Source organism: Cyprinodon variegatus, unplaced genomic scaffold (genome assembly GCF_000732505.1).
Source record: "Cyprinodon variegatus isolate N-32 unplaced genomic scaffold, C_variegatus-1.0 Scaffold214, whole genome shotgun sequence".
Classification (NCBI taxonomy): Eukaryota; Metazoa; Chordata; class Actinopteri; order Cyprinodontiformes; family Cyprinodontidae; genus Cyprinodon; species Cyprinodon variegatus.
Window position 1 is genome coordinate 405987 of NW_015150667.1, and position 67696 is coordinate 473682.

General features: G+C 37.9%; 8 protein-coding genes across 12 annotated transcripts in view; 3 read left to right on the plus strand and 5 right to left on the minus strand.

Annotated features, from left to right (window-relative positions):
• ano6 (anoctamin 6) overlaps positions 1-2393 on the minus strand; it is a 24376-nt gene extending 21983 nt beyond the window's left edge. The window contains exon 1 of the mRNA XM_015380456.1: positions 2128-2393. Coding sequence (XP_015235942.1) covers positions 2128-2218 — 91 coding nt within the window. The 5' untranslated portion in view covers positions 2219-2393. The remainder of the gene's footprint in view (positions 1-2127) is intronic.
• A 3322-nt stretch (positions 2394-5715) lies between these two features.
• Positions 5716-13086, plus strand: asun (asunder spermatogenesis regulator). Of its 3 annotated transcripts, XM_015380437.1 has the most exons (18): positions 5716-6087; positions 6311-6542; positions 6676-6750; positions 6863-7065; positions 7955-8035; positions 8151-8241; positions 8337-8465; positions 8720-8743; positions 9781-9865; positions 10308-10400; positions 10597-10686; positions 10772-10950; positions 11036-11200; positions 11297-11451; positions 12034-12264; positions 12352-12482; positions 12631-12766; positions 12851-13086. In XM_015380437.1, the coding sequence occupies exons 2-18, from the start codon at positions 6321-6323 to the stop codon at positions 12885-12887; spliced, it is 2127 nt and encodes a 708-aa protein (XP_015235923.1). In that variant the 5' UTR covers positions 5716-6087; positions 6311-6320; the 3' UTR covers positions 12888-13086. The 3 variants fall into 3 exon arrangements, with proteins under 3 accessions (XP_015235923.1, XP_015235924.1, XP_015235925.1); XM_015380438.1 differs by lacking the exon at positions 8720-8743 and having other exon boundaries at positions 5717-6087; positions 12851-13085; XM_015380439.1 differs by lacking the exons at positions 5716-6087; positions 8720-8743 and having other exon boundaries at positions 6321-6542.
• Positions 13087-15285: 2199 nt separating this feature from the next.
• LOC107088325 lies at positions 15286-25291 on the minus strand. The gene is made up of 14 exons (XM_015380436.1): positions 25105-25291; positions 22406-22606; positions 21900-22271; positions 21636-21824; positions 21190-21549; positions 20347-20685; positions 19923-20276; positions 19505-19707; positions 19302-19409; positions 18998-19090; positions 18790-18900; positions 18441-18564; positions 17182-17418; positions 15286-16208 (listed from the first exon to the last, which is right to left on the minus strand). The coding sequence occupies exons 1-14, from the start codon at positions 25178-25180 to the stop codon at positions 15409-15411; spliced, it is 3567 nt and encodes a 1188-aa protein (XP_015235922.1). The 5' UTR covers positions 25181-25291; the 3' UTR covers positions 15286-15408.
• Positions 25292-27330: 2039 nt separating this feature from the next.
• Positions 27331-32996, minus strand: LOC107088344 (zinc finger protein 835-like). Of its 2 annotated transcripts, none has more exons than XM_015380458.1 (7): positions 32811-32996; positions 30860-31062; positions 30675-30764; positions 30470-30559; positions 30041-30151; positions 29808-29931; positions 27331-29662 (listed from the first exon to the last, which is right to left on the minus strand). In XM_015380458.1, exons 1-7 carry the CDS (start codon positions 32833-32835, stop codon positions 28005-28007), a joined length of 2301 nt encoding a protein of 766 aa, XP_015235944.1. In that variant the 5' UTR covers positions 32836-32996; the 3' UTR covers positions 27331-28004. The 2 variants fall into 2 exon arrangements, with proteins under 2 accessions (XP_015235944.1, XP_015235943.1); XM_015380457.1 differs by having other exon boundaries at positions 30470-30562.
• A 1193-nt stretch (positions 32997-34189) lies between these two features.
• On the minus strand, positions 34190-41749 carry LOC107088334. The gene is made up of 7 exons (XM_015380446.1): positions 41606-41749; positions 39810-39917; positions 39658-39714; positions 39420-39578; positions 39046-39205; positions 38757-38857; positions 34190-37543 (listed from the first exon to the last, which is right to left on the minus strand). Exons 1-7 carry the CDS (start codon positions 41615-41617, stop codon positions 37379-37381), a joined length of 762 nt encoding a protein of 253 aa, XP_015235932.1. The 5' UTR covers positions 41618-41749; the 3' UTR covers positions 34190-37378.
• A 4149-nt stretch (positions 41750-45898) lies between these two features.
• Positions 45899-52240, plus strand: asb15 (ankyrin repeat and SOCS box containing 15). Its single transcript, XM_015380450.1, has 14 exons — positions 45899-45921; positions 46124-46232; positions 46327-46379; positions 46971-47102; positions 47191-47355; positions 48184-48290; positions 48515-48653; positions 48765-48936; positions 49270-49430; positions 51149-51293; positions 51372-51527; positions 51615-51717; positions 51798-51951; positions 52030-52240. The coding sequence occupies exons 2-14, from the start codon at positions 46126-46128 to the stop codon at positions 52191-52193; spliced, it is 1758 nt and encodes a 585-aa protein (XP_015235936.1). The 5' UTR covers positions 45899-45921; positions 46124-46125; the 3' UTR covers positions 52194-52240.
• A 1411-nt stretch (positions 52241-53651) lies between these two features.
• Positions 53652-60273, plus strand: lmod2 (leiomodin 2). The gene is made up of 6 exons (XM_015380444.1): positions 53652-54174; positions 55298-55762; positions 55898-56158; positions 56233-56442; positions 57183-57635; positions 58370-60273. Exons 1-6 carry the CDS (start codon positions 53899-53901, stop codon positions 58394-58396), a joined length of 1692 nt encoding a protein of 563 aa, XP_015235930.1. The 5' UTR covers positions 53652-53898; the 3' UTR covers positions 58397-60273.
• Positions 60274-63424: 3151 nt separating this feature from the next.
• Positions 63425-67696, minus strand: part of LOC107088342 (neural Wiskott-Aldrich syndrome protein-like) — a 25670-nt gene continuing 21398 nt past the window's right edge. For both annotated transcript variants that reach the window (XM_015380455.1, XM_015380454.1), the window contains 3 exons: positions 65832-66355; positions 65624-65732; positions 63425-65236 (listed from right to left, as the gene is read on the minus strand). In XM_015380455.1, the coding sequence (XP_015235941.1) occupies positions 65172-65236; positions 65624-65732; positions 65832-66355 (698 nt within the window). In that variant the 3' untranslated portion in view covers positions 63425-65171. The remainder of the gene's footprint in view (positions 65237-65623; positions 65733-65831; positions 66356-67696) is intronic.

The window sequence follows — 67696 nt, forward strand, 5'->3', positions numbered from 1 at the left end:
AAGCTAGTTCGCAAAAGGGAGGGACATTCAGTACAATTCTTTGAGCTGATTGTGTAAATCAAGTGGCCCCTGGCTCCCATGTCGTGCTTTTAGCCAATCGCAGCAGCAGCTGTGCTGATTTGTTTACAATAAGCAGAGTTAACTGACAAATCAAACTCTTGCCAAGCATCTTCCCATCCACAAAGGCACAAATCACGTCTTTCTGCCCATTTTTCAAAAAGAAATAGAGGCTATTCCACCTAAAAACACTGCAACCATGTCTGTTTTGTCTCTGCCTTCTGTCTCTGGTTGACGTCATACACGTCACTGCATTTCTTAGTCCAAAACATTTCTGTATCGAGGAGAATCCATCTAATGGCTCTAGACAAGATGTTTGAGCTTGTGAATTCACAAATATCACAATAATTTATCTTGCTTGCAACTGAATTTAAAGCCTATCCATAAAAATAGCATAGATGGATGGAAATGTTAAACGACTCATACCCGAACCTGATTAAGATTTAAAACAACAATGCAAATTTACCAGCAGGTTTCTTAATTGATCAATAATAACTGGAATAACAATTTTTTATGCTTGGCAAGGCTGAGCTACTTTAACTTGATAGAAATTCTAAAGAGGTAGTTAAATGTTGTCATGATTAAAAGAAAGCCTTCCAACCTAGAATTCTTGTAGCTCATGACAGAAATATGTAGAATTACAGTCAAGAATACCACTGGAAACATGCAAAAAACCCTGTCAAGTTTGGCAAGCAGTTTTTGCTTAAGGCTGTCCTACGTGCTGGTCCCCATTTTCACTTACTGGTGGTGAGTCTGACATAGTGAAAAAAACAAATCTTCTTTTGGAAGATAAGCTTGTATTAGCGATGCAAACAACAACTATAAAACAGAGCGTGCATGAAATGGGCTTGCGCATGGTCTCGCATGCGTTTAATAGGCGTTCCCTCTCAGGAGCGGGCACAGGGTTGTGCATGGGCTTTTTTTTTAAAGTGGAGAGGGCGGTTCTTTTCCAAAATCACAAAATCCTCCACTATACCTTTAAAATCTGTATAAAAACTTAGAAGGTAATATTTTCCTATACCTAGACCTATATAAGGTGTTAATTGGCCTATAAACATTTTGAAGGTGTCCTTCTTATCAAAAACAAACTTCTTTGTATAGCTCACTGTGGTAGGCGACAGCCTCAAAGCTTTGAAGGTGTGCGTTTAATCCTAAAATGTTTTCACTTGAAGAGTTCTGGATAGAGCATATTGACAGATGAAAACATTTTTGTTTTTTATGGTAAATGCAACATGTTTATATATTTTTTCACATTTTGTATATGATTACTGCTCTAACTGGGTTGCTCTATCAGCTAAAGGCATGTTTTACAGAGTGGTGGCCTACTGGTTAGAGCTAAGAGCTTGGAATCCTGCGGTTGTGAGTTCAAAACCCACTCCCACAGACTGCCACTCTGTTTCCCTGGGCAAAGATCATTAATCAACCCCACACTGCTACCCAGAAGCCTCAAAAGGGGATGGGTTAAATGCAGAGAGTGAATTTCATTGCGCTGTACTTGTGTCATTGTAATGACAATAAAAATGCTGGAGAAAAAAAAGAATGGAATACCATATCTACAAGGGTATGTTATTTGTAGATAGAAATAAGAAAAAACAATGCAATCAAGGTTGTAAATAGTCATTTTTGGAACCCCATACAGCACAAATCACAACATAAATACTAACCTAATAAATTATAGATACAAACCCAAATGTCTAATGAGGATGTTAATTCATAAGGAGGATGTGGCAGTGAGCAGAAGTATTTCCACATAGAAGTATTTTTAGATTTTGGCATTTCTGGAACTCCATACTTTTGCCTGCTTGAAGGGAAAGTTTTATAAAGAGCATATGCAACAGGGCCATGTTAGGCCTGAAATGTGTTCACGTCACGCCCACTGCTGAACAGTTGTTTCCCCTGCGTGCATTTAGCATAGTTTGAATATGTAAAGTTTTCACAGCATTATAGAACATTAGGGACAATAGAGTGCGCGTGGAACCTATTTAAAGAGAAAATAAGCTGAAATGAAGCTCATTAGATGAGTTTGAGAAGATTTAAGTAACATTGTGAAATGCAAAGTGGTGCTCTTACCAAATTCCCCCTCTATAATTCCCAGCCTGGCATCATCAAAATCCTCCTGATCGGACGCGGAGTCCATCTCCAGTATGTCGCTGCCGTTCATGGTGAGCGCGTGAGGAGGAACAGCTGGAGAATTATCCAGTTAGTACTTATGGAAAGGTAGCGAGCAACTCGGCCTCCTGAACATTCCTGCTTTATTCCCGCACTGTCAGCGTAACAACGGAAGAAAAACAAACTTTTTTCAAGTTCAGGCTGGAGAAAATGAAAATCATACGTAAGGGTGGGGCGGCTGAAGAAGGGGAGGCGCTGGAGGAGAAAGGAGGAGGAGGTTAGAGATCTCATAAATTAAGATTCTGTTCTGTAACTACGAAGGAATAAACTTGAACTTGAAAATAATAAAAAAAAAAAAGTATTGATGGTTGTTTATACCCATGGGCGGTTTTAGACAGGGGCCAACGGGGGCCAGTGCCCCTGTAGATAATGTCCTGTTATGGCCCCTGAACTGAAGACATAATACTCAAAGAAATTCTAATGATGATATGCACTGGAACAGACATTGTTACTGATAGGTTCTTTGGATCTATTTCATTTTTTTTTTTTATTTACAAGTTCTGTTTTACTAATAATTTAAAAACAATAGGGTGATCGCTTCAGTGGTATTGAGATAGGACCCCAGTTTTCATCTGCTAAATAGTAAAAACAAATTGCTCTAATTTTAACAGGTGAATTTATAAGTTTTTTTCTTGAGTTCTAATTTAGATTTAATAAAAAACAGTAATTTTCGCTTAAATTAAAATTACAAAAATATGTAAAATTCCTAAATTATGAATGTATGTTGACCTCATAAGAAATAGAATATTAATTAAACCTAATTGAACAGAAATTTCACTTCATGCAGCTCTATTAATATATTTGAATCCCTTTCCCTGTTTTTTATTTCATGCTTTTCTGTGCCCCCATGAAAACACTCTGGCCCCCTAGCACATTTGGTCTAGATCCACCACTGTTTACAACTGTTGTTTACAATTGTAGAAGTGTATCAGAATAAAATATAAAGAAATTGGTGAAATAATATAAACATAGAACAATATATGGCTAGATATAAAGTACGTTTAAAAGCTATTAGGACTGAAATAATTTATAGGATTAATCTTGATTAATCGATTATTTAAACAATTGTCAACTAATTTAGTAATCGATTAATCGTTAACTGGAGTATAGAGACTGTAAAACCTACCTTTATCTGATAGAGCAGCCCAGTTAGAGCAGTAATCATATAAAAAAAATCTAAAAACTTTGCATTTAACATGAAAAACAAACATTTTTTCATTTGTCAATATGCTCTATCCAGAACTCTTCAAGTGAAACATTTTAGTTTTACCTGATTTAATTTCTGTAAAAAAAAAAAATATTTTAGCAACCATTGGCTAGCTGATTATTAATTGATTAATTGGAAAAATAAATAACAGATGAATCAATTTACAGAATAATCGTTAGTTGCAGCCCTAAAAGCTATAAAAACCCAAAATTGGCTTATTTGTGGAAGATTAGAAGACGCTTATATCTATTATCTGTAACCTTCTTATGATTTAAGTTTTAACATAGATTTATGTAGATATTTTTATATTTAAAGGAATTCATAATTATAGTTTGTAAAAGTACAAACAAAAACCTTAATTGACTGATTATTCTGTCAACATAGTTACTATGCAATGAGTTTAATATTTTCTTGGCATCTTGGCCTAGTTTGTTCACAAATACAGTTTAACAAATAACCGATCATCTGTGATTGGTTTTAAGATCAGCCAGCCAAAATAGTTTGTCTCTCATAGATTCCATTAAATCTTTATGAAAAATGCTGGTGCTGATGCTTTTTGAAGAAAAGGAGCCCCAAATCCAATTTTGCACAATACCCAATACTGAAATGTGGTAATGGGAACATTAAGGAAGGAAAAAGAGTGGCAGATAAGGATTCACAAGCATCGTATAACTTGATAGGATGCTTGATAGGATTTTGAGGCAAAAAACATTTGAGAAACTTTGGTATATTTAAATAAAAAAATAAATAATGATTTGATTACATCCAAAGCAAATTAAAAGAGCTTTACTTTATTGCACAAGAATTAACGTACTGAAAGCATGTCCCTGTACTGTGTACTGTGGTCAGGGCATCTTATTGTGGAGAAGATCAGTGTTTAATATCGCAAATATTAAAGGGATCTCAGGTTCCCTTGATAGTAGCTAGAAGCTTGTGATGTTGGGTCCATCACCTTCCTCAAGAAAGTTTTAACTGTTCTCTATGAAGTTTAAGTGAGTTTCCCAGCCAATCAAGCACAGTATTACCCTGTTATCAATACAGGTACTTGCTTCTTTGGCAGTGAAGTCAGTAGTACTGTCTTGTTGGAAAATCAAATTAACATCTCCGTAAATCAAATATACGGCTGAATTCTGTGCTTCTACACTCTTACCAACACTTTCATTTTCAAATAAAACAAGCACTTGACTTTTAAAGAAAGAAAAAAAGGGGATATCACTTGTTAGGGAGTGGGTTAACAGAGGGAAGTAGAAAGCAGTTATCCCGCCATACATTTCGAGCAGCAATTATATCCTTTATTTAAGAATGCTTGGATTGTTTTTTATGTCAGCCATTAGTTGTCTGTGGATCAATTATCAAGACAATAGTATTCCCATGGTTGTGTATGATATAAAAAACATTCTATTTTAAAAATAATCATTGGGTTAAATGTGTTTGTTAATTATTCTAACATTCTGGAACACAAAATGTATCCATACACGTACTGGCGGAATGTGCTTGACTGGCTGGATGTGCTCTATTATCCTCTGACATGGGAGTTGGCCCAGAGCTCATCTGCCTGGCTGTGTGTTTCCATGTACGGGGCCGCCCTCAACAGTTGCTTTTTGTATCTCTGCTTCTGTCTCCTTGAACCCCAGTCGGCCTCGGCAGATGGCCGCTCACACTGAGCCTGGTTCTGCTGGAGGTTTCTTCCTGTTAAAAGGGAGTTTTTCCTCTCCACTGTCGCTACAAGCATGCTTAGTCTGAGGGATTGCATTCGTGTCAATGAGTTGATGCAATGAACTCATTGACACGTCCTTAGATAGAAAACTCTGAATCAATTTGACTGTATGGTCTGGTGAACTGTAAAGTGCCTTGAGATGACATTGTGTGAAGTGTTGTGAATTGGCGCTATATAAATAAAGGGAATTGAAATTTTATTGAGTTAAAAGGATTAAAACCATCTGGAAGTATATCACCCTGTTTCAATAAATGCAACCAATTTAAAAGTTTAATTTTTTGTTTGTTATATTACTGCAGTAAAGAAACGTTATAAATGTATTTAAATTTATTGCAATCTTCCATCCTTCTTTCTCTCCTTCATTTCTTCCTACGACGTTAATCATTTATTTTCTAATACATACCGGAAGCTAATTTAGTGTATTTGTTTTTTTAACTGTTAAATTAGTTAAAACTGGCTAAAAACTATTTTTTTAAACTCTAAAATTACAGGTCTGGTAAACTATAAATGTAAGTGGGCAATGACGTCAACAGAGAGGGGGAATAAAAAAGGCGACGGACCTAGCCGAAGCCATTTCCGCTAACAACAAAGCAGCCACACCGAATTAATTTGAAGTGTTTTGTGGTTGTTGTTTTTTTTTTTTTAGCTTTAGCAAGATCTCAACGGATTGTAAGACCGTGGATTAATCAGAAGACCCACACTTAAGCACTTTACAGCTGACACAATGGGCAACTAACAGCCTGTTGCACTGAACGTTATTAATCAAAACGCCTGATGTTAGCTTACAAGCTAACGCAGCGGTTGGCTTAGCAGATCGGCTGACATTAGCTTGCTGTTAGCAGTTATAAACATGTCCTGAGACCGAGTTGCACTCAGGGCAAAAGTTATTACCATCTATAGACGCGTCCGTTTCAAGACCAGACACCTTTTTGATCAGGTGAGATAATTATTTAGTCACCATGAAGCATACCAGCTCCATAGTCTAGATTATCCGGTGTTATTTGAATGCGATAACTAACCTCTGTCTTTTATGTAAAGCGGTGGACAGAACGACACAGCTTTGAGTCTGAAATGATCCCCATTATTGTGACTGTAAACTAAAGTAAAAATGCCTTTCCTGCGTTTATAAATGTATCTCACTGGGTTGTTTTTCACTTCAGATCTGCAAAAATGAAGATGTTTTCAGTGGCACATAAGACCGTCTTCGTGGTGGATCACTGTCCTTACATGGCAGAGTCCAGCCGGCAGCAGGTTGAGTGTGACGTGCTGACCAAGAGCCGAGCTCAAGTTATTCCTCTGGCCCCTGTGTCCAAGTCCCTGTGGACCTGTGCTGTGGAGTGCTCCATGGAGTACTGCAGAATCCTGTTTGATGTTTACCCAAAGGACAAGCTGGTTCGATCTATTCTGATTTGCTCATTTGTCTGTTTTCTGCACTGACAATGCACACTAATTATGATAAACCTTATATTTAAAATATAGTAAACAAAAGTTATTGAACTTGTTTGTGTCTTGCTGTCATTCAAAGGTGAATTATATCGTGAGCGATTCAGAGTTCCACATTTTAAACACCTGGAGGCGAGAAGATCAGAGCACTCATGAAGTAACCAGCTGCCTGTCACTCAATTAATTTAGCTGTTTTGAAAAAAAAAAAACTGTTTCACTTCCATAAAGTTTCCTTCTTACATAAAGCTTTCCCCCCCCTCTAATAACAGCTGATGTCAGCTCTGGCAGCTGTCGGGCCACCAAATCCACGCGAGGACCCAGAATGTTGCAGCATCTTGCATGGCCTGGTCGCCGCCGTGGAGGCTTTGTGCAAGATCACAGAGTTGCAACACGAGAAGCGCACTGCTTTAATGGACACAGCCGAGAGGGTGGCCAACAGAGGTCGGATTATCTGCTTAACCAATGCTAAAAGGTAAAAGATAAAAAATGGTGAATTCCTCGGTTCTATACGACCTACTTCCTTATGCAATGGTACATTTAAATTTTGGTAAACCAGGCTTACCCTCTGGATAAAGCCAAACTAAAAATATATACATTTCATCTGTATTAATCACATTTAATAACCAAATAAATCAGGTTTAAATCAAATATACACCCAAAGAAAACATCAAGTAATTAAATATTATATTAAAGTAGCTATTTGGGTTTTAACATTTGGATTAAAGGATTAGATTGAAAATAAAATTGCATTCATTTATGCTGTTAATTTCCAGTTCAGTCTGATCATATTTGATATTTTCATAATTCATGGAGGAGGGGGGTTGTTGTAAATGCATAGATTATAAGGACCTGATCGATAATGCATGCTGAAACTTTAAATATTTTATCCCCTTTTAGGCAAAAAATGAAAATAATTGTTCAGATGAATGAAATGGAAAAATTAGACCACAGCTTAACATTAAAGAAAAAGTTATCATTAGAAGTAGCATGTTTATTTCAATCACATGGTGGGAGTGGGAATCCTCTTTTATTCCCTGGTGAAACAACAGGATTTTAACAGGGGATCAAAGGGTGGCCCAGTCCTAATATGTCTGCCGAGTAGGTGGGTTACCTTGCTATGTGATGGAGGGGACCTTACCCTATGTAATGTTTTAAAAGAATAACTCCAATATATGATCTTGATGTGACTAAAAATGTCAGAGATGCAAAACAAGATGACTAAAGAGCCACATTTATGAAAAAGGAAATGGGGAAGAAGAATACAAATGGGGAAGAAGAATACAAATCTAAAATCCTCTTTATTGGACGACTGCTAAAAAAAAAAAAGAAAAGAGATCCCTAACATCTGTCTGTTCTGTCAGTAATACCAACGTTAGGATGTTGGAGGACTGCATCCAGGAGACCATTTCAGAGCAAAACAAACTGGCAGCGGGTTCTGACAGGTCAGTAGCCAGCATGCTAAGGTGGTTCCACTTTTTTAAATGAGTTCATACTCCTGGATAAGTCAGCCTTTTCGCCAAATGTGACCCTAGTTGGTTTGCTCTGTGTTAATTCCAGGTTGATGGCCATCCAGCAGTGTGAGCTGGTTCTAGTTCACATCTACCCCCAGGGGGAAGACACTCTGGTGTCAGACCGGCCCAAGAAAGAGGTGGATGAAACCCCGGGGTTGGGGCGGCATGTATGCCTATATCTTCACCCATCAGCTCTTATTATAACACCACCCTCTACCTCTGTCTCCTGCAGATCTCCCCACTGCTCACTAGTGAGGTTCACAGCGTGCGCGCTGGGAGACACCTGGCTTCTAAACTCAACATTTTGGTCCAGCAGCACTTTGACCTGGCCTCCACCACTATAACAAATATCCCCATGAAGGTAAAGCCTTCCTCTCCTTCCTTTAGCGTGCACTTTTTGTCCACCAGCATAAACGCTGACACTATCTTCTCACATCACCCTGCTTGTTTTATTTTCCTAGTTAAACTGCTCACATTTCTGCTGCTTCTTTTTCTCTCGCTGGCCGAATCATCCAATAAATCCTCTCTGCTCCTATCTTTTTGTTCATCCCATCTGCATGTCGATATGACTGTGACCGTGCTGCTGGTTTCATGCTGTATTTTCTGTTTTGCTAGCCCACATTAAATGTTTGCGAACAGGTTAGTACTCTCACACACACATCAAAGTAAGGCGTAGGGAAGAGTTCACAGCATGTAGCTCGGCTGTTGAAAGCTGTCATTCTCAAGTAGAGAAAAGGCAACGTTGGTCTGGAAATGTTTGCTGTTAAAGAGCCTAAATTGACATGTATTTAAATTTCTAATGGATAAGCGTCTATAAATCCTTGATAATGTTGCTGTTGTGTCTGAATGTGACCAGCGTTGCCTCCTCTGAGTTACTACTGTGTATTCCTTAAAGGTTTTCCAATCCAACTTTGTTGTTAAATCCCTTCCTTTGGGTTATTCTCCAATGGAGAACTATTTTCCTTTTAGAGTGTTCATGTTCTCCCTTGTGCCGTCCGATTTAAATCTGAACTTTATTTAGCCTCTAGCTGTTAAATCTCAATGATTACTATCCAGATGTATGGTTCACTGCAAAAATATTCAACTTCTTGAAAAGTGTGACTTGCATTGGTATTTAGACGGCCTTAAACACTCTCTATAGCAGCAGCAGACTGTGGTTTGTAGTCTGGAGAGAAAACCTGTTATAAACCACAGTAAAGGCTGAGATCAAAGCAGATTTGTTTGCTAAAATGGCCTACTCAAAGCCTACACCCTAATTTCAGTTGAATGGGACAAATTTTAGTCAGTAAATGTGCAAATCCAATAGAGAAACGTTATCCTTTTTATAAAACCATCCTTTTCTATTTAATTTCTGTTTGACTATTACCGTACATAAAAATCCCCCAATGATTTATTAAAGAATGTTTTTAACATAAGAAAAATTAATCGGATGTTTGAATAATTTTGCAAAGCTCTGTACATTGTTGACAAGTTTAAAAGATTTTTTTCCCGTTTGGGTTTGTAAAGCCTTAGAATCAGTTGATCCCAAACATCAGCCAATCTTCAGATCCATCCGTCCATCCTTTGTTCTCCTCTCTGAACATGAAATCAGCAAGCAGAGTTAACGTTGTTTAAGCTGTTTAAGCTCTAGTTTTCCGTACTGACCTGTGTTTGTCACTTTCTACCATGATGGGCAGGAAGAGCAGCACGCCAACACATCTGCTAATTATGACGTGGAGCTCCTGCATCACAGAGACGCTCACATGGAGTTCTTTAAAAGCGGTAGGTCTTCGTTTATATACACATTTACAGAACGGGTACTTAGTAGCAGGTTGGTTCACATACATACTTTAGCCTTTACAGATAAAACAGGTTTTGTTTTACACTTAAAGCAAAGATTTTTCCAGATTTTCCCAAAAGCATTTAATCTGGATGCCACATCGCTTTTTTTTTTAAATTACCATCAGATTAGCTAGATTTTGAGCTGCATGTAATGAATAGATTTTTTCCCCCCAATTTAAGATTCTGATTTTCACTCAAATTGTTGCTCTTTAAGGTTATTGTGACATAATTAATTATAGCTTTCGTTGTGCCAAATTTTTTTTTATCCACATTTCTTTCCACATATTTCTCTTTCCTGCCCTTTTTTTTTCCTAAATATTGTGTCTCTTTACTCTGTTGGGTTCAAGTTTAAACCACTAGTCAATGGTGTCTGTATGTGCAGGTGACTTGCATATGGCAGGTACGAGTACTCGTGAAAATGGCGTTAAAGAGACGATGACGCTGAAATGGTGCACCCCACGCACAAACAGCATTGGTGAGCAGAATCAGCTCCACTTCTGAAAGCATTTGAAGGGTTTACGCTTGTTGCTTAAGTTAAATTATTAATATTATCTGCCTTGAGAGAATGCACGTCTCTTTTTAAGTTGAAATCTCAGTTTGTTGAGAACCTGCTGCCCTTCCCCAGTGCCTTAATGAGACTAACAATATGCTGTTTATTCTCACTTTTTCAGAACTGCACTACTGCACAGGAGCCTACCGCATCTCCCCTACTGACGTTAACAGTCGTCCGTCGTCATGTCTGACAAATTTTCTCCTCAACGGTGAACAGCAAGAAACCCTTCTATCTCTTTTGATGTAATAATAATTAATATTTAACATTATATTCTGATTTTTTTTGGGAAACAGGGAGATCAGTGTTACTGGAGCAGCCAAGAAAGTCTGGGTCTAAGGTCATCAGCCACATGCTCAGCAGCCACGGAGGGGAAATCTTCCTGCATGTTCTCAACAGCAACCGCTCCACCTTGGAGGACCCGCCCTCCATCAGCGAGGGCTGCGGAGGACGAGTGACGGACTACAGAATCACTGTGCGCTCAGCTCACTGCACCACAGCTGATATGGGAGATTTAGGAGGCTTAATTACTGTTTTTTTTTTTTCCTGTTTCGTTTCAGGATTTTGGTGAATTTATGAGGGACAACCGGCTCACTCCTGTCGCAGAATCTTCTCATGATCCTTCAGGGAAGCTGCCAGTAGAAAGGGCCAAAGCTCAGCTGGAACGCTACACCAGATACTGGCCAATGATCATCTCCCAGACCACCATCTTTAACATGCAGGCAGTGAGCATCACTAAGAGGGTTTATTACATCTACAGAGATGATCTCAGTAATCATTGGGCACTTCTGTATGTGTGTTTTTCCCTATCCCACCACCAGGTGGTCCCTCTGGCTAATCTGATAGTGAAAGAGGTTCTTACTGAGGAGGATGTTCTCACCTGCCAGAAAACCATCTATAACCTGGTCGACATGGAGAGGAAAAACGACCCCCTCCCCATTTCTACTGTTGGATCCAGAGGCAAAGGCCCCAAAAGGTATCTGCTCACATAGGAGTTAAATAAATGGTACTATTCATCTGAAGTGTCTGCTTTTCACACACATTTTGTCAGTTTTTAACAGCAGAAAATTTTAATGTTTCCCTGCAGACGTGATCATCAGTTCTCACATTGATTTAGAAGAGCTTTGGTTTACCTTTAAAATTAGCACCACATTTAAAATGACAGGCTTTTTAACATGTGTTGGGTTTCAGCAATGATTTGTAAATAATAAACATCTTTTAACCAGTGGTCCTTGATCTCTCAATAACTAAATGCAAATATTAAGTCACCTAATTTAAAGCCCTTTAGTGTTTTCCATCTTTTGCTGCTAGTTTATTACCATTTTGGCTCCCTAGTTCTTAATTTTTATTTATTAGTGCAGGATGAGGAGCAGTGAATACAGTATATATCAGACCTATTAGATTTTGCCTTTGATTAAAAGATTAAGAAAAATATGATTACATTCTGCTTGGTGTTGATCTACCAAATAAAACTTCAAAGAAACAGAAGTTGCTGAAAGGTTGGAGATACTAGAGGTAAGTAGGATTAGTGACAGATGTGAACTGCTGTGATCACCAGGGACGAGCAGTACCGCATTATGTGGAACGAGCTGGAAACTCTGGTGAAGACTCACGCCGGCGCAACCGACAGACACCAACGGGTTCTGGACTGCATCGTCGCCTGCCGGAGCAAACCTCCCGAGGAGGAGGAGAGGAAGAAGAGGGGGAGGAAGAGGGAAGAGAGGGAGGACCGGACAGAGAAAAACGGCAGCAAAGAGACGGAAGATAAAAGCTGGCAAGAATCTGAGAGGTCAGGCTTATGTTTTCCTGTCAGCATGTGCAGCTCTTTTTAATCTAAACCTTTATTGATATCTGGTTGTTTCCAACTCCTCTGCAGACTAAAGGGTTTGCTGGAGAAGGATGAACAAGAATCGGAAGTGATCAAAGATTCCCCGGACTCTCCAGAGCCACTCAACAAGAAGCCTCGCCTGATCCCGGAGGACATTCATCCTCCAGAGAGAGCAAAAGGTTCCAGCCCTACTATGGGATCTTTTCTCTCAATAAAATCTAAAATAGCTCTTTAATGTGGTTTAAAATGTTTTACTTTAAGAACTGAGGAAAACCACAAAAGCCGTCTTACAAACACTAGAACTAGAAAGTTTTTTCCTCTCTGCAGGGCCTGCCACACTCCTCAGCATGTGGACCAATCGGATCACTGTGGCAAACTCTAGGAAGCACCAGGAGTTTTTTGGAAGAGCAAGTTCAGTGAACAGCAAGTTCGAGCTCTACCAGAACCTCAAAGAGGAGAACGGGTAAAAACAAATCCTTCCTCGTTTCACCTCTTCCCTTGTCCTGTTCTAGGGGATTAAATGTCCTTTTTATTTTACGTTTCACAGGATGGATGCCCATGAGAATGGAAAAGCTTCAAGATGATCTCGCAACTGCTCATCAATTTATCCTTCAAAGACATGAACATTCTCCAAAGTAGACATTAAATGCATTGATCAGTGAATTGTAACAGCAAAATTTCTAATTTTTTTACCCATCATTTTGTAGATATCTTTACATATTGTATTACTCCATAAAAATTGTCCAGAAAATAAAAGTTTCTGCTTTTTACTGTTTGAAAAACCCATCAGTGTTACTTTAGTATTTTACTTTATTGAAATATCTATAAACATACAAATAATTGCTGTTTGGCTTGTTTCTAAATGTTATTTTAAATGATAAAATACTCATTCCCTAAAATGAACTTGCTGGAATGCAGTGAACCTTTTTGAGCAGCAGGGGGAGCAGTGGACTCTTTAGACACTTTTAAAGTTTAGCCTCTCTTAGAGGTGTTATTATTGAGGAATTTAAAAGGTTTTTATTAGAAATACTTTGAATGAATTCAATGTTATTTAAGATAAAGCTGGTTCTCAGCTTAGATTTCACTTCAGGTTGTTTATTGTAATCTTTTATAAAGCATTAATGGAACGTTTTCTAAAACGTGTGTTAATTTAGCAAAGAGCTGATACCAGGATATGGCAAATTGAATAAAAATCTATCTTTTGAGATCCCCAAAATGACACACATTCTGAGGTCACCATACCTATAATTGAACACGGTGATGGAGCATCACCAAGCAAGCTTTGGGGATAACTAAGTAGGGTGAGAGAACTGGTCGTTTGATTGGAAGTGATGGAGTTAAATGCAATAACCTAGTAGATAAAAAATAACTGCAGACTGTGGTGGATGTTAACCTTACAATGAGGTACAGTTAAACACTGGCACCTGCAGTATAAGGTTTGAAATCCGATAATATTCATGCAAATGTCGCAGTTAAAGTCCAGACCATTATCTAACTGAAAATCTGTGGCAAGAATTTAAAGTTCCTGTTTTTCTCTCCAGGTTGAGCTACTTGGTAAGGAGAAAAAAAAACTATTGGTTTATAGCTTTGCAAATTGAGTAGAGACATACCCTAAAGACTTGAGCTTAATTTATTTTATTTATTTCATAATTATACCCACACAGCTGTAGTTTTATTTTTTTAATGATGTATATGCTCTAACTTTAATGAAACGTGACATCTTTAGGTATAAAATACTTGCTGCTTATCTCACAGCTATTACTCAGTGTCATCTGTATAGCTTTCTTTCACTATATTAACCCATATATTCTCTGTTATTCATGCAAACAGTTCTCATTATAAGTCATCCCAGCATATGATCTACGTGACTAACGCCCAGAACAAGCCCATACATTCATATAGGAGGGAACAGCAGCAGACACATCCCATGTACTCACTGTGGACCGACTGTGTGACTAACTGTGGTGGGCTCTGTTGGACCCGGTTCAGATCGGGGATTTCCCGGTGAGGTCACAGGGTCAGACGACTGGTGAACAACTCTGCTGAGGGCTTCATGGAAGTCGCACGGTGAGGGGGAAAGGTCAGTGGGATCACTGATGAGATGTCACAACAAAATCTGACTGTAGAGGCAAAAAGAGGATTAAAACCTAAATCCTTACATCTTCTAATTTCACACATGTATTTAACTTAAAACACAATGTGAAAATATTACACTCAATTTGATAAACTCCTCATATTAGCATGTTAAACATTTATTAACGCCAGACATCCCCAAAGTCGGTCCTTGAGGGACTGTACTTCATAGAGTATTTAGCTAAATATTTAATGAATTATAACAAAATTTTCTTAATGTGTAGAAAATGCTTTGCTGCATTTAGCTAAATTATGCAGATTCTTTTATTAAAAAGGTTAACAAATAAGCTATCTTCAAATAATTTGCGACATACATTTGTACTGAACATCTCACCTCATCTTCAGCTAAATGTTGAGCTAAAGAGGACATTTAGCAAACATACAGTTGAACATTGGAAAATAAAATCAGCTCAATGTTTGCAAAATATATCATTTATCCTTCGTTGATTATGCCGATGATTTGCACATTGCTTTCCTAAACAAACATTGGACCACTGTTTGTCTAATTAAAATATAAAAAGCTTTGTTTATTTTTAATAATATATATTTTTTGGGCCTTATGACAAAGTTTAGACTCCAACATTTGGATATTCAACAGCTCTTATAAGCTATAACCATTTTATGTTAGTTTATATTCACTTTAAGTTCTTTCTTTTGGGTAAATTATGTACAACTTAAAATATAGATAAAAGAAAAGGATAAATCGTGATTATTTTTTATTTTCAGAGTAATCATAAAACCATCAGCACAAAATAAACATTTTCAGTCATTTCAGTTCTTTTATTTTTGGAATGCTAGCTTTACAGTATAATGAAATAATTGCACTGCAAACTTGAACTGTTTTTTTTTCTTTCCTTTCTTTAAAGACATAATATTTCAAGAGACACCCGAGGCTGTGAAGTTTTAAAACCTTAAATATTTGGCAAACATCTAATCTGAATGTTGAAATTCCAGAATCCTACTAAAATGAGTCTATAACAGTTCATGTGTTTTAACGTGAAGTTTAAAAGTGTCCTCCAGCCTGAAGATCCGACCACATTCCAAACACTGTAAGGACTTCTTGTTGGAGTGAATCTTCAGGTGCTTTTTTTGTGCTCTCAGTGTGGGAAAGGATTTCGGACACATGGGACACCTGTAGGGATTCTCTCCGGTGTGTCGACGAGTGTGCACCGTCAGCAGGCATTTGGCGATGAAGCCTTTCCCGCAGTGTTTGCAAATGTACGGCCTTTCCCCCGTGTGGTACCGCATGTGAAGCTTCAGCTCTCCGTTGGACAGGAACGCCTTTCCGCACTCGGTGCACAGGTAGTTCTTCTCCCCTCTATGCATGCGCATGTGCCTCGTCAGGTGCTGGTTAGACGTCTTTCCGCAGATATGACACTTGTAGCGTCGCTCTCCGGTGTGGACGCGCATGTGCAAGTCGAGGTAGGCCGAGGACCTGAACCCCTGACCACAGTGGGAGCAAAGGTACGGAGTCTCGCCCGTGTGGATCCGATAGTGAACGATCAGGGACGATTTGGAGAGGTACCTTTTATCACACTTGTCACACTGATATGGAGGACCTTGGCTGTTTGAGGCTGCTACATTTGATAGGAGCTCGCTGGGAAACTCACAATTGAGCCCAATGCTGGTGTTTTGAAAGAGGTTCTCTTCAAAAGCATCTTCAAACGGACTCAGATGCTCCTGTCTGATGTGACTGAGAAGTGCAGAAACGTTGGTGTCGGTAAAGGAACACATGGAGCAGCGGTGCAGTTTTAAAGGTGCAGAGACGACACCTGGAAGAGAAAAACTATCAGCTGCACTTCTTATAGAACAAACTTTTTCTACCTTACAGATTTATTTTAGTTCTACAAATAAATGTCATCATAAAACAAAGACAACTCTAATTTTTAAGAAAACAAAACATATTTTTGCAAGTATTCATTTAAGGTAGAAAAGCTATCCAGACCAACCTGTGACAACATGTGAACACATTATTGCTTTATAAAGGTAATAACTATGGTAGCTGTGCCACAATTAGCAGTAATAATTGCCAACAGATGTTTAATATTGATGTCATAAAGGCAGATTTAAGACTGGGCTTTGACTAGGCCACTTTAAATATGTCATCCACTCAGAGTTGACCTTGTTAGGGTCTTTGGATTGTTGTCCTGCTTCACATGAGCTTAGGGTTGGAACATTTTCCTTCGTTTTTCTATGAGGTTCCCCACATTGTCCAGACACTGGAGCCTAAAGTAGTCCCAGGCCATCACACCACCACTGCTATGCAAGTACAGTCTTTTTCAGAATAGCTGAGCTAACTTTACACCAAATGTAATCAGACCACCGCCTTGCAAAACTTCTACCCTTTTCTGTTCATTAAAATATTATTTGGCAAATGTGAAGATAAGCCTCATTTTTCCTTCTGTTCAGCTGAGTTTTCCCCCATGAAACTCTTCATTTTGCCAATTCTGCCAGGTTTTGCTTAATCCTGAGCTCTGACGTTGATCAGGGCAAAATGCTTTTTCTGTAAACCAACAAACGTTTGATAGTAAAGGTCTTTTTAGATCGCCTATTTTCCTAAATAAAAACCATTATTTGATGGCAACTTGTGTGATTCTTTTGTTTATCCCTTATACCAAAATTAATGATTAAAAAAAACAAAAACCAACATTGCTCCAAAACAGGAAAAAAAAAATAGACAACTGCTAAAAGTTTCTTCTGCATTCAACTGTAAAAAACAGTGTGAATACCCTTCTGGATACCTACTTGAACATTTGGCAGCTACCAGACCATCAGTCTGTTTATCTTTCAGGTTCTGTAGACGTGAATGGTCATATGTTTGGCTTTCTTCCTCATCATCATCATCATAATCAACATCGTCGTCAGCAGCAGGGGCAGGAACAGCAGCTGAACCTTTGTGTTGGACTGCTGAAGGCTGCTTCAAGTTCGGTTTCAGACGGAGAGAGAGCGAAGGCAAAAACATTTTCTGAGCCTGCGGCAAGCCTGTATCAGAAAAACATAAATATTTAAAAAAAAACACATGAGAACAAGTAAGCTGACTTTATATGGCAAGTCGTTTTAACATAAATTTGGTTGTACCGCCTTTACGTTCAAGATATCTCAAATTGTTTTATGACTAGACGTTTTAGCGATTTTAAGATATCTCTAATTATATTTTTACTAGCCAAAATACTTATTCGGGATATCTCTAATTACATTCTGACTAGTCGAAATGACGTCAGATTTACCATTAACTTGTATGGAGACGTCAATTTAGGATACACATTTCAGATATCTACAATTAAATTACGACTAGTCATAAAGTAATTTCAAGATATCTCGATTTTAGTTTTGACTAGTCATAATTCTAATTAAAGATATCTCAAATGCCACCATAATTCATGATATCTTAAATGTATTTTAGGATAGGAGATATGCAGTTTTGACTAGTGAAAACTCTATTATAGATATCTTAGAAGCAAATAATGACTAGACATAATAAATTTAAAGATATCTCTAATAGTAATTTTGACTATTCGAAATTCCTTTTAAGATATCTCTAAATTAATTAAAGATATCTTGAATTATTCAGCTTTTCCATTTAAGATATCTTAAATTGACATCCTGACCAGTCAAAATGTGTAATGATCTTTTTAATGGGCTTCCAGGAGGATCATTCCTAAAACATTCCTTACTGTCAGTTTAATCCAAAGGAGGAAAAGTTAAATCAGCGTGTGATGCTTCAAATGACAAATCCGGTGTCGTAATTTGAGATATCTTGAAAGGAGTTTTCACTAGGCAAAAATGTAATTTAAGATATCTTGAATTATTATTCTTCCTAATCAGAATGTAAACATAGATATCTTAAATTACCATTCCGGATAGTCAAAATGTGGTTTTGTCTAGTCAAAATGTATTTTAAGATATCTGGAACGTAATTATGGATGGTCAGACGAAACCGAATCTATGTTAAAAAGGCTTGCCATAGACTTTATTTGTTTTGTTTTTAGGCTTTGGTCATTTACTTTTGTTTGGATTTCCTGTTTGTTGCTCCTGGAAGTTTAGCAGCGTCTTCAGCTGTTCTGGATCCAAAACTAGCTTCCCACATTCTTCCATGACAGAGGGGGCGCTGCTGAGCCACTCTGCAGTCTGTAACCGGTATCAAAATAATAACAAAAATAAATTAATTTAAAGAACTGCCATTTATTTTGGCAATTAGTTAGTGTTGGCATCAACAGCAATAAAAGGAAAAAGGTAAATGAACGAGTTGCAATTTAAAAAACATATTTTGTGAGCAAAAATATACAAAGAAGAGTCCATCTTTGTAGAATGTAAATTTGTATATATTGACACGAACAAGACAAGGAAGTTTACCTGTTTTATATCAGGAATGGGCAATAGATTGTCCAATCTGGAAATGAATTTCCAAACCAGTCTTTGCAGGGTAGCTTCATACTCTTGTCCGTAGTGGATCGGAAAGACGTCCTGAGAAAAACAAACACCACGAGCAAGTTAAGCTTCTAATGAAAGTGATTAACCATGAGATCCTGCTTGAATCATAGCCGCTGTTTTAGATTCCCACCGTGAAAAACCTCTTTCTTTCCTTTGCGTTCTCAACCAAGGCATAAACAACCTCTACGAAATTTGACTTTGAACTCTCCAACTCATTCAGCTCCTTTAAGGTAGAGTGAAAACCAAAAAAGAAGAAAGTGTTAGCTGTCCTTTGCAATAGTTTGATGCAAAAAGTGTCTTTATCACGATAAAGACACTAATAAACCATTCATGTTATTATAAAACGTAAAAGCCATAAAATACTCATGCTAATTTGATAGAAGAAATAGTTTTACTGCTTTTGGCAAAGTTTAAAAAAGATAGATTATACCTACCTCTTGGTTGCAGTCAGCGCTCATCTTGAGATCTTTAATAATTTTCAGGTGGGGTTGGATGTTTAGCAGGTTAGCTGTGCTCTTATTTTGACACAACTCAAGCACAAACTGAAACAGAGGTATAAAAAAGCCTAATATGTTTTTATTTCTCATTTATCTTTAAGTAGTGTGTTTCTCAACATGATGTTGATTTGCTCAGTTACCCGCGCCCTCAGTCTGAGCAGGAGCTGCACTCTCTCCCTCGCCGTAAGCAGCTCTGGAGCCAGCTCCGTCACCAGCAACACCAGCTCCTCCACTTTCCGGTAATGTGCCACATTACCGCTCTGGATCACCTTCCAGGCAAAGGCACACATCAGGCGTAGGGTGGGAACCAGGAGGCACAGAGAGGGGATGGATAAGCCACAGCCTGAGAACAAAAGGATACGCTAACATCAGCAGATGGCCATAAATGCACTAAACCAGGAAATCACTGAGGCGGATGTGTTCTAACTTCATCTTTTTATTAGGGAGGCATTAAACATCTATTTTTGAAGAGCTTTTAACTACACGGATGCATCTCAGTTTAGAAAAACCTCAACGATAATAATGTGGTTAGCTCTACATGTTGGTGCTCATCTTTACCCTCCAGTCTTTCAGCTCTTTTATTTTGTGATGTTTCCAGAGCTGCAGGATTTGACTGCATTTCTGGCTTAGGGCAGCCAAAAATCTTCTCCATGATGGCAAACCATTTACTCTTTTGCGCTTTGGAGTCTTTCTGCTCCTTTATCCTTCCATACTCTTGTTTGAGCAGTCGGAGCTTTGTCCTGCACTGGCTGGTGGTCTTATCGAAGCCCTGCGTGGCCAGCTCTGAGCTCAGCTGAGCGTACACCCTCTCGTCATCCTGGGTGGATTTTAGCTGCTCCTGGACATGCTCCTCAGCCCATTTGGTGAGAAGCGCGTCAACTTCCTCTGTCGCCCAAACGGTGTGTGAAAAATCTATTCAAAGTGACACAAATTTAGAATCAAATATAAAACCGAATGTTTGTCACCAAACGTTCTTCCTCACCTTCATGGGGGTTGGAGGCCGTCAGCACAGCGGATAAATTACGCTCTGTGGACGCTTCTCCTTCAGGGAAGAGAACACTATCCATGATGGCAAACCAGTCACTTTTATCACTCACATTTACCCCCCTTTGTTTGAGTTTTGTGTACTCCTGCTTGAGTTTGTCCACTTTCAGACTGCACTGCTGGGGCGACTTGCTGAAGCCAACCTGAGCCAGTTCGTCGCTGAGGTACGTGAAGACTTCATCGTTTTCTTCCGAGGTGAGAAGCTGCTTCTGAATGTTTGGCTGTGCCCAGAGGGTGATGAGCACCTGGACCTCATCAGGCGACCACTTACATGCATCTGTGATATTATACAGAACCAGAGCAGAGAGAAAAGGGGTTAAGAATATTTGTCAAGGCTTTTATTCAGACCTGGAAAACCAACTTTCCCAGAATGCACAAAGAACCCTGTTACTAGCACTGAAAAAACTATAGAGAAATAAGTAAAAAAATTTTAAATTAAGTGTAATTACCCCTAATTTGAGTATGTAAATGAGGTAGTTTGCCAAAGGAATTAGTATTTTTACTCTTAAAATAAGATAATTAGATAATATGCATTTGAAATAAGACTATGTAATTGTTTTTTTTTTTTATTATTTTAAGTGTAAATTGTCTTGTTCCATTGGCAAATGTCTCTTTTACCTCCTCAATCCAAGAACAAATGCACTTATTTTAAGAAAAAATGACTTGTCTAGATTTAGATTTTTTCCAAAGTAAACCTGCTATGAACTTGTAAGCAGGTGGAAATATAACATCTTTTTTAGATGTTAACTAAGTCGTTTACTGATTGTATTTCTTCACTAACCCTCAGGCTCCATGTCCGTCTCATTTGGCTCTCCTGATGAAGACTTTGGAGTTTCTGAATGTTTCGATGTGGCGCCCTGAGAACCAAGGACTTCATCCAGAATCCCGAACCAGGCAGTCCTAGCCCAGCCAACATGTTGACTGTTTTTGACCCTCCTGTAGTCCTGCTTTAGCTTCTTGATTTTCTCCTTGCATTTCTGTGCGGACTTGTTGAATCCCAGCGAAGCCAGTTTGGAGCTGAGGCTGTTGTAGACGGCGTTGTTCCTCACGTTGCGACGGAGCTCCTCCTGGACGGCCGGATTGGCCCAATATGCCAATAGTGCTTGGACCTCCTTTTTAGACCAGCTACATGTGTGGACATCTGTTTAGAAAACAAAAAAACATGAATATGTTCCTCTTTAAGGCAGCTACCGTGTTAGCTTCTATTTAAGCTTTTTGTATACCTACATTTTCTTTTTCCAACGCGGCTGATTGCAAACATGTCAGACATCTGCTGAGCAGAGGAGGAACCCGCTGTGCTTGTCGATGGAGTGTCATCATCCTCAATTCTGACGACGAAGATATCTGTTTCCTTCTTTATGTCGGAGGGTGAAGGCTCAGGGAAGGTTTCAAAATCATTTGTTGAAGGTGAATTACCTGAAATAAATTCCACATTTTAAGATAATTACATTCACTTCTGCACAATGCAGTGTAGGATGTACATCTGGTTACCTTTACTGTTCTCCTCAAACACAGCGGGCAAAGCGAGCTCTTCGGAGGACAGCTCGGATGTTTCTGGATGATCCCTGGCTGCGGTACGCGGCGCGCCGAGGACCTGATCAATAATGTCAAACCAGATGTTCTTCCCGCCGTCCAAATGATTGCTGTTCTTTATTCTCTTGTAATCCTGCTTCAGCTTCTTCAGTTTCTCTTTGCACTTCTGGGCCGTTTTGTTGTACCCCAACGCTGCCAGCCTGGCGCTGAGGCTGCTGTAGACGGCGTTGTTTCTCACGTTGCGACTGAGCTCCTGCTGAACGGCTGGATTGGCCCAATGTGTCAGCAGCGTTAGGACCTCCTTTTTTGACCAACTACATGTGGGCTTATCTGAGAAAAAAGAACAAGAGAGTACAATCAGAGGTGAAGATCCAAACACTCCTAAGGTTAGGTGATCCCCAACCATTATACCTCCACAGCTAAGTGTCTATTTCCACAACAGCAATCGAGCACTTTGCCTTTACCTCTTCTCCTTTCTACGGTGCTGGGTTGCCAAAGGGTTGAGGTCTGCCAGGAAGACTCAGCCGCCCCGTTGCTTGAACACGAAGCATTAGAGTCCTCCATTTTGATGGGGTAGAAAACAGCATCTCGTGTATTTTCCTTCTTTTTAGATCCTTGGAGACTCCCGGTGAAGGAATTCGAAATATTTGCCACAGCAGCTTGATCTGCGAGGGGACCAAAAGAATAACATTACATTTAAAAACTTTAATGCTACATAGCTTTGGATATCATGATGCATATGACATAAATATCCTTTTTTAAAGTGCCTTTTATTATCTTTTATTGATCCCTCTCCTGTAGCAATTGCTTCAAAATGTCCTGCTATATAGGGTTCAAGGTTCCAGGGATGTCTACTTATCTACTTGAAATTTTGCGTAACACCACAATGAAAATAGATCAATCAATGTTGTGATTTATGACAATCCCTTAGTGGTGTAATTAAATATTCTAAAAAAACATTTTTAAAAAAAATCATCTGATTAGGTGTTTTGATAAAAGCAGAATATATTCATGATGTTTTTTTAATAATGTTGAGGAAAAGAGCTAATGTCATTGGCGGAATAATAATATGTCCCAATCTCTTTAAAACTTGTTTTCCCCTTTTATTTAATGTTGAGTATTCCTTACAGATTATGAAAATCCCCAAATCTGTTTTATAAAATAAAACAAAATATGAAGAAGTTTATTTTCTGAAACTCATAGCTTCACACCCTAATCAGCTCATTAACTGAACAATTCTTCAGCCTTTAGACCAGGGATGTCAGACTGAAATCCACCAGGCTCTGTGTCTATTTTCCTACACAGCTGAATCAAAATTCTACCTCACAAGCTGCAGTCAAGCTCTGCTAATGAGCTCTTATTGGAGAAATAAAAGCATAACATCAGCTGTTGAGGGTTGAAGTTTAAAATTACTGATTTACTCTCTTAAGAAGCTGGTTGTTCAGAAAGTTCTCAATCTATGCATTTTAAATGAAATTCAATGGAAGGAAGAAGGTTGGCAGGGAAGGGTGCACCAGCAAAAATTGGGGGCGTGAGAAAATAGTCAAGCAAGATCTGTTTAGGAATTTAAATGGGAGTCTAACAAGGCTGAAAATACAGATGAATACTAGACAAGGGTTATGAGTACTGCTGAAACAATTAATCGGATTAATAGTAATGAATCGATTATTGAAATAAACTTCAACTAATTTAGTAATCGATTGTTAACTCTAGTAAAATATCCCTTTAGCTGACAGAGCACCCTCTTAGAGCTGTAATTATACCAAAATTGTAATATATATATATATATATATATATATATATATATATATATATATTGCATTTAAGATTAAAAAAAAACTTTTTTTGTCTTTCAATGTGTTCCATCCAGAAATTCTCAAGTGGAAAAGTTTTAGTTTTATCTGGTAATATTCTGTAAAAAAACGTCTATAAGGAACCTTTTGCTATCTGATTTTCAATGGATTAGTAGAATAAATAATCTACAGATTAATCGATTAGCAAAGTAATCATTAGTTGCAGCCCTAGTTATAAGTCATACATTCCTCAGGTCAAGCAAATCCTGATCACAGACCTCAGAAGTGTCTAACCTGGGCTATGAAAAAAAGCAAATAAGTAATGTTTCCTTAAGAAAGTAAATCATAGTAGGGAATTCTTTCCACTTTCTTCAGCTGATAAACTGAAGAGGCTGTTTTGTTTTTTAAACAGGACTTTGCTCCTTCCTACATTGCTGAAGGTACCAATAGCTGGTTCAATGACCATGATGTTCCTGCACCTGATTAACCAAAAAGCTCCCCTGACCTGAACCCTGTAGAAAATGTATGGGCTAATGTTGAAAGGATGAGAAACCAAACCAAGCAAGACAGATGACCTGAATGCAGCAGATAGACAAATCTGAGCTTCCATCAAACCTCTGCCGGCTGATCGCCTTCATCCCACGCCGCAATGAACTAAAGATTTGAGCTTAAAAGCCTTATTCTTATTTCCTAAAAGTTTTCTTTAGTTTTTCTTCTTTTGTTGGGTTTTCTTAAGCTATAATAATCAAAATTACAAAAACAGTACCTTGAAATATTGTGTGTAGCCTTTCACTTTCTATAAAGGACTAAAATGACTAATGATTTCACTCTGTTGCAATCTTTTATTTTAAATATACTTGTTGATATTCTTCAGATCAGAGAGTATCCACCCTGGAAACTACTACCCTAACTCAACATTTTTTTTTTTTTTTTTTGTTGATGCAAATCACCAAATTAAGAAACTAAGGGGCTAAAAATTCACCAGGGTTAATAATGGGGACAGATTTAATATAAAGAAGAAATGAAATGAACATTTTTGATGTTCTGAAAGAAGATCCCAAGGAATAAACGAATAATAAAGATATCTTCTTTTATAAAGGATGAGGCTACTGATTGTGCATTGGGCTTGTAGATAAATGATGGATTGCTCATATATTTTCACAGTGGATCCGTTTCCGCATCTAGCATCGAGTTTCTGTCACATTGTCGACAGCAGCTCCCTCGTTGATTATAAGGTCCCATATAAAGTTAGCTAAGTGTTTAAGGTTTACCTCCACTGCTTAATTAAGGAACTCTGTTCTGACTGTGAAGCCAGACTGTCTGACATTCCCTGAAAAGCTCCTTATTGCTTATCGGTGTTGCCAACTCACGTTGAATTTTTTCCTCCGACCACAGGGAGAGGAGCGCCTCGGTCTGTTCGGGAGACCAGCTCACCGTTGGCTCCATTTTCCGTTTCTTGTCCCTTAAATATAAAGTTAACAAAAAAACAATAATAACAATACAAAAGATTAATATGGAATGTTTTCACTTCTTTATTTTTCAAAATGGCGCCCAGTATTCCGCCCGTCGCTTAAATGACGTTGGTAGAAGTGAACCAATAGGAATGTGGTTTGACGTCACCTTGGTCGCAGTTCAATGAAGCGATACGTAATGAAGCCGCCATCTTGGTACGGGAGGAGAGGCCTCCGCGCAAGTATTTGGCCTACAAATAACCTTTTAAAAGGAGTGTCACAAACGATATCTTTGTTTATGTTTAAAAAATATGTTTAAAAAATAAATGAATGCATTTAACAAAATATTAATTGAAGTTTAAGATTTCTTATTGTGTTTAATAACGTTACTCCTATTGTATATTAATTTACTCAATACTGATTAGCTATTTTCTTGTTGTTGTTTTTTTGCATAGACATTTTTAAGTATCTCTGAAGGGAGTTTGAATAAACAAATAACCCTTTCATTCAACAGTTTTGCACAGCAGATAAAATATCAGATATCTACTGCTGTGATCAATATTAACTCTAGAGAGAAAGAAACGTGCTATGATCTAATACCACGGTTAACACTGGGAAACATAATTGAATTCAACAAGTAAAATAATTAACCATAACAGATTAGCTAATGGCTAATAGTGCCCTGTTTGGTGCAGAGGATCCCCCAAAGCTTCACTGTTTAACTGTTATTCTTCTAGAGGAAACCACTAAGGTTTGATGTTACTGCAATCAACGATTTACATTCCTTGTTCACCTACATGGAATAAACTCTCAAAATAGGTCTCATTTATTTAGTCTCTCACTCCTCACGACCTTCTACAGAAGCACCATAGAGATCAATCTGATCAGCTGTCTCACTGTGAGGTGTGGAGGCTGCAGCGCCTCAGACTGGAGGAAAATTAGAAGAGTGGTTAGAACAGTTGAGAGGATTATCGGGGCTCCTCTTCCCTCCATAAAATACATTTCAGCCCAGCGCTGCATGTCCCGAGCCCGTAACATGATCAATGACTCCTCACACCCCCATCATGGACTGTTATCCCTGCTGCCTTTGTGGGAAGAGGTTTCGCAGCATCCGATGCCTGTCCAGCAGATTCTGCAACAGCTTCTTCCCCACTGCCATCAGAAAAGTGAACTGTTGTGTAAATCATGTCAGACTTTACATCACACTGATAACACCAAACCAAAACACAGCATAAATGCACATATATATTTAATGCTCTGAACTTCCATATCAATGCAGGGGTTTTTATTTGCACCATGTTTTCTCTCCCTCACCGTTTGCATTTGATTACTGGTACACTTGATGGAATGGAAATGTCATGAAAGCTGTACAAAACAAAATTTTGTTTTGTCTACACACTGTGTATACAAAATGACAATAGAAGTTGTCCAAGTCTGGCTAAACAAAAAACATTTTTTTTATATATTCACTTTCCTCTACAACAAATTTATAAAATACAGCATTAGCAAAAAAGGGGCTTTAACCATTTATTAATTTTTTTCAGAGCATGAAAAAACAAAAGAAATGCTAAATGGGTATGTTATATAAAGGGTATATACATAACGGCTAAGACACGAGCAGCAAATTTGAATTACATCATTTGCTGTGAAGAACTTTAAATCGAGTCGCTTTCTACATTTACAGTAATAGGGAAAAAAAGAGGAAGGTGTTGCATATATCAAGACAAAAAGGCTTATGGTACTCAACAAAAAAAAAAAGAGAAGTTCAAATGTTTATATTTATGGTGGAGTAAAAACATGCTACAGCATTTTATTAAACAGAAAAAAAATATATATGTATATATATGGCCTGTACTTTTTCAAGTAAGAGAACTTGATCAAAGCCCTTTAAACTACATTCAGTCATTTACCCACTCATCAATGGTAGCAAGCTACATTGTAGCCACAGCTGCCCTGGGGCACACTGACAGAAGTGAGGCTGCCGTACACAGGTGCCACAGGGCCCTCTGACCACCATCTGTAGACAATGCGGGTGAAGTGTCTTTGAAAAGCATGTTGTTTAGAAGGTGTTTATGTGATAAAAAAAATTACCATACAAATTAAGTCTTATGGGAGGGATGATTCTGGACTTTTCTAGAGAGCAAGAGATTGGAAATGGCTGATTTTTAATTGATCGTCTCGTATTAGCAAAAAAACAGATGAATGTTAAGGGTCTTGCAAATTTTCTCTTCATCTCTGATTGGTTACCAGCATGTCAAATAGTAGGCAGACTATTCAGTAAATACATCAAAACTAACATGGATAGCTTTCATTCTATAAACACATCAGTCAACACTCTGGTTTATTCAAAATAACATAATTGTTAAAGATAGTGTCTTTAAAACGTGAATAGGGAGGGATAACATTGTTATTGCTTGAATTTTGTTGGATCCAAGAACGTCGCACCTAAAAGCTGCAGTGCAGTTCTATGTTTTAAAGTTTTTTGATGAAAAAAAAGTTAAGACATTAGCATCTGCTAGGAAAAGGAGCATAGTTTTTTGTAATCATTAATCTCCCAAAATCTTCTCTTTTCGTTTTTTTTTTTTTAATAAAACAATAAACTGATCAAGAGGAAAGTCCATTATTGGTGCACATGTACATCTAGGAGCTATTCTTTAAATTCTAACCATAATCTGAAGATTCAGTTGTCTGTTAATCAGTTCAGTGTTTTCAGTCATGAATCCATGTGAATCCGTATTGGCATGATGAATTGTGTCCTTCGTGGTAGCAGTTCTCATTGACTCATCTGAGCAAAGATCAGCTTTAAGCTCACGTCTCCTTCAATAATTTTCATCGCTGACCTCTTCTTCCTCGTCGTATTTCCTGTTTAGGGACTGCTTTTTGTGCTTACCCTTCATCCGTCTCTTGCTGGCGAAATCGGGGTTAGCCTCCTTCACGTGGATCTGCTCATGCTTCCTAAGCAGGGCGGGGACCGTAAAGCCCTTCCCGCACGTCTCGCATGTCCAGGGTTTCTTGCACGAGTGAGTCCTTTTGTGGACGTTGAGGTGGGACGCCAGCTTGTAGGTCTTTCCGCAGACGTCGCAGCTGAAGGGACGCTCATTGGTGTGTAGCCGGATGTGGACCTTTAGGTTTCCGACTTGCGTGAAGCTCTTGTCGCACAGTTGGCATCGATAGGGTCTCTCTCTGGTGTGGATCCTCAGATGAACTCTCAGGCAGTACTTACTAGAGAACTTCTTCTGACAGACGGGACATGGGATCTTTGTTTTTGGTAGGTGGTCTTGCTGGTGCCTCTTCAGATCCGACAGGTAAACAAACGTCTTCCCACACTGTGAGCAGAGGTACTGGCGGTCGCCGATGTGGTAGCCCATGTGTCTCTTCAACAGGCTGGGGACAAGGAACCTCTTCCCGCAGCGCTCGCACATGTGCGGGCGATCCCGGGTGTGCCAGCGCTCGTGGTTGGACAGCTTGAACGCCGTCGGGAAGGTTTTGCTGCAGTGCTTGCAGGGGAACGTCATCTGGCTGGTGTGGCATTCCATGTGGCGCTTGAAGTAGGTGGACTGCGTGAAGCCCTTATTGCAGATGTTGCAGTAGAAGGGTTTTTGCCCGCTGTGGGCAAGGATGTGCTTTGTCAGGCTCTGCAGTTTGGTGAAGCACTTGCCGCACTGACCACAGGCGTAGGGGCGCATTGTGCTGTGGGTCTTCAGGTGGTTGTTGAGGAACGCCTGCGTGCGGAAGCTCTTGTTACACGCTGAGCACTGAAAGGGCTTCTCTCCTGTGTGGATGCGCTCATGGTCCAGAAGCTTGGACTGATAGGGAAAGCTCTTATCGCACACGGAGCAGGTAAATCGATCATTCTGGAGTCTCAGCTGCCTCTTTCGTCTTATGCTCGGCCTTGGGTCGTCGTCGTCGCTTAGTCTGCCTGGGGGAAGTGGCGGTAACGCTGGGAGAGACATCGAGTTGGTGGCGATCTGTGAAACCCACTGATGTAAAGTGACCCGCTGGGTTTGTGGCTTCTGGCTGTCCTTCTTTACTGGCACTTGAACAACTCTGAAAGGGATGGATTTCAGAGGCAGCTTCTGTAACTCTGGCCTTTCAGGCCCCGCTTGTGTTCCATCTCTCCTCTCACTTTGAGGAGTCGCTGAAGCCTGCTGCTGCTGTTCAGAACTTTTTTCCATCTGGGGGTTCTGGCTTTGCCCCGTTGCTGTGGCAGCCTTCTCCTTTGCTTCATTTCCAGAGGGTGCTTTGTAACTAATTGACCCTTCCTGCTGAGGCGCATCAACAGAACCCGCCGGGCTTGCAAGATCATCTGAAAAAGCACCAAGATCTTCACTGTCACTGAGAGGGGCGGGGCTGTTCTCAGCAGCTGTGACCTCGGGCTGCTTTTGTGGCTGTGGTGGTGGAGGCGGCGTTTCTACTGGTTTGGGCATGAAGGCCAGGGAAGAGAGCACCGGGTCGCCCACAGAGGTGGAGACGGTTGCTGTGGAAAAAACAGCAGTTTTAAAAAGGATTTTATACAAAATAAAACAAGTTTCTTCTTTTTCACCTTAACCTCACAAAAAAAAAAATTATCTGTTTTGGTCTGTCCCATAAATCGCATTAAGAAATATTGAAGTGTAGTCTACCTTTAACTCCTAGGAGTCCTTTGCTCTGATGATGTAGCAGGAGAGTCTTTAGATCTCCACGGTCAGGGAGGAAACCCCCACATGCATCAAGGACGGTGGCATTTGTTGAGATCATGGCACCAAGCTAAAGCAGAAGCACAGAGAATGGAAATTAGGAGAACAGTCTCTTCTAAACAACTATATTGTATCTGATTATATATAAAAATGTCTGCAAAAATGCTAGGCGTGCATACTTGGGACAGATTAGGAACGGGAAGAAGTTGCTCTAGCTTGCACACCAGGCCAGCAATCAAGGCTTGCAGGGCTGTGTCAAACTTGACGCCGTACTGAACAGGGAAAACTTCCTGCGAAGAGAGGTTGATCCATGTGTTAAGCGAACATCATGAGCTGTAAAGTGGATTTACAGCCAAGTGCTGGTGAAGATTCTCAGTCATCCAAGTCATAGTAATTCAAAAAAAAAAAAAAGAAAAGACAAGAAAATCCACCGGACTTTGTTTCCATGTTTGAAGACGTTTCGCTTCCCATTGAGAATTTAACTGAAAAAGATTCCTGAATGGGAAGCGAAATGTCTTCAAACTTTGAAACAAAGTCCAGTGGATCGTTTTTTAAATTTTCTTATTTTTGATTTACAGCCAAGATTAAAATCAACAGGCAGGCCTCACCTGAAAGAAGCGCTTCCTCTCAGTGGGATTTTTAAGGAGATTTTGGATCAGGACCATGAAGTTTGTCTGGGATTTCTCCACCTCCCTATCCTTCTATGGCACAACAACATTTCAATCAGATTTTATCTATGCTTAGTGATCTAGAAGATTGCGATTAGTTGGTAAACACGCATATAACTGGTGTATGAACAAGTTGCACACATACCGTCGAGGAGGTTATCTTTAATTTATTTATAAGGGTCTGAATAGTTTTGGAATCTGGTGGGCCGTCTTTCTGAAGCAGGTCCAAGATTATCTAAGTGAGCAAACAGAAATGCAATATAATCAGGAAAAAAGGAAGAAAACAAAGAATCTGAGTGTCCTGTTGCATGCATAAAAAAGAAAAATCACCCTCGCTCTTAAGCCGAGGATAAGTTGTGCAGTCTGCTTGAAACTCAGAAGCTCAGGAACAGTCTGCGTCACCATGGTCACAAACTCCTCTACTTTGCAGTAATGCTTCACGTTCTTCTGCCGTATGACCTGCCATATGTATGAATAGGTCAGCTGCAGCGGGGAGGCCAGCAGGCGGAGGGAGGGCAGTGGAAGGGCACCTCCTGCAGATGGAAGCAAGCATGAAAACAGTTAGTGCGGGTTAGATGTCCAATAATAAAACATTACACAATTCATGATTTAAAACCTCTGCTTTTTTCAGTCACTAAAAGATCTAATTAACATATATTTCAAGATACATTAATTATTGACATTCTTGACATTTGAGAAAACATTCAACCCAGTTTGATCCACAAATCATAAAGCAAAATGAGTGTGCTGAAGATTTATTTTCTGTCTTTGTGGTCTTTTGGCAGACTTAAGAGTTTAGATCTTAAGTCTTCCAAATCAGATCTTTAGTCTAGATCTGAAGGAGTTTAGAGTATGCATTAATCTGTTGCTTCTGTCATGGACTTAAATACCAAAACAATCAACAAATTAAGACAAAAGCATAATTCAATTGAATTCAGGTTTTGTTTATAAAGAGCCAATTCACAACATATGTCATCTCAAGGCACTTAATAATTAAACCAGATCATACAGTCATATTGATTCAGTTTCAGTTGATTGAGTTATCTATCTAAGGAAAACCAGATTGCATAGAACCATTGACTAGAAAGCAATCCCTCAAACCAAGCAGGGTAGTAGCGAGAGAAAAAAAAAAAACTCCCTTTTAGCAGGAAGAAACCTTCTGCAGAACCATAACTACTAATATATGATGTCAAATGTTGAAGCTCTCAGTAATAAACCCCCTGGACAGTCTCCTATTTAGTCAGGCAACAAGCAAAAACATTAAGGAGTGTGACCCACAAACAATGCCTATATGGCCTAGTCAAAGTCAAGGGCAGTATCAACTAGATTTGTGACAGAATTTGAAAATTTAGGTTCAGACTTTCACCTCCTGCCTCACTGAGCTTGAGCCACTCTGCAAAACATGAAGAAAATTATGTAAAACTGTGAGCATCCTCTACAGATTTTTCAGTAAGAAGCTTCTCCAGATCCGGTGCAAGACAGACCAGCTACAGAAGATCCTTCCTGCCTAAAGCTATCAACACCTACAACACCTGTTTAAAAAAATAACATGAGGTATTGCAACATTTAATTTCCCTTTGGGGTTAATTAAATATTATTGACCTGAAAAGGAAATGGGAAACAATATGATTTAATATCTACAGAGACACAAACAAACGCTTACAGATCTAATTGCACAGGTAATGTAGTTTAAATAAATTTACCAGAATTTTTTTTTTTTTTGGGTTAGATTTATTTTTAATTCAAGGCGTACCTTTTAAGTTTCTATTGGCAAGAAATACCTAAAACCTGATTGCACAGGTCCTATGTTTTGGTCCATTTCGAGGTAAAAACCAGTGCTGCCGCAGGAGGGCGCTGCAGCAAGGAGCGCATGCTTTTCAGAGTGCAGACGGAGTTGTTTTTAGAAAAGTGCACGTCTGCGCGTGCCCGTGCAGTGATGGAGAGATTGAGCGCCAAGCAAGCTACTGTCAGACTTAAATTCAAACTTTACAATCGGATATCACTCCATTACCCCAATGTTTCATTAGTCGCTTCAGATAGCGTGACATATTGAGACGGACCGCGCATTCGGATGGCTTCATTTAGAAGATAAAAATCACAAAGCATTCACAGCTTGTTAATTACCCGACCTTCTTATTATACATCTGCCTTAAACGGAGTAAACGTATGTGTTTATGTTGGTGATAAGGAAGAAACAGACTCCTCGAAGCAAATGAAGCTTCGTCCAATTTCTTTTTTTATACCATTATCGACAGCAGCTACAGTTAGCTTAGCAACTTACCTGTTGTATTGGACCGTCTGTCCATACTGGCCTATAAATGTGCGCCTGGCTCACCCAACTAAGCGAGACTCAAGGCAAAGCAATAAACCAACAGATTATGCTTGAATATAATAGTTCGAAATATTTAACCGTCTTATCTCGGGCGTCAAGTCACGAAGAATAATGGCGGCCACCGAGTGCCAGCCTTCCAAAACAAAAGCCTGGCTACTTCCGCCGGAAGTTTCTGTATAAAATAAAAGCACCGACTTTAAATATGTTGCATTCGTTTCGGTTCTAACAAGATCAGCTCGACTAGGAGAATCAAAAATTACGATATAATACGGTTTGAATGTTTCTTTCAAACAATAAGAGAGCACACCTGACAAGGTCAAAACTCTAAAATTTGTTTAAAGGTCAATAATGGGGTTTATATACAGTGGAAATATGATATATAGCATGGAAAATACACTTAATTCCCAATCCCCTATCTAAAACAAATGATCCATCCTTTATGTACAGTTTATAGTTCTGGGATTTTCTGTTTATAATCTTGTCTTTTTTCTTTTTTTATATAATGTCATCCTTGCTTTCTGTAAATTTAAGTCTGGAGTTTCAATAATTTTATAGCAAATACTTGTTTTATTTTTGAAAATAAATTAAAATATGAAAGAATAAAGCATATTATTAATTTGTCTGTGAACTCTTTATTGTAGGCATGTCCAAAGTTGGTCCTTGAAGGAAGGTGTTCTGCAGGTTTTAGAGCTTTTCTGCTTCAGCACAGCTGATTTCTATTGATAGAGGATCAACAGGCTTTTGTTGAAATGCAATAATCAGGACCAGCTGTTTTGAAGCAGAGAAACCTCTAAAACCTGCAGGACAGCGACCCTCGAGGACCCACTTTGGACATGCCTTCTTTATAGTCTTTTTTTTGCCTGCGTTACTAAATGATCCTGCTATTTCATAATTCCTATTGTGAGAGGCCTTGGTCAATGTCTGGGACCACTGTCTAATTTAGATCAGAGTTATAATATACATATTATCTAAAGTGGTAAATACTGTAAGTGTGTAAATAAGCCGGCACACTGAGCCTGCTTGGTTGTAACTGATACTGTTGACTGCAAGGTTCCTTTATCTGCTTGAATTAAGTGAACTTGAAAGTGACTAATCAAAAATTCTGTGATGTAATGTCTAAAAGAATATTTAATAAAATAAGTTATAGTTTAAAGCTATTGAACCTGGAAACATTGTCTTTTTTATACTTTGCTTTAATAGAGACTCATCAATTTATCCATCATGGATCAGAAATAAATAATGTAAACACTTCATAGACAACAGCATACAGGATATTTGATATTCTCAAATATATGTTACTGCCTGACATATTGATAGTTAATCTCAGTTTGTTGTATTTCTCCATTAATTATTTTACAAATATTTCCCAATAAGAAAAAAATGCCGCCAAGATGGGATTTAGAAAAAGAAAGAATATTTTTATCTATTTCCACCCATTATCCCATAACATAAAATGAAGTTAATCTTTTAATCATATGATAATATTTTCAAGTTTTAGGTTCCATAACTTAAAAGGCCCTCTGAAGTCAGAATTCAAGTTGGAAAGTTTTTTTTACCAATGTACCATGCAAACTCCTTTTGTGAATACATTTACAACAGTTTGTAAGAGTACAAATATTCTGATAAATTGATCAGTAAAGCTTATAATTCTAACAAAAGTTTGTTTTGTCATGAAACAAACTGATTAGGTGTTACTTTCAGTTTTTCAACACTGGGTCTTTTCTGCATAAATAGCCTCTCGTTTTTGTTCCTGGTTTTAATTTATCCTGGGAGTTACAATCCTTTGGAGCATTCAAAGATAAATACATATTTAAACAGCTTATATTTTTAACGCATAGAACTTACTACGTTTAGATGGCATTTGATTTGTTTTCTAGTTTCCCTTTTGGTGACGACAAAAACAAACATAAAAAAATGCTTTATCATTTGAAAATCAAAATACATGTTTCAAGTTTTTGGTTTATATTTGAAGTGTGTTGAACTAGGCACTAGGCCCATGTCAAAATTCTTAGTCAAATGTTATATTTTCACATTGCCAAAATGCTAATTTCTACTTAACTTTCATAACCGTAAAATAAAACTTTTTCTTTTCCATGTACTAAATCCTGACCTATGATTTTATTCTGTGGTAGTGAAGTATTTATTTAATTGTGGCTATAATTGGTCGTAAAATAATGAAATGTCACATGAAAATTTAAATCTATAAATATCATTCCCTGAAAATGTTGTTTTGCTGCCAGTACACTAATAAAACATGATAGGCTGTAAATTAAACCAAATTAGCTCTGTCTGATGCTGTATTGCAAAATGCAATTTACTCAAACCATAGTACAGTTGTTACCAAAGTGGATTACTATTACATTTTTTGTGTCATCTCAGCAAGTCATTTAGATTTGGCAAACTTTTTACACTGGATGCCCTTTGTGGGGCTCCCAGGATTTGAACTCTGGTCATCTGCATTGCAGTGAAGCACAAACCACTTCACCATGGAGTATTATAAATATAGATAAATTATTGGGATCAAATTAAAAATGGGTGATGCATGGTGCAAAATATAACTATTCTATACCTAAAAATAGAAGGTATAAAATATCAACGTAATGAAGCAGTCATCTTGCTCCTTTGGCACAGGCTCAGTTTGGCTTTTAGCTTAAAATACATTTATTTAAAATCTGTCCTGCTTTAACTTCATTGTGTTTTCGTTTACCTACAATTAAAATCTGTTTTAGGAGAATTTTTTATCCCAGTGTTGCTTTGGATTACATTTGTCTCAGAAGGAAAAGGTAATCAGATTGCATTCTGTTTATTCTAATTATGTTTAACTGCAATTTAAGCATTCAAATACTTTTTGAAAATGTCAACTAACACGGGCTGGGTGATACATGATTCTGGGTTAGAGGAAAACACTGAAGGAAGAGCCAGTGATATTTTATTTAACATTTCGACCATATTTGATCCTGACCTTGGGCTTGCCTTCTTATCCCTGAAATTCAAACCTTGATCTGGATTTTCCCTTATCAACTTAGATTTAATTAAATGTAACATTGCCACCTAGTGGACAAGTACTAGTACTTCACATTCAACTTGAATCAATAATAAAAAAAAATTAAAAAACAGATTATTTTCTGTAGCCAAAAGAAAGCCAAAGTCACACCAGTGTTACATGAACTGCAATATGAAAACCATGACTCTACAACATTTGGATTTTAATTAAGTCTGTCGCTGAAACTGTTGGAAACATTAAATGTTTTTTGAAGACATTCAAAAGTGTAACAAAATATCTTAAACATCACACACACAAATACACAAAGAGTTACAAAATCAAAACTTTTGAATATCTTTGAAGATAGTAAAAGGCTTTCTAGGTTTTTAACCTTATCCAAAACATTGCACTATATAACAAACTACATGTTACTGGACTGTTATGGAAATAAATCCCGTGTATTTTTATTGAAATACCAACCAGTCCCTGGAGATTGGGCTATATAGCCTGCGGTCTGCAGAGATTCTTTGCCTGTTGATTCATAGAGATCTGTCGACATTGGTCATGTTTGTAACTGGCACTTCCTCCAGCCTACGGCCTGCTCTTTTGTGATGAGAACAATCCCTCCTTATGCTCCTCACTGAGCTCATCCGTTCATCTATTTGTCTGCCTCTATCTCCCTCACTTTGCCTTGCTGTGCCTGTCCTGTCTCTCGCTCCCGGACTCTGACACATAAAGTACAAGAGCACTCACACTCTAAGAGTCATGCTCTCATGACTGAAACTGATTGACTTCTTAACTGAGGCATTAAAAACCTCCCAACACACTTGCAGCGGCTGAGGAGCGGCAATAGTTCACTGTTCAACAGCTTCGAAGCACAATGACCAAATTCAAAGGGCCTCTGGCCATGGCTATCTGCCAGCTGCTCAGATCTTTGATTCAGAAAGTCAGGGATTTGTTGAACCAATTAGAGTGTTGTTTGTGACCAGTAGGTCCATAATTCCTGATGGATAACAGATCTCCACAATGTCAACAACAAGTACAAGATAAGTTGTACCAGCCCCCATTTTTCTTGTTGTTATTACTTTTTACAGAACACTTTCCAAAGATGTCGGCATATGAGCTATTTGGACTTCATGTGCAGCTATAGAGATATGAAAACATAATCACTTCAACATCATGACTCTTCCAGTTTAAAATAACAGTGTCTGACTTGTGTGGCATTGTGCTGATGTGAAGCCTGCTGATAAGCTCCAAAATGAGACCCAACACCACCCTGAGAAACATTAAAGTGGCTTTTAACTTCTCCAAACCAACCGGCTAAGAGCTGCTGTTCACCAGTCAAGACACCTTCGTGTTTTTACTTCAGCATCCAGTTTCGGAGCTGCTCTTGAGTCCTGTCTGGACCCAAAAGCAGGGGGGGAACTTTGCCAACACGCCTTTCCTTTACATCAGCTCTCTCTCATCCAGTTTCTCTGGTGCTTGAGCAGAAAAAGTGACAGACCACACTGATTTTTCCACGCTTTATCACGCTTCATCCACTCTCATGTTCAGAAACTGCCTCCCCCGTTGGCTGGCTGTCAGCGGCGTGGGTGACTGTTTGAAGTGGGATGGAGACAGACACAGTTGGGATCATATCAGGAGATGCGGTTTGGCCGTTTGAAGTGCTGCACGCCAGCAGCCTTCTCCTAGACTTCACCTATAGAAAACATTCAGAAAATTAACATAAAAAGATACAAGAAGCGCAAATGGCAGATGATCGTAAAAGTGGGCTCGATATTACCAGGGCTCCAAATACCACCTAAATATTTAATGAGCTGTCAAACTTACAAGCCTTGTCTTCCTGAAAAATGCTCTTTAAAATGTGGGCAGATAATCTCATGTGATTTGGTAGAAGTGGAGATGCAAACACATAAAATCTATGTGGGAGGAAATTCAGCATCCGGAATTTCCTTTTAAAGAAAACTTTGAGGCTTTTAAAACCAAAAGGCAATTAACCGATTTTACTCTACAATCTGAGGTTAAACAGTTTGTTCCATGTAATCTGCCTTCAATTTACCTCGGAAGTTAAAAACAAATCTGAGAATGAAATCGCATTTAACATAACCATGTCTTCTTTATTTTGTACGTTCAAGCTTTAAAAGTATGTTCACAAATAGAGGTTATGCATTAATGAATATGATGAAACCTATTATTACATTTACCACTACCTTTTACAGGCTGCACCAAAGACCTGATACCTAAACACTGGATCTAGATAAGATGTTAGTATTGCATAGTATCGATACTCAAGACAAATCTTTTTTTTGCATATTTTTGCTGTGGACGATTTTAGATTTCTAGGTTTTTATTTTGCATAATTATTTAGCAAGAAAGCTTGTTCCATGGTTAGACTTTCTTTCATGCCTTTAATATTTTTGCCGTTTTTAATCTCAGCCGTATTAAGAATGGTATCAAGTATCAAATATCTCTTTGATATGGATGTTGAGCTTTTTTTTTTTAGCATTTTAGCATAATGGAAAACCTGATTTAAAGCTGATATTTTAACCCTGAAACACTGTTTCGTAAACACCATCTATCTGCTGATCAAAATGATGAAATAAACGAGTAATAATACCATATGGTATAATTACTACTTTGCTAACAGCAATTTTTTTTTGTAGAGGAAATAAGATACTTTAAAGCATTTGAAAGCATTATAAAAAAACCTAAAATTGTCATGGAACAAATACAAATAAAAATAAAAATCCAAACAAACTGCTGATTAAGGATCTGTAAAAGTCCTTATTTCTATTTCCAAGTTGCATTTTAAAATGTACATATATGCTTTGAGGAATAGTTATAATCCCCTTCAGCTTTTTCGACCACAAACATAGAAGAGAATCATGTAAACATTAAATAGTTCTTCTTACCTGCCAAACTATCAGCACAACACAGGCTATGAACGGTATTATCACCAAAAGCAAGGGGCTTCTCTTTAACCAGCTGTGTTTACGACTCTTCTCCTGACCTTCTGCGAAAAGAGAATCATTGCAGCTGTAATGAAATATGCTTAGACACGGGAAAAATGATAGTGGGTAAGCATGACATCATGCTTATTGAACAACATTCAATCAATAACTGTATATATTTTTTTTTCTTTGGGATTTTTCAAATGTCTGCTTAAATAAAACTGTTTAGAAATCCAGATGAAAGATGTACCTGGTGTTTGTTGATGATTAAGGCAAGGTGGTGGCTTGCATGATAAGGTTGATGTTCCATGCGTTGCAACATGTAAGAGGTCTTGGATGTAGTCAAAGTAAAGTCCAGAAAGTAAGCTCTTTTCTTGGTAGTGACACTGGAAGACTTGCATTGCTGTTTCCTGGGGTGATCAGCCAAAAAAAAAAAAAAGAAACATCCTCAAATTGTTCACTAATGCAATTAAATGTGCAAAGCAATCCCTAAACCTTTGCTTTGTCTTGACTTCAGAGATGCCTCTCAGAATAAAAGTCATTTGAAATCTTTTTAACCTAATAAGTAAAACATCACATTTGCATTTAAAGGGCATGCAGTGCGTGAAGCTCCTTGTTACCCACCAGCTCTTCGTGTTCAAAGGTGAAGCGTAAACTCTTCAGCATTGCAATGAAGACAATTATGTTATCTTTGTTGGAAGACATGGAACCAAACATACTGGCCAGCTTTCGAAGACTTTGCTCCAAAGGATAGATATTTAGAACCACCCAGCACGTGCCGGCCTGTCATGCACGCAAACAATCAGAAAACCTTCTCAGTTATCATAAAATTCCTCTTTTCTCATCTGTTTGTTATACGTACCACCTCTTTGGGAATATAACTAACAGGAATCTCATAATCAGAGGGGATATTCTGCTTCTGCAGTGGAAATAAAGAAAGAAAAGAAAAGCATTAGAGTCAATTCAGAAAGGTATGCTTTCTGTGTGTTATGAACAGCAAGATAATACTCTCACCAACACGGACAGCTTGTTCACATCATCAGTGATTGGCGTTCCAAATTTCCCAGAACAGAGATGGAAACTTGAAAAAAGACCCCAGAGGACACAAGTTGTGCTGATGATCTAAATCCAGAATATTGATACCAAAGATTATTGTCTCACCCCAGATTAGATGACATCAACATACATATATAGTTGGGTTGTATTTACAGTAGAAAGTGACTATCAGCTTGCACTGAAGATGATACCTTGTGGAGGGCAAGGGCTCTTTACCAGGGGTGCTATTCTTCCAGGGTTTTGCACAGTAGGAAAAAAAATGTCTGCAGAAGTTTGCTTAGTGTTTGATCATTCAAACACCTATACAAACTTTTTTTTTTTTTTACGTTTGAATTCTGTAATACTGAATTTAAAATCGTCTGATCTCATTGTTCTGCACTACTTTTAGGCTCCAAGAGAGACCTTTTTGTTGTAAACAAATTTAACTTGTTTTGATTTTTTTTTTTTTTTATCACCCAGTAAATTCTTCTGTTTGTTATACTATTCTATCAGATTTAGTTTTTTTCTTTTTATTATAATAGCATTTTAAAGCAAGTTGATTAGTTTGATCTTTACAGCTCCCGTGATGTCAGTAGTCTGAATTAGACTTCATTTCCTATATTTTAATGTACTTTTAAAACCTTTGTATTATTTAAAATCTCGACATCTGTATCCACTATTGCAAAAAAAAAAAAAAAATGGTCTAAAGATTTAGATTCTTTTTTTTTTTAAACAAAGAATAATTAGCATTAGTAGCACCTGAAAGTGTAGAAATTCCAATATTTCTGTGGCTTTAACCGGTACCAAATCAACCCTTTTTTAAAGCTAATTGGCTTTCAAAACAGTCATTAAGATATTTCATATTCATATATATGAAAAACTGGGGTGACAGTGGTGTTGGATACAAGAGTTTGCCCTGCAACCAGAGGGTTGTCAGTTCAAGCTCTGGTTTTCTTTGTTGTTGTGTCCTTGGGCAAGACACTTGACCCAAATGGACTACTAATGGTGGTCACAGGGCAGCCTGGCTTCTGTCAGTGAGTCAGCTGTGGGGCAGCTGTGGCCAGTGTAGCTTGCAACCGTAAGTGTGTGAGTGAATTGGTGAAAAACTGCAGTGTAAATATAAATGTGTCAAATATTAAATCCTTAAAAGGAGAATATTACAAACACAAGAAGCAGGGTATTTTGTTTTGTAAAGCTGTCAGATTAAGTCCTACATAAACTTTAACTTATTATTTTTGCAAAAAAGTTTTAAAATGTTAATAGGTTGAACTGATTACAGCTGATCCACATTGATTATTTGGTTGATTTCTTTTTATAGAACATAAAAGAATATTTGTACAATTTTTAATTTAGATAATCAAAGTATCAAAGTAGATATATAATCAGAATCATTATTTAGGATCCTATTTTTTAAGCAACTTTCTTGAGAAAAAAATAACTGCAAACACAAATAAAATATTTACATTACTGCATGCAGCAACCATTAAGTCCTTAGAGTGGAAAATTATCTCCTGATGGGAGCATTTTGTATTATGACCATGTCTTGTTTTCCCTCTAGGAAGGGCATTTTCCTGCTGTGCTGTTAAAATATCTCACATTTCTATTAGTTTGTCCACATGTTTTTATTTAAAAAGGGTCGGTTTCTGCAAAACCATTAGTAGTTGAAACAGCTGTGTACGAATATAGAAGAGACTGTTATCTTATATGTCAAGCGCCCAGCATACAGTTAGACATTCTGAGCAAAATAGCATTTAAAATGTAAAGGATGTACTTACTTTCTTCCTCATATGGAGCAAAGGTTAAAGGTATCTTAACTCCAGCACATGAAATCCAGCCTTTTGTCTTTAAAAAGAGAACTTAGATCTCTGTGCATGTTTGCATGCATGTAGATGATGTTCAAATGTGTAGTGAAACCCGAGGATTGGCCAGCAGTCTGCTTTGACTTCAGACAAACTGGTGGGGTCTTTTGACGTGGGGGAGAGGCCGCCTACAAGCTGAGTCATTATGTCACGCTCTGACGCTGTCTGAGACTTTTCCATAAACTCCCACGTATCAATTTGGTCATCGGGAGAAGTGGGTGCTTGTTCTCCTGTAAGAATATTTCACTTGGAATATGTCAGGGTTATTCCCCAAGCTGTTGTTTGTAGAAGTGAGAACAGAATGATGAAGATTGCAGTAGATGTTCCTCCATGCTATTTCTTGCTTTATTTAATCATGTAAACTTTCTTTCTTTCTTTTTTTTTTTAGAGGATTTGTCTGTTCTATTTTTTGTGTGCATCTGCAAATGTTTTGCAGCATAACCTGCTCCTGATACTCCCCAGTAAGTGGACCCACGTAAAAGCCATTATCCATAATTGATTTCCATTATCAAATCAATAGCTGTCACAAGAGAGAGATTCAGGAAATGAGGAAAGCAAATGATAACCAAACTCTTTTATTTCCTGAGCACAGTACACTTTGTTTGCTCGCCCTCATGTCGGGGTTATCCCTGTGGGACAGTAGACGCTAATGTCAGGTTAATTATTCATTAATTAAGCTGTGCAGTAGATTAGCAGCCTTAGTCTTTGCTAATGGGTTTACAGAAAGATCAGCTTCATTGATAATAATCAGAAGGACAGTTCAAAGGTTTGAAACAATTCAAAGTGCCAGTAATAAAATGTACCTTTTCACTTAAAGACAGCTTAATGCTGCAATAAGTTAGAAAAAAAACCTGTAAAGTTCCCTTAGAAGTTATATGATTATCTTGATACTTTGCAGTATTATAACTAGGGCTGAAACAATGAATCGGATAAATCATGATTAATCGATTTTTGAAATAATCTTTCACTAATTTATAATCAATTAATGTTAAAAAAGAGATTGTAAAACATGCCTTAAGCTGACAAAGCAACATACCGTAGTAAGAGCAGTAATTATACCAAGATTGCCCTTTTTTTTTTTTTTTTTTATATTTTGCATTTAAGATAAAAATCTTTTTTTTAACCATCAATGAGCTCTATCCAGAACTCAAGTGGAAAAGTTTTACACTGGAAAAACGATCTAAAAATAAGTTAAAAAGTTCTTAAATGAAGTGTATTTACCCTTAATTTGAGTAGGCAAATGAGATACTTTGCCAATGGAATTAGTATTTTTACTCTTAAAATAAGATAATTAGATAAATATGCACTTGAAATAAGACAATGTAATTGTGTTTTCTTATTTTAAGTGTTAATATTCTTGTTCTATTGGCAAAATGTCTCTTTTACCTCCTCAATCCAAGAACAAATGCACTAATTTTAAGAAAAATAACTTATCTAGATTTAGATTTTTTCCAGTGTAGTTTCACCTGGTTCAATTACGTAAAAAGTCTTCTTTTTCAATTATTAATCGATAAATTGAAAAGATAATCGACATATTAATCGATTTGCAAAATAATTGTTAGTTCCAGCTCTAATATACCTTATACTGTAATAGTGAAAATAAACAGTCCCCTCAATAAGAAGCACCTCTCGAATTAAGTATGGCTTCCAGTGTCTGGATGGCAGCAGGAGTTATAAGCATATGGCAAATGCAGTTTAATTCATTTTGGACATTAATGACTTTTTGTTCACATCTGATAACATTTTTTAGCAGTAAGTTAATTAAGTTGACTTTTATGCTGGAGAACATCATTATAAAAGGTGACAGAAATAAAGTTGCAGAATTTGGCTGAAAATCCAGTATTATTACAGCAGCATAACTAGATGCTACAGGCTGTCAAAAAGCATCACAAGAATGCTTTAAGGGTTCTCAGGATGTTTTTTCCCATGTTGTAAATGAAAGAGAGAAAATGATGAAAATGTTTAATAAATACCTGCAAAAATAGAGCATTTTTCCTGTAACTAAAGTGTTACCTAAATTATAACTATATATATCCTATAGTATTATTTATTTAGAATGATATGAATAAAATTCCTAAAACAGACAAACTTGTTTTTTCACTGCAGCACAGTGACCCACTATTGGACGTTTCCAGACTTCCTTTAAGAGTCCTAAGATTATATAAATATTTTCAAAGAATGTTGCTTTCCCACTGGCGATTATTAATCACATCAACAAAGAGTCTGCCAGCTATAAGCAATGCTGCCGGTGTTTTATTAGGTATACCGGGGAATCCACCTTATGGAAAATCATATTAATGTTCGTTTGATTTAGATCACAATGAAAAATACTATTTGAACAAATTCCCAAAGCATGTCGAGGAAAAAGTAGAATTTTGCACAACTTTATATGGAAAGAGATAAAAGTAGTTTAGCTTACAATAAAGAATAACCCTCTTAACCCAAAATGATCTCAAGTGGTTGAATCCTTGTCTGGTTTGGGGGAATTCACTCTCTGGAATTTTATCTAAATATTGAGTTTTAAGGTGAGTAGTCATAACAAGGCCTTAGCTAATCAGTTAATAATTAGTCAAGAACTATTTTATGGTAGAGGGTTAAAAATAAACTATTTAAATAAAAAAAAAAATTCTTAAAATGTCAGAGATATGTTTTAGTTCCAGTAATAAATCCCTTTAATCAAATTAACTGCCTCATGACTGAGGCTGTTTTGACATTCAACTGTTTTAGCCATGTAATCATTCCTCTGAGTGAATAGACGGGTTCACATTTAATTCTGAAATGCATCGGTAATAAGGATTTATCTGATATCTTACCTTAATAAAATTATCACTAGTGTGATTGGAGTGAACCAGACTGAGACTCAGAAGAAGTTAACATGTTTTATTAATTGATTAATTGATTGAGAATCGTTGACCCTTTTAGTTTGTTGTCTAAAGCCATGATTGTTACAAGAAGGCTCCAAGAAGTTGCTGCCTTAGCGAGATGACAGCTTGGCTAAATTACTACCTCAAACAAAAATAACAATCAGAACTAATTTTACATTTTCTCTTGCTTTTTTTTTTTTTTTTAGCCAGTGAAGGTTAAGCTGTGTGTGCACCACAATATCACAGCTGCAAAACAAGGTGAACTAATGACTATAAACACAATATTTCATGCCAGCTTTACCAGTTGGAGACACATCTATACTGGTAAGGTGGGAAGAATAAGAAAAAAAAGAAAAGCAGCAAATTCAGGGGAGAGAAGAGAGGCATTAGTGTGTCCTGACAACAGAAAAACAAAATGTGTTGACATTCCCTGTACAAGGTCTATCTAGGCTCACAGGTTTAAACATGCCAGTTTGTACCTGGTTATATGGATGTTGCAACTGGGTATGGGTCTCTTTAAACTTCCCTAACCTGACTTCAAATAGACTGGGGCTTTAAACTCAATTTCTTGTCTTAATGTTAAATTACAGCAGCCTGCGGTGTAAAAGCAAATAGAAAAATGATTGCAAAACAAAACTAAGACTAGCACACACAGAAATAGATATAAAAAAGCATGCAACAGCTAAATTTCACAATAGAGGAACATTGCTGTCACAGTTGAGCTAGTTTCTATGCTCCTTTTTGTGTTTGCAAACTAAATGAACTTTTTTAATACGCTGTGCTTTCATGTATTTGCAGGGTGTTTCCACCCCTCAGCCCCCATATTAAAGGAAATCCCAGCCCTTTATGAAATCTCAAAATGGTTTCATAACTACAATAAAAATTCCTCATTCTGCATTCTTGATGCTCGTGGTACAGAAGAGTAGGTTCTTATTTTCTCGATCCCAGCAGGGAAATATGACCTGCATCTGATCCAATAAGATCAAATCTAAAAAAGTTACTCAAAACTAAATTAAAAGCAGCATTTTTTTGTTTTTGTCAAATTTACTACATGATTCTTGTCTTTGAGGCTTTTATCATATTCGAGCTAAAAACAGTACCACCTAAAGTGCAGATTTTTTTTGCAACAATAGATCCGCTGTGCTCGACAGATAAAGTGTGGCATCGCAGCACAAACTTGTCATGTGGATTTTATCCACATGTCACTGAAATGATTAGATCTGAATGCCACAGTGTGGCTGTTAGAGAAGTGAAAAAATGACGGACAGCACACTCCGTCATTTAAAGTAGGCCAAGTCTAATAATAACCCAGACCGCCTAGGTCCCAGCAAAACAAAAACATGGAGGCAACACACCAGAGAACTCAAGGTGAGAGACAAACATTACTAATGATATAAAACACAACTTTATTCTTAGATATGGCTGCATGGAGCTAAAATGCTTTTAACATTCACTCTAGCAAGAGTTATTTTAACAAACTGCATGCCACAAGCAAACAAGCTATAGGTATGTGTGTCTTAAAACATGTCATATTTAAAGCTCTTTCTTATAATATTTTACCACTATGTAGAAATGGACGACCTTGAACAGGAAGACATTAACGAAGAGCTGTTTGAGTTTGCCATCTTGGAGAGCATTCAGGAGGCCTACAAGCTGCAACGTTCAGGGTCAGCAGATCGGTATGGAAAATCGAATTATGCATGAAAGTCATTATTACTGATGAAGGTTTTTCTGAGCAATACGTGTTGAAGTAAAATCGTGTTTGTTCACCAGGAAACAACCAAACAGTGAAAACTTTAAGAACATAATGATGGCTATTAACAAAGGTAAAAGAAAAAACAACAATACATCCATTGAACTCTTTCTGATTGTGCAACGTTACAAACATGAATGTTAATGCTTTTATCCTGTTAAAAAAGCACATTCTAGTTCTGTGCAGACTTTGATTGGACCATTATCATATTCTATTAAATTTACTCTACCGTTAAATAAAAAAAAAGCCTCCTTATTCTGACTGAAGAAAAGCCTCAGCATGACGCTGCCATCACCATGTATCACTTTCTGGATATCTATTGGTATTGGTTTTGAAGAGAAATGGTCGTAGTGGCTTTTATCTCACGATTATCAAAAGAAAGGAGGCAGAACACGACAATTTTTTTGTAAATAAATTCTTAACATTTTCTTCTCACATTATAATTGTCAACTCCATTAAATTGGAGTTTAATATAAAATTGTAAAAAAATAAATAAATCAAGCTTCCTGGTTGAAACATGAAAAAGTTTGCAACGGTTTAAGGTATATGAACATATTCATAATATTACTATAATGCTACCACAATGGTGATTTTTATTTCAGTGCATAAAGATTTAATATATTCACACTCTTGAATATTGCAAATATTATCCTTTGGATCACAGGTGATGTGGTTGCACTGCAGGCACTGTCCTGCTGTGTTTCTGCCTTCAGAGAGAGTGACAGCAGGGGCTGGCTGCCTCTGCATGCAGCAGCTGTACTACCAAAGACAGAAATGCTGCATGTGGTGCTGCAGGGTAAGAAAGCAAACCAGGGGGTAACTGAGCGGTTTAGCTGAATGTTAGATCTCTATACCCCCTCTTTATTTATTCTTCATTCCTACAGTGATGCTATCCATAGACATGACCCTGGAAGAGCAAACGAAGGATGGGGAAACAGCTCTGACGCTGGCAACAAAGGCTGGCTGGGTGGAAAACATTAAGTTGCTGCTGCAGCACGGAGCCTCTCCACACAACACGAACAGAAGGAATGAATCTCCTCTGCTCATCGGTAACACAAAATCCCACTGCTAAAACAGACAAGACAGGTAGTCAGTGAGTGAAGGGAATAGAACAAAAAAATAGCCTTAATATTTGTGATAAAGTATTTAGTAAGAGTTAAAAAAGTGTATTGGTGAGTGAAGAGTACTGGGACCAATGGTTAATATAAAAAGATAAAACTCTCTTAATCAGTTCTTGAACATTGAGCTTTACTACTATCCTATTAGCCTCATTTTAAACATTTCTTTTTGCCATGGTCTCTAGGATTTTTCTTTTCAGAGATATGTTAAAATAACATAGCCAGATAAAAAAAAAGAAATCTCCAAAAACAAAAATAGGATTTTTCCTAATTTCTATTTAGAAATTATGCAGGTGCAATAATAAATTATTTTTCATATATTAATCCACGATGAACTCTTCAATTGAATGTTTTTATGCTTTGTAACCCTTGTAAAAATGAGATGTTATCACTCTCTGTAATTTAGTTTAGAAAGAAAGCACCTCTACTGGACTTAATAGAATATCTGTTTAATAAAAACGATAGTTGTTTACTGAAATAAATGTCACATGACCAGGATTTTGATACACTCATTGCTTCGTTGAATACTGTAATCAACAAATTTCTACTTAAATGCCAAAAAAATAAAAATAAACAACAATATTGAACTGTATCTGTAAGCTATTTCTTATTTGTGCGATAACGTAGGCATAATTTTTTTCTTTCTAAGATCAAGAGAGTATCATTTAATTTTGTCAAAGTTTTAGTCATTTGTAAAAAAAAAAAAAAAAAAGAAACTTGATTTTTAATCTCACATCTTGTGTTTTGTTCATGTTGTAGCAGTGAGACAGGGTTCATATGACAGCGTTTATTCCCTCATCATGGGCGGGGCCTTCGTGGAACAGGTGTGTCTCACAAAATGGACAGCAACTCATGAAGCTGCAAAGGTGAGCGGAGCTACAATCCAGACTTTTCTATAGAGTCAATCAAACTCACTACACATACAGAACAAACTACATTAGGACATTTCATTTTTCTAAAAGGAATTTATAAAACATACATGTTCTTGTTTTTATTGGACACTTTTAATCAAAAGTATATATTGCTGTATAGAAGGCAATATTTTCTATAATAAACCCTTTTTAAACAGGTGTGTTCTCTTGTTTTTCAGGTAGGTTGTCCCGCTATTCTGACTCTGCTGCTTCGTTATGGGGCTAAAGTTTCTGTCAGAGACAGTCATGGAGTAACTGCTATGGGAATTGCAGCTGAGCACGGCAAGACTGAAGCCTTAGAAATTCTTATAAAGCATGGTAAAACCTCAAAATACTGCTGTTCAATTCTTTAATGTGCATATTATCCAACTTTATATAATTTCTTTATTTTTTTTACCATATTTTTGTAATTTTTCTGCCCTCCACCAGGTGGGGATGTTAATGTCCGGGCCAGCAATGGGGACACAGTCCTCTATGATGCATCTGGGTCAGGGAACCTGGACTGTGTCAAGCTGCTTCTGCTGCACGGAGCCAACCCAAACGTTGCCAGCTACGCCTGTCAGCTCCCCATCCACAGAGCTGCGTATGAGGGGCACATTCTGTGAGTTCTGCTCCATGCAGCGGTGAAACACCAGGCATCATTCTGATGCATTAGATGTGAAATCATACACAGTTCATAATATTTCACCAGATTCGGTTCTTGGAATAAAGACTTGCTCAAGATTAAATACAATTACTACTCATTTTTTTTGCATCACAACACGCAAACAACAGAGTCAAAGTTCTGCAGAACAGAGATCCATATAATCTTCACAAAGGGCCCTTTGTTTAATATAATTTCTCAGTTTCTGAATAACACTGTAACTCTAACCACTGACTAATTCCTGTTTAGTGTTTTTCACTTTGTTGCTTCCTCTTTTTTTTTCTCCCATAGAGTCCTACGCACTCTTATCCCTGTCACCACAAAGAGAGCGATCCGTCTCTCAGGCCAGAGCCCTGTCCACTCTGCTGCAGACGGGGGACAGACTGAATGCCTCAAACTTCTCATCCAGAAGGGTTTTGACATAAATGCTCAGCTAGATAAACACATCTCTGGTAGGTGCGACCACATAAGTAAATGTTTGCATCACCACGTTCATCAGATACAGTCTGAGATTAGATGACATCAGATATTCATGTAAATTGCTTATGTCTTTTTGACAGTGGGTTATAGACTTGATTAAGAGGTGGACCAGTTCAACTAAATGACTAAGTTTTGCATTTTACATTCAGCTCATGATTACATTCCACCTTGAGTTGGTTTATTACATAAAAAAAATGAAATCCATGTATAGTCTGGTCTGATTACATACAAAAGAAAATGTTTTTTAAGAGAGGTGAAAACTTTTAAAAAGCGCTACATTGGTGCTCTACGGAAGAGGATTAGGGCCACTGAAAAAAATTAAAAAATTAACTGATATTTAAAATTAAATTTCAATTTGATATGGGGAAAAAGTCAGAATTCAGAGAAAAGAGTCAGAATTCTGAGAAAAAAAGTCAGAATTCTAACTTTTTTCCCCATATTAAACTGAATTACAATTTAAAAATCAGTTAACTTTTTTATTTATTTTTTTTTCTCTGCTGTGAATTCCTCTTAACCCACTGTTCTGCCTCCAGCCGTGTCTTCACCTATAAGATGAAGCTGTAAATTAAAGTCTTCTTGACGCTACTCCCTGTGTGACTATGTCTGCACGGGCCAATCAGGGAGAGGCTTACAGAAGAGCTTTGTCTCCACCCGTCTGTCAAAACACATTTAGGCTGAATCCCAAACTGCCCCCTAACCACTAACCCTTAACTAGCAAATGTCACTCCCAATGAAGTCTTACTCGCAGCTGTGGAAGGCTTGATTGAAGGTGTGTGGTATAAACGAGAATGGGACAGCTGCTTCCCTCCAACGGATGGGATGGCAACACAGTGACACCCAGTGTGAGTGGCTGTACCTCTGTGGCTCAGGGTGACATAGAATCAAACATTTGCCCCTTTCTTAAAACAAATGTGTATGGTCAAATAAATCTATTTCAAAGAGGACCTTCCATTTTGCAATTAATTCTGTTTTTTTTTTTCATATAGCCTACCTAACTTGTGATTTTGTGTCAGCATTTTGAAGATGCAGCAAACCAACATTCCTCCAACTTACATTTGGAGGAATGTGTTCCTTACGTCACTATTTCGCTGTAAAACCTGTTGCCAAATTCCAGCGAGCATGCACTGATGCAGACTCACTATTTAAGGGCTAAACGGTCAACCCTACCCACTATGTGGTTTGGGATGGCACTTAATGTGGCGGACCCTCCGCAGGAACGTCCAAAGAGAGGGTTAGTGTTTAGGGGCCGGTTTGGGCTTTTGTTTTGCATGGGGAGCAAATCAGCTTGAGGGCAGAGGCACCTTTGAGAGTGCAGGTGTCCACAAGCGAGGGCACCATAGAGCTATTTTCTCCTCCCAAAGATGCAGTTCCTTGCAAGTATGACATGTTCTTTGAGATTTTGACATAAATGTGAAGCAATGGTAGTAAGTCTGAACTCTCCATAAGGTAGTTTTAACTCTTCATGTAGGGTGGCGGTTTGTTAGGTCTCAAAGTTACTGCTCTCAGGTTTTTTTCCTCCTCACCTTCACTGCATAATCTACCACAGGGATCTTCATCTTATAAGATCCCATTATAGTAGGAGACAATATTATCACTTCTCTTTGGCAGCTACTGTTTTTGTATTGATGTCCAGTTTTGGGCTACCATACATCACACTCACAATTCCCAATGACCTTTTAAAATCTTACAGAGAATTATGGCGACCTGAGGAAGACCGCTTTGTACTTTGCTGTTTCCAACGGCGACATCACCTGTGCTGAAACCTTGCTGAAGGCTGGAGCAAGAACAGACCTAGACCCTCTACATTGCATCTTGGTTGCTGTACGGGCAGAGAGGTCTGCAGGATGTATTTAGCGTGTTTTTCCTGATGTACATTTAATGCTGGTTTCCCTAAAACGAGCCACTGTGTCCAGGTATGAGATGGTGAAGCTGCTGCTGTCCTACGGAGCTGATGTGAACTGTTATTTCCGAGTGATCAACAACACGGTGTTCCCCACCGCCCTTCACTACTGTCTCAGAGACCCCGCCATGTTACGACTGCTGCTCAACAGCGGCTATCAGGCTCACAAGCACGTATTCTGACCGATCCTCAAAATGTTTAAATTATGAAATGTATACAAAATATAAACAGGTTTTCCCTCCCATGCTTCCTCTAGGTGCTTTGAGTGTTGCCATAATAAAAGTGAAGATATGGACAGTACCTGGACTGACCTCCACAACCAGGCCTACAAGATTTACTGTCAGCCTAATGTGACATCAGTATGAATTGACACACATGCATCCTTATCTTCTCGCTACAGTGGGGAAAATAAAAGTTCCTGATCTTTTTTTTTGTTCAGTTCTGTGAGTTTGTGTCGGTGTCCTGGCTTGCTCATCTGGCAGGCAGTGTTGTAAGGATCCTTCTGGACTATGTGAGCCACATCAGCATCTGTTTCAACCTGCAACGCATCCTGGAGAGGACTCCACAGTGGGAAGAGATTTCTACTATACTGAGTAAATCTGAACACATGACACCGATTTGATTTGATATACTGGATAGATGGAGTGAGATTAATTTTAACTTTATCCCAGGCGAGCCCCGTTCCCTGCAGCATTTGTGTCGACTCGCAGTCAGAAGTAGAATGGACACCAGGATACTGAACGACCAAGAAGCCATGGCTGCTGTTCCTTTCCCTCCCAGACTGATCAGCTACTTGACCTACAGAGAAGATCACCTGTATGGGGGACTCCAGTGATGAGAAGGTTTAATCTGCAGACACTTGTTCAATATTTTGTAAATGTATGTGTGTACTTTGTGCAGTTTTTTTTTCCCATTTTAAACATGTATATTTATCCTCTTTACCAAACTGTTGCTTCTTTAAGTGTACAGCTTGGCAGAGAGCTGAAAAATGCTTCCATGGTGAATTAAAAAAGTTGATATCTGATGAATCTGGGTTTCATGTTTTACTAACTGGATAACTGCAATGCTATTTGCCTAAGAACGTAGTTAAACAAGTGAAACAGATTTTGAGAAATAAGAAATCAGTTAAAACTGCTTATATTGCAACCAATATGTACCTTTCAGCTTTTCACACAGTAAAGAAAAATCAGGAAATGGAGAATCCTTCTGTTATATCCCTACATAAAATTTTGAGTTTTTTTTTTTTTTTTTGCAGGAACACCTGATAATAGGGGATTGGAAGATTCATAAGGCTGCATTATATTATTGCAACATTAATTCAAAATAAAACTTGAACAAAATCAAAACCATGAAACTTTTAAAATCAGTTTCAAGAACAACATCCATTAGCAATTAATGAAAAAAAAAGTTCTGTTTTAATTTGTACAGAAACAATAATGGACAAAAAAATATATATATATATATATCTTTGATATGACTTGAAATGACTTTATAAGTATTTTACACAAAGGACTAGACAAGTCTGCAACATGAACTATCCAAACAGACTTCTTACAAAATGCGTTTTTTTTTTTCTACATTTGTAAAATTGGTTTATTAGAGCCTCGGCTCATAATTGAAATATTCATAGTTTAACCAGAAAATATCATTGATAACAGTTAATTTACTTAACAACTGGGGCAAAAAAGGCAGGCAAGTGACGTTTCTCTGGTTATCTTTGTTACCAACATGTTTTTATTGATGTGAAACATTTAAAAAGGATAAAAAGTTAAATAAATCTGAAAGTGGGTAAAATAATTTCCCATAATAATTTACTGTCAGCAGTGTGATGCTATAAAATGCAAACCAAATGCCTCCAGTTTTTGCCTTTTGAAGTAATTTTTTTTTAATATCATGCTCACAGCAGCTAACACTGTACGCGGTTGGTCACATGTACTTTTTGGATTTATTAAACATATCCCTTATTTATTCTGCCTCTCTCATTAAGTTGAGTCTTTTTTTGGCTATGAACAAAGCCATTCCAAGTCCCAGTGACTGACCGCTGCAATGACTGACCGCAGAGACTCTGAGCTCACAAGCTTTTTGTAGCTCTGCCTCTCAGGGCAACGACTCCCAAAAAAAGACGCTGCATCATGGGGCCCACACGTTTGTGCGTTCCCCTCTGATCTCCCCTCTGAAAGCCTAAACAGCAGCTGGTGAGATTAGAAAGGAGAGGACACTGACACACACACACACACACACACACACACACACTCACCCTTACATAAAGTCAGTCGGCCACAACGAATCCAGTTTAGACTGGAGTACCTTTTCATCAGGGATACTTCTGACTGGACACAACTTGCGGGAATCTCTCCTGGCATGGATCAACTTATCTTTAATCTGATTTTCTAGAGATTTTCATAGATCTCATCAAATCTTATGGTGGACCTTATGTTTAATTTGAGTTTCTTTGTTCAAACTTCTTCCCTTTGGGATCTCCGCTAAGTTATACCTTTATTGACTAATTCTTCCTGGTAGGTGCTTATCAGGCTTTGGCAATGAGTTGTTTCGGTTATCGTCGAGAGCTGAGTAAGTATGAAGATGTTGATGAGGACGAGCTCTTGGCATCGCTCAGCCCAGAGGAGCTGGCTGAGTTGGAAAAGGAGTTGGTGGACATTGATCCTGATGCCAACGTGCCCATTGGACTCAGACAGAGAGATCAGACAGACAAAACCCCAACTGGTACCTTCAGCAGAGAGGCCCTCATGAAGTACTGGGAAAATGAGACCCGTAGGCTTTTGGAGAACGAGATAGCAGGAGGAAGCCCCAAACTGGTGAGAAAAACACTTAGATGGGGTTGTCAGAAATGGTTGTATGGTTCACTGAATAGGTATTTGGCCCTGGAAAGATTTGTTTTATTTTTGCTATTCTGTTACACTTCCTGGGCTGACTTTCACCTGTGCTGAAATGCCATTCAGGGATGAAGAAGCCGTTACCAATAAAGCAACATAAGAAGCCCAATTACAGTTTGTTAAGGCAATCAGGAAAAGTATTTCAAGAAAAAGTCTTTGGAGTTTCTCAAGAAATTAGTCAGGAAGAGGAATATATTGGTGCAAATGGATCTTTCTAAATAACCAGAAGCTAGTCCTTCCACAGTGGTTAAAGGTCAAGATCATTTGTTGGCAGACCTGACACTGAGAGCCTTCAATCCTGAATCAGTGACACCACTTAAGTTAAGAGTAAATGTATGAAAATTCCATAAGAAGCTTGAAAGATGAAGAAAAGATTAATGGAGTTAAAAAATACTTTATGACAAAATGATAAAACCCCTCTCTCTTTGTCCTGGTATTTATCCAATAGAAAAAACATGAGCAATCACAGGAGACCAAAAACAAATGTTTAGCATTGTTAAAAGTCAGGTAATCAGAAAAGGCCATATGGGTTTTCATAACCATCCATTTTCCATCACACTTATCCCAAGTGGGGTCTCAAGGGGTGCAGGTGCCTATCTACAGGCGAGAGATGGGGTCCACCCTGGACAGGTCGCCAGTCTATCGCAGGGCAACACAGAGACAAACAAACAGTTGTGTTTTTGGACTGTGGGACGAGGCAGGAGTACCCAGAGAGAACCCACACATGCTTAGGGAGAATATGCAAACTCCATGCACAGTAATCAGGGAACCAAACCCAGAACCTTCTTGCTGCAAGAAAGCAGTCCTACCCACTGTTCCACTGAGCAGCCCATGTTTTCATATATTGCAGGTAAATATCTGATGGCAACTGAGTTTGACAGAGACTGTGAAATTAGAGCAAATCTTTCTGGGGTATACACATATTTTTTCCTGGTCTAAGATCTGACAAATGTGTATTAAATAATTCAACATTGAACATTTCTGATTGTTTAGCCCTAAACATCACCCCTGTTCAGCCCAATCTAATAAATATATCCAAACACAGGAGGAAGAACAAGAAGATGAGTGTCTGACAGAAGAAAACAGTGAAGAGGAGGAAAAAAATGATGAGAATGAAAAAGAAAGGAAAAAGTTGGACATTTCAAACAAGGAAAATCACAAAGAGGAAGATAGTGATGATGATGAAGAAGAAGAAGAAGAAGAAGAGGAGGAGGATGAAAGTGAGGAAGAGGATCCTGTAACTGAAGAGGAGGATGATGAAGAAACTAAAGACAATAGACCAAAACCTGAACCACCAAGATATACAAAGCCAGAGACGATTCAGGCGTTTAAACCAACCCTACTGAGACCTCAGAGGGTGGAGCCCACCAGGCTGACTCCTCCTCCTCCACCAGCTGACCTGAACTCCACTGGAAACCCTACAGTTGTTGATGACGCTTTGCAACACGTCCTTGATGATGATGCCGAACTCACAGAAGTGAATCTGAACAACATTGATGACATTAAACAGGTAAAAAAACTAAATGTCTTCTTTTCATCCCTGCAGTTTATACCAAGGCTTCCCTCTTTGCTGTATGCTAGTTTCATTTTAGAATCAAATTTATTCATTTTAGATCCTTCTGTTTCTTTCAATCTCTTTTATCAGGAAACTCTTATCCGATTTGCTGAAGCACTAAGATCCAACACCCATGTTCGAGTCTTCAGTCTTGCAAACACCCGGGCTGATGACCACGTCGCTCTGGCCATTGCTAAGATGCTGAAAGAGAACGCATCCATCACCAGCCTGAACATAGAGTCCAACTATGTAAGTGGGAAGGGCGTGTTGGCATTGGTTCAAGCACTTCCAGGGAACAACACCCTCACCGAGCTTCGCTTTCACAACCAGAGGCACATGTGTGGAGGACAGGTTTGTATTCAGTTTAAATCACTCAAACATTACAGTTTTTATTAGTTGTAAATAAACACAACGGCCTGCTGCAGGTAGAGATGGAGATGGTGAAGATTCTGAGAGAAAACCACACTCTGATCAAGCTTGGTTACCAGTTTAACCTTGCTGGTCCCAGAATGAGCATGACTGGAATACTGACCAGAAACCAGGACCGCCAGCGGCAGAAACGACTGCAGGAGCAAAGGCAACAACAACAGGGCCAACAGCAAGATGGAGCCGTCAACCCCAGAACCTCTGCTCTGGTGAGCATCTTTACTTCAGGCTGCAAGACTGATTAAACCAAGATCATTCAAGTTAATTCATAAAAAAAGGGAAAAAAACAATAAAATGAAATTACACTCCTATTCAATATACCTGATTTCAGCTCAAAGTCCCACTATAAAGTCCAGCGCTGTTTTTTAAATTCACCCCAGTTAATTTGATTTGTTTCTATTTCATGTATTTCTAGATTCTCATCTAGCTGAATTACTAATTATATAAATATTTCATCCATATAAAGTATTTAGTAGATTAAAATCTCTAGATTGGCTGTCTGGCCCAGAGAAGTGCAGGATTACAGTTATTTGTGCTTAAGGATCAAACTGCTAATTGGTCTGCTTATTGTTTCTGTGGTTCAGCCTTTTACTCTCAGAATCTGATCACCACTAAAATTAAATCTTTTATTCACCCAGATCAGAGGGAACCAGCACAAGATGAACTTTAAAAATGCTAAAAAAAAAGAAAAAGAAAATATATTTAATAAAATAAAAAAAAATGAAAACCCCTAAAAATGGACCTGTAATATTCATGTAATAACTGCCTTATAATACACCCATATCTTTTTTTTCCACTTGCCATTTTTCCCCCACTTGCCTTTTTTTGTCTATTGTGTCAAATAAAAAAAAAAACACAATATCTTTTTAACCCATTTTTATTTACCCATAAACTGTTTTTCATTTGCCTCCATTAAACTGCTCTAATGTGTTTATTTTCTCTTTAAAAGAGAGGAACACCCAGCTCATCGCCTTACAGTTCACCCAGGGCCTCCCCTTGGTCCTCACCCAAACTTCCCCGAAACAATGAGTTGAAAAAGCAGACTCCACCTGCACCTCCTCCTCCACCTCCTCCTCCACCTCCTCCACCACCCCCACCCCCGTTGGTGCCATCGCAACAGCAAAAGAATAAACCTACAAGGATGATAGCAGAGGTCATCAAGGCCCACGAGGCAGGCAGCAAGAAGGTGGCCAAACCGAAAGGGAAGAAGGGGAAGAAGGGGAAAGGGACGGCGAAAGAGGAGACGGGCTGCATCCTGAAGGAGCTCAAGAACGCCCTGAGACCTGTGTCAGTAGAGAGACGAGGGGAGGAGGGCGGCAGCAGGCCATCGACGCCCATGAGGTCCGCCCACGACCAGCTGATGGAGTCCATCCGCGGCAGCAGCATCAGGAACCTCAGACGGGTGAGGAGGGGGTCATTGTAAAGCCAAGATCATAAAACAAATTCCTTATTTGGATATTCTGGTTTGAAAAGTAGAAGCATACAAACTCTCTAAGGGGAAACATCCCAATCTAGGAGTTTAATTTCGACAAGGATGACACACAGTCAGTGGTGTCTGATTCATCTTAGTCGCTGATGTGGTATAATCCGATCCTGGACAGCAGTAGGTAGAAAAGGCTGATTTACCACCAGCCTGCACTGATGTGAGCACATTGCTTTTAGAGCCAGGAAAGGACGAATACAGACAATGACAAAGTCATCCAGCCTGCATTTTTACTCTGAAGTGGATGATAAGCTGGCTTCCATAACAGAGGAATGGAAAACATAGATAGCAGGGCAAATAATGAAACTAAAAGCGCATATTTTTGAGAGCTCTGCTTGCTTTTTTTCCACCAGTAAGTGGAGATTTGAGTATTAGCCTCCCGTTGCTGCTGGAGCACAGCTTGTTACATTGTTTTGGAAAATCATCCGTGCCCTCAGATAATGGGGTCTCTGGCTGTAGCTGGTAAATTCCATCCACTCAGCACAGGTATTTATAGAAACTGTTCGCTGGGGGCTTCGATAACAGCAGACTTGACACTTTATCACATTAGCCTGGTTGAAAACAGTCAGGATGCTGCTGTTCAGTGACAAACTTTTAATGTTCTTCATCAATTGTCTCATTTTTGTCCTTTAACATAATTTGTCATTTTCCAGGTGGAAGTTCCACATCATCTACGATGAGGACGCAGAAAATAGTGATCAGCTCTGCACTATAATGGTGATAATGAGGATGATGATGATGGAGGATGAGACCATCCTAAATTCCCACCTTGAAAAGATAAAAACATATATGCTGGGAATTTGCACTCAATTTGAAATATCTTTACGTTTCATAAATATATATAATAACCCATTTTTAACGTTTTATTCTTAAAGTAATATGATTTTTTTAAACCTGAGTAAATACAGAATGCAATTCGTAAATGATTATTTAATTTATTAAAAGCAACCTGGCTTTGGATGAAAGTAATTTGTTCATAAATCTCTTCAAAATTTGGGGAGGATGTGAATTTTTTTATATCCATCAGCCATATTGTATGATCAGATAGTTTCTATTTAAAGAATATATATTAAATGTCTAGTTTGAATGTGATAAGTTGAACACAGGCCAGGTTGCTTTGGATAGATTTCCCCTTAAAAAACAGTGTTTTGTTTAAATACTCTAGTTCCTTAGCCTGAAATATGATCTTTAACATTAAAGTGTGACAAGAAGCAAAAACAGCACAAAACCATCAGGGGGGAAAACATTGTTTTAACATTTACGGTCTTCTTATTCTGAAATGTTTACTGTTTTCTACATGTCTAATTCTTTGTAAGACTGTAAATATGTTTTGTTCTTAGTTGAAATATGTGTGTTCAATTCTGAATATATCATTTGCTTATTTGTAGCACAATGGAGGGAGACTTTTCTGTTTGTTCTTTGGTTATTGGATGAGTTTTATCCAAGGGGAGAAAAGTGGACAAGCTGTTATAAAGAGTTTTTTTTTTTATGTGTTTTTTTTTAATTTTATTCGGAGTGAGTCAGCTTACTGGTAAGGAGCCGCTGATGCACAGTCCCTCTCAAAGACGTGGACAACACACCCACTCATCTAGCGTGTTTTTGAGCCGTGTTTTTGCGCACTTTGTCTGATCAAATTGCAATACAGAGCCAGTGGAGAGAAAACAAACTGACGGTGACATCAGTGCTGATGCCAGTATCACCAGCGTCACCTAAAAGGCTTCCTCTTTGTGTTCTTATGTAAACAGGGAAACGTGCTAAGATCCTAACACAGTCAGGGAAGCAGTTAAAAATGCACACAAGATGTGATAAAAGCAGTAAATTTCAAATGTTATCAAAGGATCAGCAGAGGAAACTTTGTTTTGTTACATTTTATAAAAACTGGACATTTTCTAATATTGCAAAAAGAGGCTTCGATTTGTATTTCATTTTGATAAAAATTAAATTTCCTTAAAGTTGATCAAATATTATTCATGTGTTGTGATTACGTCAGCTGCCATATCTAGGATTTTGCCAGAGTCTGTTTATTTATTTAAATTGCACATTTTATAAGGAGGTTTGCCCTTAAACATTAAGTTTTTTGTGCTCTGACTGTCGAAGCTCTGTGCAGTTTCCTAAGGGCCTTCAGAAAGACAAGAATATGAGCTTATGGGTCTGATAAGGGTATCTATATTTCAGCTAAAGGTTTTCATTTTATAGACAAACTCTTAGGGCAACAATTTTATCCTCCTTCAGAGATAATCTATTTTCTTTAAAAAGAGCTGATTTTCCTTAACTCTGTTATATTTTGCAAATGTTATCCCTTTTTGGATAAAAAAAAATCTTACATTTGAGTAAATTTCACTCAGACAAATTTCCTTTTTAAGCGCTGCTCTGTAGTTTGATGGTTTCCCTCTAGATTTTCCTAAAAGATGTGCACCTAAAATGATTACCTTCTGTAATAAATACAGTGAGCCACTGTGGCACCATCTCTGGATTTATCCAAAACTCATTCCTGACACGTTCCTGCTCTCTAAGTGAATGTTACCTTATATTGAAGGTGAGATAAACTTGGGTGTTTTTGCTTTTTAACAACTGCTCACATATAAAAGTTAATGTAAGTGAATATTTCACTAATCTCATGGCTCAGTTTTTGTTTTTTCCTCTTTCCTATGTAGAAGAGTTGTTGTTTAAAGCCTGGTGAAGTAAAAACGATCCAGTTACATACATTTCTTAGAGGTGACAAAACCATTTATCCTCTATCGAGTAAATAGAGGGAATGCTTTCTTTGCCTTTTTAGTTTATGATATGAATCATTTCCGCTTCATATTTGGTAAGAATAGAAAAAAGCATGATAAAAGACCCAAACAGAAAGAAGAGCTTATGATGGGACGGGTTGTTTGGAAGCATGGAGAGATATAAGCCTTCTAATCCTGGTCTCCTGTTTGTCTGTTTCTCCTTGACTGCACAACTGTTCAAAGTATAACAGAGACTTCAGGAGGAGGATCTTAAAAGGTAGGTCATTACCAACATAATTAAATTTTAGGCTATATTTAGGTTTTAATATAAAGCATATGTGGTTAACTGATCTTTTGCAGCTGTTTTGCTTTGCTTTGAGGAGGAAGCTTGCTGTATGCAAGGTTTCTTTTAACTGACAGAACCAGAGTTGGGTTTGTCAGGCCGAGGGGCGGGGCATCTACCCATAAAACACAGTGCAAAACTATATCGCTACCATAAAGACTTACTTTGAGGATTCTACAGAAGTCTCATTGTTTTTTAAAGAATTTTAGCACCATTCTGAAAACCACACAATATCACTGAGGCTGCTAAGATCATCAGCCATAAACTCATGCCCCCTGACTTCTCTGTCGGTGCAGTGCATGAGTCTATTGTGTCAAATTATCATTCTACTAACAGCTGAACTCGTATTCAACTCTCTTTGGGTATTCCACACAGCGTTTGCTGGCATGATGTGAAAGGAAACCGGGTTACATAGGAGTTCAGGCATGCAACTTTTACATACAGGCTGGTTTTTACAATCTGTCATTAAGTTGATTGACACATCATAGTACTTCAATTCACTGTCTACTTTTTCACTTTTTGAATTTTTTACACAAATTTTAAAAAAATGAGTCTGTGATAAGCCAACACTGCAAAAACGATATATCTAAAAATGTCTTAAATTAAGCGTATTTACTCTTAACTTAAGAGAGTAAATTAGATTGAATGAGTACTTTTACTTTTAATTATTAAAATAATTACATAATATGCACTTAAAATGAAACAATGGAATTTTTTGTACTTATTTTCAATGTAAGTTGTCTTGTTCCAATAGTAAAGTGCCTCCCTTAACTCCTAGATTCAAGAAAAATGCACTTATTTTAAGAAAAATAAAACTCATTTAGAAAATCTGTGTGGTAACCTTACTATTTGGCAATTCATCTTAATTCTATTAGAAAGCATGACATATTCCCTCTAAATGGGGCTTAATCTGTAAGGAAAATAAATGTGGGGAAGGAGGTTTGAAAATCTCCACCACTTGGAAATCATTACCCAACATATATTGTCCAAAAAATCAGAAGCACACAAACAGCAGGTCAGCAATTTTAAAAGGGGTGCGATACCAATCAAAACTTGCTAACTCCATTAGTTATTAAGAGTATAAGGAATTTTTTTCATGCAATTTCTTTTTTTTGTGTGTCTGTAATGTTTTGAGCAATTTTCAAGTAATGAGTCTGTGTAAAAAGTAGATTTTAAATAATGTTTAAAGATTTTTTTAATTTTTCTTGATCATCATCATCAACAACCTTATTTGTTATTAGCTTTAAAACAGCCAACAGTTGAAAATAAGGTGCTGAACATAGCTAAAAAATAATAAAACACAATAAAGAATAAAATACAGCATTAATATATAAATCTAGGCAATAAGAATTTCTTTAAGCTAAACAAAAAAGTTCAAAACAACCAAGTCTTGCTAGTGTTAAAAGATGACGAATAAAAAAATAACATAAAATAAATAAATGGTGTTTTACGATTACTCCAAAAAGCCTTCCACCTCAAGGAGGCAGATTATCAAGAATGCATCCATTACCCTGCAAAAGAGCCATTACCTAAAGTAGGAACATTGATGCAGGATGTTATGTAACAAAATTATTCAAATTACCCAGCTGGATGAATAACATCAAGTCAAAACCCAAATGGTGCTTCTGCTTCTATAAACGCTTCTGTGAGTCTCTGTGTCGTAACACCAGTGGAAAGTGCCATTCCTTCTCTAATCCCTTTTATAAGCTCTGTAGCTGATGAAGGTTCAGCTGATGTGGGCATTACCTAAAAATATATAGCCTGCTAATAAAAGGTTCCTTATTTTAGATCATTTATTGCATGCATAATAAAGAGTGATCAATTTAAAGAGCGGGTAACATTTATTATGCTTTACTTTCCTCCATAGTTACTATTCCTACCCACCTTATGGGGCAAAACATCCTCAATAAAATGTGTTTTTTCTGAAAAAATCCCATTTTAAGAAGCATGGTGAAAAGAAAAATGATACACAGCAATTTTTGTGAAGATCAAACTTTTATTGGAGTTTACAACATTAGAGTTCAATACTTCTCAAGTCTCTTGAAGGACCTGGTGTCATTTTTTTTTTTACTGTCCTAAAGTAGCTAACAGAGAAATATGGCTGCTTTGTTTCTTGCCACAGAGCGTTATTACACTTTAACAGGTCTCTACCCTAGTTGAACAAGTGGCACTTTGTCTTTCATGGTCAGAACATTTAAGATCGACAGTTTGTTTTTTGTAAAAAGGCAAAAAAAAAAAACCCCAAAAAAAGATAATAACCAGCAGAAAAGGACCCGAAAATATATATTTGTTTGTGATCTGGTGGTCAGCTACTCAAGTTATCAGTAAAAGCTGCTATTTCTCAGGCAATTGGCATAAGAACTAAGGTTATTATCAAACACCTGTTAATAGTCTTATTTCAAAGTTACCATAATCAATGACATGTCATTAAAGGGAAATTAAGAGGAATATTTAGAGCTTAATGAGCTGCTAATTGAACCTAGAATGTGGGGTTGAGCTAAAACAGCTTCCAATAGAAATACAACTTAAGAGGAAAAAAGGTTTTTCCATCAGCTTAGTTTCCTGATGAACAAATGTTTAAACTGTATAGCTGTACGCAAATCTAACTTCTGCTTATTTTTCTTTAGGATTTACTTTTAACATGCTTTTTCTTTTTAAACAACACACCAATTTAAATCAGCAGTGTTTCTGGATCATTCAGGCTGATTAACCTTAATTTTTCCATATTTTTTACTCCTGATCAAAGTAGTTAGATATTCCCCTGCAGGTTGATTTTACTTAAATTGATTTATTTAGGTAGGAAAGGCGGAATTAGTACAGATGTGAAATAGAAGATGGTCTTTATCTTGCACAATGAAGTTCTGCTTCTTTATTTATTAGATTACATTTTGCATTTCCAGATACATGTGCTTTGAAAGTAGCAGAAATAAGACTGCTTTTAGCTGTGAACCTAGCTAGTTGGCTGGGCTTTACAGATAAGTTAATTATTTTGCAAATCTCAAATTTCCACTTTCAAGTCTCCTGTACCAGTTAGAAATGTTATTTTTCTTTGGTATAAAACACTTTCCTAAACAGATTGGAATAAAGAGAGTCAGTTTCCTGCAGCCGATAGAAGTTTTTCCTGTTAAAATTATACATCTATTAATTCCTGGAGTGACTTTTCTGGGTATAATAAACATTACATTCAAGCTGCAAAATGAATAATGCCCGTTTCCTCAAAGAGATAAGAGATTTCACTGATCTAAGCAGTGAGGGGTTTTGCAGCCATTTGCTTGAATTTCTGCTGCACTGTTATGCTGAACTTCACTAAATCAGAACCAGATATAAAGGGAACGTTTACTTTTAAGATGCCAGTGAGCACCAATCCCAGTAAAAGTTGAGAAATGCTGTGATGTTTTTACATTATAAAGCAGCTAAAACCGACATGGTGAGATGTACGTAAGGTTAGCATGAACCCATTATAAGAATCAGTGTGCAAAACTAAAATATCTTTATTTTAGCATCACAGGATGATTCACTTGATTCAAATAAACAGACATTTATTAATACTCCACTTTCTAGTGTAAAAAAAAAAGAAACAAATGAGCTCAAGTTCAATTTAACATGTAGTGTTGCAGAGATAAAACGGTTTATAGTGTGACAGATAACCAGTTCATATCCTTATTATTTAAAGTATGTATTTTAAATCATGATGCAAACCTTAAAATCTATAATCCTGCAGAAAGGCTCCACTTTTTTCATCCGTGCAAAAATATAAAGACTCAAAGTTTGGAGTAAATTTAAATTCCACAGTGAATGGAGCTAAATCCAAAATGTGCCATCTTCCTTTTTTTTCATAGTTTTTTCTTAAGAAAATATGACCAATAAACTAGAATTATTTATTATTTGAATATGTAAAAAATAAACTACAGAGCAACAGGATATGAAAATAACTTTCTTTTCTCCCTTTCTATTAATGTTACAAATATCTAAATCTGTGGCAACTTGTCTCGCTTTCACGTAAACCATCATCAATCCAGAAAGAAGAAATAAAGCAAACATTTAGCTCAAACGCTTAAGAGACATTTAAAATTGCACATTAAGGAGAGAAATAAGGATCATGTGTGAAGGAAGATTTGAAAAAAGGCAAACAGATGAACAAAAATAGGAACAAAGGAAAGAAGAAAAAAAAAACCCTATCAACGATAAAGGACAACCTCTAAGATTAGACCGACAAACATTGATAGATTAAACGAGGTATTGCACAGATTAATAAAAAAAAAGCATAAAGGCAACAAGAAATGTACAACAAACTAATAGAACATTTATAATTATAATCATGAAGTCATTGATTTTATTTTATTTAAAGAAACTGGGATCAATTTTAGTGTCATGGAGGGGGGGAAAAAAAGAAAAGATTCACTCGTCATCCCATTCATCATCTTCCTCAAAGTCCTCATCGTCGTCGTCGTCATCATCGTCATCTGAGGAGAAATAGAAACATAGAAATCGTTGTTTTTTTTAAAAAAAGAGACGGTGGAAATATTTTCAAAGATTTAAAACTGGTGTAAGAAATGAATTAGTAATATAAAAATATGAAAATCATCATTTAGAAACAGGAGGAATGCTGGGAAAGTAGCAGTAGAGTTGAGATTAGATAAAATAATCTAAGATGATAAGCTAATAAAAAAAATAGGGAAGGCTCCAAATTTTTCTCTTATATAAAAGAACGTAATCTATAAAATAGCAGTTAAAAACTTCGAAAATATTTAAAAATTGTTTTATCCATTCAATTAATCTATAGTATTCTCTATATTATTGAGTATATAGAGAGTACAATGGCAGATGGAGAATGCTGAATGTTTATGTACCCGAGGAGTGAATAGCTTTGCTTCGTTTCTGCATGGCCGCCATCAGCGCTCCTACGATGCCCGCTGTAGGGGCTGCGTCAGCTGGCGCGGGCTCAGAGTTATCATCCCTCTGCAAAGATGGGAAAGCATCATCAATAAGTCCATCATATTCAGGGACTGTTTGCAGCTACAGGCAGCTGACTGGAAAAAGAGAGAGACTGGCACTAACAGATTTCAGTTGGATTCCTTGTCGGATCTGGTCCAGAAGAGCATCTCTGCCGCCGGAGGAAACCGGTCGCTCCTTCTGTTCCACCTTCTTCAGCTGGGCTCCGTCTCTGATCTGACTCAGCAGCGCAGACTTGCCATCCCCTCCGTTAGCCTCTATAGAGGGTGGGGGAGGAGGTCCAGGGGGTGGGGGAGGTGGAGGTGGTGGCGGAGGAGCGCCGTTGCTGGATGACCCCGAAGAAAGCGGAGGAGGTGGCGGCGGCGGAGCCACTGGCATGGAGGCATGAGCCGGGGCGGGGGGCGGTGGGAGGGCGCCTCGGCTGGGTGGCGGAGGCGGTGGAGCGGACAAACCCGGACGGGATGGAGGCGGAGGTGGGGGTGCCACGACGGGAGGCCTGGAGTGGGGAGGGGGCGGCGGGGCGCCCCGTATAACCCGGGATGGAGGAGGAGGTGGAGGAGGAGCGCCAGAGCTGTGATGTTGGGGTGGAGGGGGAGGAGGGCCACTCCTGGGTGGAGGTGGTGGAGGAGCTAAAAACAAAAAAACAAAACAGACCTTAAAAACAGAACAAACTGTGACACTTTTCATGACCGAATGTCAGCTGCTGTGAGCACAGAGTTTCATTTAGCTTATTCCTCTGGTGATGAAGTCGCCATCAGCAGGCGGCTCTGCCAAACCAAACCATGCAATCAAAACGTTAAGCCATACAGGATCAGCTTTTAACCTGCAGCTGATCTCAACCGTGTTAGTAAGACTTCCCTGACTTTGTCATTATAAACAGTTCGCATTTTAACAGGATTTTATGCAACAGAATCCTTATAGCCTGTAAGGCTACAACGGGGACCAGTTTGTGTCTCACTGCACTAAGGTCAAAGTTCAGCAAATTTAAACTAACTGCTAAAGTCAGTTTAGCACGCTGTGTTCTTTGCTCAGCATAAAGCAAAACCAGCTAAATATGGTGAAGAAAATACAGATTAAAGAATTTAGAGATTAGCACTGCAGGAGGCAAATAATGTCAGAAACTGGCTCTATTTACAGAAGCAGCCGATAATGTGCTCTGGGTGGCCTAGTCAAAGACTGACTGAAAGACCCTTCCCACTGAATCTGGGCATATTTTACTGAGAACAATGTAAATGTTAGAGTTAACATGGCCCATGCATAAAATCCCCTCAAAATACTTTCAAGTTTGTCGTCATAAAGTGACGAAACGGTTTAGATAAACAAAACTTGAGAAACAAACTGTTATCAAGTTCCAGTTGCAAGTAAAAATCGATTCTTTCTTGCATCAATTAACATGCAAAGAGTTAAAAAAGTCAACCAGGGTATTGAAATTCTTTAGATTCTCATTATATTGTTCAATAAAATACCAGAAATATATTCAGCAAGTCTTGTGACAGAGCAGCCAGCTGAGGTATCATTAAAGTTTGGAACAGCACAAAACGTCTGCAGAGACCACAAACACTTCATGGTGGGACTCTGAGCACCACTGCACATGCAGCGCCATTTTTAAAGGCAAGTCATGCACAGAAACCTACCGCTCCACCTGGGCGGACCTGGGGATAGAACCACCACAGCAGTTAGATTGTCAGTTACAGACAATCAACCCATTTAAGAGAACTTCCTATTATTTTAAAAATAAAACATCCAAATACTATGGAAGAGGATTAGGGCCACTGGAAAAAAAAAAAAAAAAAGTTAACTGATTTTTAAATTTTATTTCAGTTTAGTATGGGGGAAAAAGTGAGAATTCTGACTTTAATCTCAGAATTCTGACTTTAATCTCAGAACTCTGACTTTAATCTCAGAACTCTGACTTTAATCTCAGAACTCTGACTTTAATCTCAGATCTCTGACTTTAATCTCAGATCTCT

Bases quoted from the DNA above. Each gene is read 5' to 3' on its own strand.
- LOC107088344 (XM_015380457.1), bottom strand. From the start codon at position 32,835: ATGGACAGACGGTCCAATACAACAG. The intron at 31,063-32,810 runs GTAAGTTGCTAA...TTCCATCTGCAG, and splicing joins CAGACGGTCCAATACAACAG to GAGGTGCCCTTCCACTGCCC. The intron at 30,765-30,859 runs GTGATTTTTCTT...TTGCTCACTTAG, and splicing joins TCCTCGGCTTAAGAGCGAGG to ATAATCTTGGACCTGCTTCA.
- lmod2 (XM_015380444.1), top strand. From the start codon at position 53,899: ATGAGTTGTTTCGGTTATCGTCGAGAGCTGAGTAAGTATGAAGATGTT. The intron at 55,763-55,897 runs GTAAAAAAACTA...CTCTTTTATCAG, and splicing joins ACATTGATGACATTAAACAG to GAAACTCTTATCCGATTTGC. The intron at 56,159-56,232 runs GTTTGTATTCAG...GGCCTGCTGCAG, and splicing joins GGCACATGTGTGGAGGACAG to GTAGAGATGGAGATGGTGAA.
- asb15 (XM_015380450.1), top strand. From the start codon at position 46,126: ATGGACGACCTTGAACAGGAAGACATTAACGAAGAGCTGTTTGAGTTT. The intron at 47,356-48,183 runs GTAACACAAAAT...TTCATGTTGTAG, and splicing joins TGAATCTCCTCTGCTCATCG to CAGTGAGACAGGGTTCATAT. The intron at 51,294-51,371 runs GTCTGCAGGATG...CACTGTGTCCAG, and splicing joins GTTGCTGTACGGGCAGAGAG to GTATGAGATGGTGAAGCTGC.
- LOC107088334 (XM_015380446.1), bottom strand. The intron at 39,206-39,419 runs GTGGGTAACAAG...TGATCACCCCAG, and splicing joins CCTTTGAACACGAAGAGCTG to GAAACAGCAATGCAAGTCTT. The intron at 38,858-39,045 runs GTACATCTTTCA...CTCTTTTCGCAG, and splicing joins TAATCATCAACAAACACCAG to AAGGTCAGGAGAAGAGTCGT.
- asun (XM_015380437.1), top strand. From the start codon at position 6,321: ATGAAGATGTTTTCAGTGGCACATAAGACCGTCTTCGTGGTGGATCAC. The intron at 6,543-6,675 runs GTTCGATCTATT...TGTCATTCAAAG, and splicing joins TTTACCCAAAGGACAAGCTG to GTGAATTATATCGTGAGCGA. The intron at 10,687-10,771 runs GTGAACAGCAAG...TTTGGGAAACAG, and splicing joins GACAAATTTTCTCCTCAACG to GGAGATCAGTGTTACTGGAG.
- LOC107088325 (XM_015380436.1), bottom strand. From the start codon at position 25,180: ATGGAGCCAACGGTGAGCTGGTCTCCCGAACAGACCGAGGCGCTCCTC. The intron at 20,277-20,346 runs GTGAGGAAGAAC...CACTTTGAATAG, and splicing joins GGCCTCCAACCCCCATGAAG to ATTTTTCACACACCGTTTGG. The intron at 18,565-18,789 runs GTAAACTTCCTT...TACCGGTTACAG, and splicing joins CCATTCCTGATATAAAACAG to ACTGCAGAGTGGCTCAGCAG.